The following is a 72089-nucleotide window of genomic DNA, read 5'->3' on the forward strand; positions in this document are numbered from 1 at the left end:
GTGCTACTGGAAATGTCGATCAGCATTTTGGGAAGCAAGTGAACAAAACTACATTGCTTTTATGAGAAAGAAAATCGCTTCTTTTATGGAGAAGCTGCCAAGAAACCTTAACGAATATTAGACGGGCTTAGAGTCCTCAGTGTGGGAAAGAAACTGATAAATTATCCAGAATGCTAAGGAGATTATCAATGGGTTTTACTCTCCGAGCCTGTATACATCTCCCTGTTCATTAGAAGTAATAAAGATGTGCAGGTTGAAACCAGAGTTCGTCTTAATTTACTATTCCTGCTTTGTTTATTATCCTGTAAAACTTCCAAAAGCTTGGCTTTACCTTTAATTCTATAGCAAGAACCAAATTGAAGTAATCAAATCAAGCTACTCTTATTATGTAAAGCTATTTTCTTGGACCCCTGCTTTGAGTAAATGATTCCTATTAACATGCAGATTTGCTGGGGATTACCAGAAAGTCTCTCAAAATAATCATTAGAAGATGTCTTTCTAAAGAATACTTTTCTCGCTCTGACTTGGACCAGGATTCAGCCTGGTAAATCTCTCCCGTCTTCTGCTCAGGGACCATTTGGGACTACTCCGTGACCAGGATGGGAAAATGGGGACTTCTAATTCACAGATTGGAACAAAAAATGAAAATACAGACCTGGCTTCCTCCCCCTGCATTCGGCTGACTTCAAAGTCCTGTCACAGCCCAGCTGTAGGGAAGAAATTCAGGAGTATGAGTATAAACGCTGTATGTGTGTGTGTGTGTGGCGACGGCAGGAGGAAGGTGTGAATTTTCTGCCACACTTCTGTTTGACTGCACTAAGTACAGAATCTCACACAATGGAGAGCGAGAGGCTGTATAGCGCTGAGGTCGAGGAGAGAGGGCTCAGCAGTCAGACTGGGGTTTGAGGCATCATGTCCCTGCTGCTGATTGTCAGCGTGTTACTTAAACCTCTGTGCTCTTAGCTCTGAAGAGGATGTTGGTTATATCTTTATGGTGGTTGTCAAAATTAAATGAGCAGGACTTCCCTGGTGGGCCAGTGGTAAAGAATCCGCCTGCCAGGGCAGGGGATATGAGTTCAGTCGCTGGTCCAGGAAGACTCCACATACTGTGGAGCAAGTAAGCCTGTGAGCTGCAACTACCGAGCCTGCGCCCTGGAGTCCACCAGCCGCAACTCTTGAAGCCTGTGCCCCCCAACAAGAGAAGCTTGTGTATCGCAGCGAGAGAAGGCCTGAGCACAGCAAGGCAGGCCCAGGGAGGCAAAAAGAAAAACAAAATTTAAAAAAAGATTAAACGAGCAAATCCATGTAAGAGCTAATTGTGGAAGGATGACTGTTGAAACCTGGGCTTCCCTAGTGGCTCAACAGTAAAGAATCTGCCTGCGATGCAGGAGACTTGCAGGGATCTCTGGGTCAGGAATAGCCTCCAGAGCAAGAAATGGCACCCACTCCAGTATTCTCGTGATGGGAAATCCCTTGGACAGAGGAGCCTGGCATACTACAGTCATGGGGTCACAAAGAGTTGTTAGTTGAGTAACTAAACAACAACACTGAAAGCTAAGAAACTTCCCATTAGTTGAAAAGTGTGTGTATATATAAATATATGCAAATCATACATGAATACACACAAACATATACGTGTATATAGATTTTGGATTGGCCAAAATTTTCATTCGGGTTTTTCCATAAGATGTTATGGAAAGCTCAAACACTTTGGCCAACCCTATGTAGCTACATATATATGTGCATACATATATAACCTTCAGTGTATTTATTTATAATTGGGGAAAACTATAAGAAATCTCAGTGCTGCATGATAGCAGAATGTGCCACCTCAAAAGATGACTAGGAGTTCAGGACATGTCACCCTAAAATATACTGCTTTGGTGTGCTGATTATTTTGAGCTGTAGGTGTTACTGAACCAAACTTGGTTCTGCTCACCCCACATACAGCAATGCCCATCTACTGATGCTGGGCTGTGGTGAAGGAAAGTACAGTGTTTATTGCCAGGCACTCAGCAAGGGAGAGGGGGGAAAGCTTCAGATCCACTCCCACTTGGTCTCTGAGCTTTTTTCTTTTTTTTTTACCAAAGGAGAAGCACAAAAGCTGGGATTAGTCATTGCCTGTGACATTTTTTAATTGTAATTTGGGAGTCGGGTTGTTTAGAATTCTCAGGTTAGGTGGCCCACGGCTCGGGGGTCTGCGAGCTCTTCTTGTTCTGGAGAAACAACCTGAGTGTGTACTTTCATGATGAGATCTACACTAACAGTTTTAGTACATGAACCATGTTATTGGCAAGAGCAATTTTAGCCACCTGGCTCTGGTTGATTAGTGTTCAGTTAGTACACGATTGCAGGTGGCACTACTGGTAAAGAATCTGCCTGCCAATGCAGGAGACATAAGAGATACAGGTTTGATCCCTGAGTCAGGAAGATCCCCTGGAGGAGGAAATGGCAACCCACTCCAGTATTCTTGCCTGGACAATCCCATGGACAGAGGAGCTTGATGAGCTACAGTCCACAGGTTTGCATTGCATCAGACACAACTGAAGTGACTAGGCACCCGTGCACGGAAGCACACGACCGAGGTCAGAGAGGACAAGAAAGGGAATACAGTTATGGAAAGAGATAAATCATAATCAGAGTGAGGGGATTGGATTTGAGGGGGACTTTGTTTTAGAAGCACTTGATAAACAGCAAATGCAGGAAGAGGCTTTCTCTGAACTCACTCTTTTTATCTGGACAGATCCTCCAAAAGGAACACAACATATCAGTCTCTTCCTTTGGGTTTTCATCAACCAGAGATAACTGACTCACCACAGGAGAGACCGGAAGTCAGGACCACACCCAGACAAACTCTGTCACAAATAACCTACTCTCTACTCTCTCTTTTAAGAACCCCTTCATCTTTCCTAAAAACCACTTACTGTCCCCTAAAAGGCTGCCCTCCCTCCTCCTTTATCCTTATTAAGGTGTCATTTAATCCTGAATCCTAAGCCACCTGGGGAGTGACTCATTTTTCCCTCATATCTCTCAAGAATCATGAGATAGACTCAAGAATGAACTTCTGTTTGCTTTTCTCTTGTCATGCTGTCTTTCCTTACAGAAGCCTCAGCTAACAACTGAGAAAGGTAGAAGGGAATTATTTTTCCTTCTTTAGAATGCCCATCGATAAGGAAGTGGTTCAGTGATGATAAATCCACTCAATAAAGTATTATGCACCAGCAAGATAACTGCTTGGAAGACTCTGGAGCTGCCTGGCAATGTTCAGGGGGAAAGGAGATCACAAGTTATTATGCACCATATAATTATAACTATAAAATTATAAATGCATGTGGGCCAACAAATTAGAGGGAATACAGAAACATTAAAATGGTCGTATTTCGATTGCATTAAAATGGCCTCTATTTTCCAGCTTTTTAAAAATGATTTTATCTACTCATCCACTTAATTTTGGCTGTGCTGGGTCTTTGTTGCTGCGAGGGCATTTCTCTAGTTGCAGTGAGTGAGGGCTACTCTCTAGTTGCATTGCCAGGACTTCTCACTGCAGTGGCTTCTCTTGCTGGGGAGCAGGGCTCTAGGGCATCCAGGCTTCGATAATTGCAGCATATGGGCCCAGTAGTTACAGTTCCCAGGCTCTAGAGCACAGGCTCAATAATTGTGGTGCCCAGGCTTAGTTGTTCCGCAGCATTTGGGGTCTTCCCAATCAGTGTTGGAACCCGTGTCTCCTGCATTGGCAGGTAGATTCTTTACCACGGAGCCACCAAGAAAGCCCCCTTCAGCTTTTTATAATGATTTAAGTTTTCTTTTCAAAAATGAAAACCTTGTAAGTAAAATAACACTAGGAAATCAAGAATTTAGTGGCTGCTTCTACCAGAATATTCTTTTTTTTTTTTGGCTCTCTCCCTTCCTTCTGTGCCCTGGGTTCTGATCCCATCTGAAAGTGACCCATGAGTATTATTCAAAGATCCCTCCCCTCCCAGTACCCTCACAGGAAGGTGTCTGACTGCCAAGGAAACTGTGTACAGCTGGGATCTGGACCAAAGATTTTATTCAAAATTTGGGGAAGGTGTTCCTACTTGCCCCCCACCTCGCCAACCCTGCACCTGAACCCTTTTTTGGTTTGATTCAGTTTCTCTACCATTGACATAAATATTTGGGCCCATTTTATTTACAAAACGGACTTCCCAACAGGCAAATTTTGGCACTGATTTATTTAAAATAGTAAGTTGTAAAATTAAGTATAAAACTCATAAAGAAGACATAATACCATACATTTTATTTGCATAGCTATGCATTGTAATCGATGCTTCGTCTTTCTCCTTGTCTAGTGATTGCTGTGCTACCTTCCCGGATGGACGTATGTGCTGTAGATTTTGAGGTTGGGTGCAGATGCAAATGAAAATGCATTTTAAGATGTAGGGATTACTACAACAACCAAGAAAATGGACTTTTTAATTAAGTTTTAAAGTCAGCAATTCTATCTTTGAAAAATATCCTTTTAAAGAATAATAATGCAATATTTAGACAAGGTCAGAGTGGGAGCAAGTAGGTCTAGAGAAAATGTAGTGTTCTTCTCAATTTTGCCAAAGTTCTAATCAAATGTAGGAGTAAGTGGCAATTGTCTTTTAACCCCCTTTCCCCACCAGGAGCAATAGTTTGTCACTAAGGAAAATCACAGTTGCCCAGATTTGGGATTGAGATGTTGTCTTAGATCCTGAGCAAGTCTCTGCTGTTTAGAGCCCCAGCACAGCCAGAGTCCCTAGGGAAGGGGTTGTAGACTTTTCCTCTGCTGGTCCTTGACTTTGCCCAAGGTGATGGTCAGCCACTTTAATATGAATCCCTGTCCGCTCCCACCCTCTTCCTCCAAAAAACTCCAAGAATCATTTTGACAACCTATGGAGGTAGTTTTCACTTCCTGCTTATTTTTTTTTAAATGTCATGAGATATTAAGGAAGAAAGGAGTCTAGAGGCAGCCTACTTGTCTATAAAGATCAAGGGCAGGAACAGGTTTTATTCATTTCCGTTTCTCCATGATGTAGTGCAGGGGTCCCCAACCTCCTGGCCAGGGACTAGTACCTCCTGATCAAATCAGCAGTGGCATTAGATTGGAAATAAAGTGCACAATAAATGTAATACATTTGAATCATCCCCAAACCATCCCCCTCTTCCATGACAAATTATCTTCCATGAAACTGCTCCCTGGAGCCAAAAAGCTTGGGGACGGCAGGTGGCCAGTGCAATGTCTGATTAAAAGAAACAATCGTAAAACAAAAACAGCTAATAGTTACTGAATTCTCCCTCTGTGTCCAGCCCTCTTTACATGCTCATCAACTCACTTGGTCCTTAAAGTCATTCTTAAGTAGGTACTGTGATAACTCTCCTTATAGTGGTAAAGGAACTGAGGTTCAGAGAGGTATGTCACTTGTCCAAAGACACCCAGCCAGAGCTAGAGTTCAGGTCTTGAGGTCAAATCCTGTTCCCTTAACCACCTGGTCACACTGCTTCGGAGCACAAAGTAGGTGCTCAACAGATGCTGGCAGGCTGAATAAAAGAATGCCTGAAAGATACCTGTGCTGTTGTCTTGGCATTAGAGGCGAGTTCTCAGTCTAGGTTGTGAAAGAAACTCAGGCTTAGGTGATCTCATCCTAAAGCTACCCTTCCTTCTTTGCCAAAACTGGTCTTAGCCTTTCAGGCTCCAGATTTTCCCAGTGAGATGCTCAGGGTAAGGACTGGGGTGGTGCAAACCCCCAGGCTGGGAGGATGCCCACGTTCCCTCAGGTGGAGTCGAGGACAATTCAACTGTTCCTTTCCCTGCCTGGGTTACTGGGAGCAACCTTGAAATCAAAGGGAATAAGAAGGAAATATTCTGCAGATGCAAGCAGATGCTTCATCAGCAAGTTTCAGAAATAGAAGATGGCTCCCTTAAGCACAATCAGTGGGCAGATTATTTTCTTGAAGTTTGGGTGCCGTTCCTTTGGATTGAGAACTTTGCCTGTAATCTCAAGACTTCAGTTCTCAGTAAAGAAAACAAGACCCAGACTGATACATTCACACATTGGTAAAAACTCAAAGCCCCCAAACAAATAACACCTTATGTTCCAAGATGCATATGAAAGCATTAAAACTAAACAAGATTTTTAAGGAGCCTCCATACTGTTCTCCTCCATACTGTTCTCCACAGGGACTATATCAATTTATATTCCCACCAACAGAGTGTTCCCTTTTCACCACATCCTTTGCCGCATTTATTGTAGATTTCTTTTTGATGATGGCTATTCTGACCCGTGTGAGGCAGCACCTTATTGTAATTTTGATTTGCATTTCTCTAATAATTAATGCTGTTGAGCATCTTTTCATGTGCCTCTTGTCCATCTGTGTGTCTTCTTTGGAGATGTGTCTGTGATGACCTAGAGGGATGGGATGGGGAAGGTAGGAGGGAGGTCAGGAGGGATGGGATATATGAATACATATAGCTGATTCACTTCATTGTACAGCAGAGATGAAAGCAATATTGTAAAGCCACAATACCCCAACTTTAAAAAAAATGACCAAGAAGTATACAAGCAAATATGAAAGTTGGAAGAGGAATGGAATGGGAGCAGTGAGAACAGAGTCTTCCTTAAAAAAAAAAAAAAAACACACTGAAAACAAATTTGAAAATACGTTAACTGTTGTGAATTCTGGATGTTTAGATGTTATTCTGTGGACTTTTTGGTGTCTTTAAAATTTTCAAAATAAAAAAGACAAGGTGGGCTGATTTACGTAATTCCCCAAACCAAACAAAAGGACCTAAGCTGGATTTTAGCAGCTGATGCTATCAGTGGCCTCCAAGTGAGGCAGTATGCACTCAATAGCAGTCCTAGAGAAGAGGAGGTGGGTGATATGTGGCAGGGAGGTATACACCCCAAAGAGGAAGATCCTAGATTTGGAGGAACGTCCATTCTAGAGCAGTGTTTTTCAAACTTTTTTAAATTTTAGTTTAGATTAAGCCATGAAATTAAAAGATGCTTACTCCTTGGAAGGAAAATTATGACCAACCTAGACAGCATATTAAAAAGCAGAGACATTACTTTGTCAGCAAAAGTCCATCTAGTCAAGGCTATGGTTTTTCCAGTAATCATGTATGGATGTGAGAGTTGGACTATAAAGAAAGCTGAGTGCAGAAGAATTGATGCTTTTGAATTGTGGTGTTGGAGAAGACTCTTAAGAGTCCCTTGGACTGCAAGGAGATCCAACCAGTCCATCTTAAAGGAAATCAGTCCTGGGTGTTCATTGGAAGGACTGATGTTGAAGCTGAAACTCCAATATTTTGGCCACCTGATGCGAAGAGCTGGCTCATTTGAAAAGACCCTGATGCTGGGAAAGATTGAAGGCAGGAGGAGAAGGGGACAACAGAGGATGAGATGGTCATGTCCACCGACTCAACGGACATGAGTTTGGGTAACTCAGGGAGTTGGTGATGGACAGGGAGGCCTGGCGTGCTGCAGTCCATGGGGTCGAAAAGAGTCAGACACGACTGAGCGACTGAACTGAACTGAAATTTATATTCACACATATATACATTTGTTCCTGAAATAAAATTTCACCAAACTCACCTAGCTATCTATTATGTAGTCTATTTTTTAAAATGCTAGTCAAGACCCATTAAACTGATCTCATGATATGTGAGTGGTTAGTGATGCCCAATTTGAAGAGTATCCAAGGATGACCTTTAAGGCACTGGGAGGGCAACTTCTCTGTGCCTCTTTTCAGACCACTTCCTCTCCTCTCCCCTCCTACCCCTGCCTGACATTGATCTACCCATTCTTCACGTTTCTGGTCCAATTGGAAATGAGAAGCAATGTGTGGGGCTCCTGGGCACAGAAGCCTCTCCAAGCACTCTGTTTCTTATTTGCAGGGAATAGTTTCCAACCTCCATGACCTTCCCTGAATTCCAAAGGGCAGGTCTGAACAGTTGCTGATCAGAGAAGGGGAATGTGGGGCGATGCTGAGACAAGGGAGGAGCAGCCAAGAAACAATAGTGCAGCCTTGGGGCAGGGTTCTGGTTCCTTCTCAAGGCACACGCACAGCAGTGTATCTTCCAGCTCTTTAAAGAATGAAACCCCCCCAACAGATGGAAGATGACAGCATTCTTCATTCCAGATAGGACCACCTGGGAGCAGACTGTCATTCAGTTCTCACGTCCAACTCTTTGCAACCAAATGGACTACAGCGTGCCAGGCTTCCCTGTCCTTCACCATCTCCTGGAGCTCGCTCAAACTCATGTCCATTGAGTTGATAATGTCATCCAACCATTTCATCCTCTGTTGTCCCCTTCTCCTCCCGCCCTTAATCTTTCCCAGCGTCAAGGCCTTTTCCAGTGAGTCAGCTCTTCGCATCAGGTGGTCATAGTATTGGAGCTTCAGCTTCAGCATCAATCCTTCCAATGAATATTCAGGGCTGATCTCCTCCAGGATTGACTGGTTTGATTTACTTGCACCCCAAGGAACTCTCAAGAGTCTTCTCCACTCTTCTTCCAAACCAACTTCTGTTTTCATGGCACTTACTCAAGACCAGGAGGAAATGCAAAACAAAGAAATAATTACATAGCTCTGTGAGGTGGTGACCCTTGCTGGAAAACTTAAACAACTGCTCTTGATATAAAAGCTGGCTTCTGCCTCATCATGTACCCAGAGATCCAAGGGGCTATCTAGGGCATCCCTCTTAAATCTGAGGAAAGCTCCAAAGGGAAAAATGAAGACAAAATGAACAAAGATAAGCCCAGAGAAAAAAGAGACAATTCAGTACTTTTCTTACTAAGTAGACATTGTTGTAATAAAACTGTGACTTTTCCAGAAATACAAAAGAAGTTATTCATTCATGAAACAAGAACAGGAAGATATAAAAATAGATCAGTCAGAGAATGACAGTTTTTGAAAATTAAAATAGAATAACTGAATTAAAAATATAATTTAAGAAAGTGTTGAAAAATATAACCAAGGAAATCTCCTAGAAGCATACCATCTGGAAATATGGAAGTAAATTCCAGAAGAAGAAAACCCCAGATGAAATAGTTGAAATTCCTTGCAGGGCCATTAAAGTGAGATTCCAGAAGTGGGAACAAAACATTGTGTTCATTCTTTATAATTCATTTAAGTGCTATTTGATTTTCAAATGAGAGAATATATATTGGTAAAAATGAGTTATCTTTTTACAGTGCTGACAATATTTTTCAAGATTCTAGAAACATATAATAAAAAATTTAATATATCCTTAAGTTAAACATACACTTACTGTATATGCTTTAGGGACTCACTATGACTAAGTGACACTGAAGATTAAAAATTTTAATTTGATTCTCAAAGTGAATGAGAGCCTAGAATGATACAAAATTTAGTTACTTTTCATAAAAGATAGAATGTAGTCTAATTGGGTTGGCCAGTGGGTGAGGGGCTAGCTGGTGCCCTCTGTGTCGCAGATTGCATGCCCTTGGACAGTCAAGAATCTATTCAGGAATCTAAGCTTTTATTTCCTAATGACCTTTTCAGACTCCTGCATTGTTCTCACTGGGGTTACACAAGACCCTGCCCCAATAGGTTTCTCACCACAGATCTCCTTTAAGAGACACAAAGATTACATGACCAAAAATACCTTATACCAGAAAGAAGGCAATGGTTGGTGAAATATCTGAGTCCTGATTAATATCAGGAGGAAAGGACACTCTTTGGACTTCTTCATCTTATGTCAGCAAATGGAGTGGGGGTGGGAGGAAGAGGCACAGCACACACACAGAGGAGGGTCAGAGCAGCATGATTTAGGGTCGCTGTTTTCTCACACTTACTTCCATTTCTTCTCTCTGGAGAAGTAAGAGGCTGAATGAGTTAGTCTCTGGATTGTCTTGAACCTCTAAGGATTCGCCACTACTTGCAGGGTGCTGGCTGATTTGGGTGCTTCCCCATGCACATCTCAGTCCTATTTGGGCAGATGAAAGTCCCAGAAAGTGGGAGGCTGCCAAGAAAACAGTGCAGAGAATAATGTCTCTTGTGGCTGTAGGAAAAGCATCTTGTGTCCTGGTAATGCTTTAAAGGCCTCTTGAGTTTCCCTGAACTCCCCTACATTTCCTGATGTGTGAACAGTCTTCAGGAAACAGTTCTTTTAAAGCCATGGTCCAGCAACAGAGGAATAGATAAAGAAGATGTAGCACATACACACAATGGAATATTACTCAGCCACAAAAAGGAACAAAATTGTGCCTTTTGCAGAGACATAGATAGACCCAGAAACTGTCATACAGAGTGAAGTAAGTCAGGAAGAGAAAAACAAATATCATATATTAACACATAGTATGTGGCATCTAGAAAAAAGGTACAGTTCAGTTCAGTTCAGTCGCTCGGTCGTGTCCGACTCTTTGCGACCCCATGAACTGCATCATAGCAGGCCTCCCTGTCCATCACCAACTCTCAGAGTTTACTCAAACTTGCGTCCATTGAGAAAAACAGTACAGATGAACCTATTTGCAAAGAAGAAATAGAGACACAGATGTAGAGAACAAATGTATGGATACCAAGGGGGGAGGTGAAGGTGGGATGGATTGGGAGATTGGGATTGACACATATACACGACCATGTATAAAATAGATAACTTCTGAGAACCTGCTGTACAGCACAGGAAACTCTAGTCAGCGCTCTGTGGGGACCTAAATGGGAAGGAAATCCAAAAAGGGGGATATATGCATACATACGGCTGATTCACTTTGCTGTACAGCAGAAACTGACACAACATCGTAAAGCAACTATACACTAACAAAAATTTTTTTGAAAAAATTTATTAAAAAAATAAACAATATTGCTTCATGGGAATCTGCCTCCCCAACTCTGCACACGCCTGATATGCAATGTTAACAAATGCTGGAGAAGACACTCAATGATACAAAATTTAGTTATGATTGATAACAGCAATTATAATAATGACAATAACAAGAGCTAGTTATTTCTAAAACTTTATTTTGTACTGGGGAATAGCCAATTAACAATATTGTGATAGTTTCAGGTGGACAGCAAAGAGACCCAGCCATACATGTACATATATCCATTCCCTCCCAAACTCTCCTCCCATCTAGGCTGCCACATATCACTGAGCAGCGTTCCATCTCCTATACAGTAGGTCCTTGTTGGTTATCCCTTTTAAATATAGCAGTGTGTCCATGTCCATCCCAAACTCCCTAACTATCCCTTCCCCACATCCTCCCCCCAGCAACCATAAGTTTGTTCTCTAAATCTATGGCTCTCTTTCTGTTGTTTTGTAAGCTCATTTGTATCATTTCTTTTTAGGTTCCACATATAAACGATGTCATTCAATATTTCTCTTTCTCTGACTTACTTCACTGAGTATGACAATCTCTAGGTCCATCCATGTTGCTGGAAATGGCTTTATTTCATTTTTTTTAATGGCTGAGTAGTACTCCATCATATACGTGTACCACATCTTCTTTATCCATTCACAAGAGCTAGTTTTTAGTGAGCACTTTCCATGTGCCCAGCTTTCTCCTATGTGATGCTAGCTGAGATTCTCTGTGTCCATATCCTTTTGGGGTAAAGCTAGATTTCACCTTATCAAAGAAATGGAATGGCTTTTTGGTACATAAGTCATCATCTGCTGACAAACTTGACTCGATTACAGTCTTTTTTTGTCCAAACAGATTCTTAAAACAATTGAACACAGTATGGGTTCCTCTGTTCCTCCCATATTCTACCCCAAAATAGTGATTAAGCCCTAATCTGAAATTATTCAAGGATTCAACTTCCTGCCAAAAGACTCAACTTTCCAGCTTTATTTGAGTTGCTTTCCTGCCTTGTAGAAATGTACTGCAATGGAGTCACTTTGCAAGAAACTTACATACCAGAGTATTTTGCCCCAAATGGTCACATGATTCCTTACACTCAATACCACACTAGTGCTGAACGCTCCTTGGAAATGTGGCACCTGAGGAAAGATTTGATCAATGGATGATGACACAAAGTCCTCACTGCTTTCTTTCTCCTCTTATCTGACCAAACTGCTGCTTGTATAAGAGCAAAGTTAGGAATAAGAAGGCATAATCAAGTTCTCCTAGTTAACAACTCTGATAAAAGAACAAGGAAGAAAAAATAATAATGACCATTGGTTTGGGGATTTTCTGGGGCTTGAAGTTACCCAAAACTTCTGCTTTCAGAGGCAGCAGAGAATAGGATTGCATATATGGTTGGGCAGGTTGTTCATTGCACGAGAGTCCTGGACAAAGGAGGTAAGCAGAGACTGAAATCTAGTCTGCAGCTTGCTTGGCTACTCTCTGCACGGGGCTGAATCCCCATAGCTCCCACGTAGCCATTTCATGGGCTAGCAGTGGTCCCCATTAAAGGCATATTCCACGATTCAGTTTTGTGGATTAGCATATGGAGGTGGGGAGGTGGGGGAAGGAAGGCTGATGGGGAAAAAAGAGGAATCATGAAAAATGTGTTGCCATTGGGGAGGGGGTTGTGGCTAAAGACCAAGACCAAGTCAAGACATGGCGTGACACCGTGTTTATTGGCTCCCACCAATCCAATGACTTAGTTCAGTAGGAGGCATCTGACGGAGCTGAGAAATCTTAACACTGAGATGGGCTATTTTCCAAACATTTCCTGAGTGGCAGGGAGTGTTCTGTCCCCCTGGGACACATTTTCCAAGAAAACTTCCAAAGTTTTCTTCTTCCCAAGAGTTTTAGTCCACATGAGTTTTCCTCTGTCCCTTTTTATCCTGCCATCGAGGCCGGGCTCCCCCATCATAGTGGGTATGGCACACCATTCCTTCCTGGGGTTAACGGCCCATGGTGGTGCTCTGGAGATGGCAATTTGTAATGTAAAGAGCCTGAATTGTTTGTTTAACAGTCAAGTGACAAATTATTTAATTAGCACATATGCCATTTGTCTCCACAGCTGTGATCATCGGTACTAATTGCAAAGCAGTCTTAATTTATTGTAGATATATTGCTCCATGATGCTAATGTGGTCATTACCAATGGCCATTATGCCCTGTATCATGTTTGGAAATGAGAGCGATTCCGCCACATGGGGAAAACCACACTTCTCGTTCTGGCCAATACAGGCAGCCATTCCTGCCTCCAGCCCCTAAAGGATTCAAAAGAGCAGCGCTCCTTTGGAAATCTTTCCAGCTGCACTTCTGAGGATCAGAGCTTGGACCAGGGGAGCCTGTACCTGCTTCCACCTGCCCACCGGCAGACAAAGTACAACGTGGACCCAGGCCATGGCCAGCCAAGAGATCTGCCTTCCCTGTCCTGCCCACCCACCACTTGCAGAGGAGAGCTCCTCCTTCCCGCTATCTTTAATCAGATATGTGTCACAGTCCCGCAAAGGGGAGCCTCAGAGCAGAGTGCTCATCTCAGGGCAAATCCTGGAAGCAGCCTATTAACAGACACCAGGGACTTCCCTGGTGATCCAGTGGTTAAGACTCCAAGCATCCAATACAGAGGACACTGGTTCAATCCTAGGTCACACATACTACACACCACAGCCGAATAAATAAATAAGAAACAAACAAACACCAGTAACCAAAATAGCAATCTAATACCTGGGCAAACAGGAGCTGTAGCCACGATTGCTGCTGCAGGTGGCAGACTTGACAGGGGTAGGGGCAGGGCAGGTGAAGAGGATGCATATTCTCAACTGGGGAAGAAGTGGCTTTATCCCCAAATCTCCCATTAAGTGTGGGATCTGCCTCTGGGAAGTTCGGTTTAAAAACGTGGTCCCAATAAAATGATGCCCAAATCCACTTGAGGAGATGCCGTGGAGAGCAGGAAGTAAGGACAACCTCTCTCTGTCCAGCAGCCCTGGTGTTGTCTCCTAGTTTAAGCTGGAAGTTAGAGGAGAGTCTTTTTGCACAGCTGGGGCATGGGAACCACATGTTCACCAGCCAGGCTAATTAGCCATCTTTCTGGAAAGCAGCTACCCATCTATTTTCTCATTATCCTCTTAACACTCTGGGTTGCAGGCCGAGGAGGCTGCCTCCCTGACAGGTGAGGGGGCGGGGGTGGGGAGTAGGAGGGAGTGGCCAGCTCCGGGGCCCCAGAGGGGAAGGGATAGGGTTGCCAGACAAAATACAGGACATCCAGCTAAATGTGGGTTTCTGACAAACCTCACACCACTTTTTAGTATCCATTCTTTACCTGCAGTCCAGATTCAACTGGGCATCCTTCTTTATTTGCTCCGCCTGGCATTCCTGGATGAGAAGGGGACGGAGGAGAGGACAAAGGACATGCCTTTCTTCCTAAATTCTCTGTTTGGGGTAGGGGACCCCGCCTGCCTCCAGCCACAAACCCCACAGGAGAAACCTCGAAGCTGAGGTCCTCCTGAGAGACCGCTGTAGACACCTGGCAGTTGAGCTGGCAACCCGGAAGCATTTCCCAGGGCCCTTTGAGACTCCCGGAAATGCTTCCTTGTGAAGCCTGCGCCTCTCCCCTTCTGCCGCCATGTCAGGGTCGGCGGGCAGGAGCCTGCTTTCCTGGGCGTATTTCCCCAGTCACTATCTCAGATAAAAGGCTTTATTAAATCAGGCAAACGTCAATCCCACTGCTCAGGAATAAGTTAACCAGACGACAGGGGTGGGCAGATAAAAGTCCCCTGGTGGTTAGCATCAGCATAAAGAGGCCCAGGGAGGGTGCAGGCGGTGGGGCCACTAGCCAGGCCCTGGCCCTACTTTGCAGGTGACCACTGGTCAGAGCTCCGTCAGCTGTGCCTGGCCCCTAGACGGCAAATTAAAAACAGCAAATGTAGCTCTATTCTTTTTTTTTTTTCCTCCCTACCCCTCCAACCCACACTTCCCACCCCTCTTTTGCCCCTTTTTTCCTTTCTTTTTTCTTTTTTGTCAATGCGGAATACAAGGCCACTGCCAAAAACATATCCCACACAATCAAACATCAGATGGTGACTCCTTTCCCACAGCTTGTGTGAGTGAAAACAGTGAAATTATACCCATGTTTTAGCGGCGAATCCCCTGGTGTTCTAGTGGAGACCGGCCCCGCTCTGGCTCTTGTTCGCTGCTTTTTGTTCCTGCCTTCGCAGTGTTTTTAGCGCTGGACACCATTCAGCCTGCATTCAGCATTGTATGTCACTTCACATATGGTTCATCCGCTCCAAATGTGTGCATGTACCCAGAAAATGCAGCTTTTCATTATGTATTCTCTATGTAACAGAAAAGATTAAGATATAAGCCTGGTGAATGCGGCAGGAATTAGTTGGACAGATGAATAAGGGAAAAATGAATCTAGAATGATGGTGGATTTGGTCTAATGATTGTGGGAGGGCGGTAAGAACTTGCTGGTAGGTTTCAGCCCTTTTAATCCCAGGCTGTGTGTATTTTGGCAGGAGAAATGCTTCCTCAGAACTCCATCTCGAAGGGTACAGTAAGAGGCACAGGCGTGCGCACACACAGACACAAACCACTTTAACCTGAGCGGATGAACAGGTTCCATGAGGAGACCAGGCCCTCGGTCCTAAAAGTCTTTCTGCGAAGTACAGGATTCGGTATTTCAACATTCAGCTTTAAAAACAAATTAAAGGGGGAGGCCTTCTTGGTAATGATGACACTTTTACTTTTGTTTCCATTTTATTTGTTTAGACTGAAAGAAAGGATTCGGGCCCAGAAAGGCCAACTCTCTAAAATGGATTTGATTTTGAACAGTCAACAAAAGCAAAAAATGTTCTTAGGTGCTATTTACATCCGCACCCAAATTAGAAAAAGGGGTGAGGGAGAAAAAGACTTTAGTCATTTAAAGTGCATAAACTTGGTGTCTTTGGAGACTAACACTAGTCAGTTAGAAGCCTTGGTTGACACAGTAGAGTTTTCCATCAGCATTTGCTAAAAAGATGCTTGTGTTTTGTATCATTGTTTTCTGGCTTAATAGGAAGCCAGGAGGGAGAAAATTGAGATTTAGGCTTACTTATCTCCTACCATGGTTTCCAGAGAAAGATTTTTTTTTTTGCTCCAGCCAATTTTGATTGAAAATCAAGATTTGCATCACAATAGAGATATTTCAAAAGTGTAAATACAAAAGGCTACAACTTCAGAGACCTCTTGGTCACATGTGTTGGCCTCTGGCGCGTCTCATAAAGTCACTGGGAAGGGGCTGTTTTCTGAGTCCACCCAGAGAAGACTCTGCTTGCTGAAAAATGCACACACAGGCTCTTCTGGAAACTCATATGTAACTATTTCATGTGGGGGAGAGGAGCATAGCAACACTTCAGCTTTTGAGGACCCCCTATTTATGGAATTTAATTCACAGATATTTTTGGTGGGTGGAAAGAGAGCACTGTAGGCCCTTTGATTAATTCACACAAGAAATAAGCCTTCTAGAGTTTAACAAAATCAGACAAAAGCTATTTTTTTGTGTTGTCATACAATGTCTATGTTTTGGTATTCCTTGCGTCATTGTGGGCCAGATATTTGAGAAATTCCTTTATTTGGGTGAAAAAATATACACACGGCCAAACCACATTTAACGAAGGAGAAGTAGCATCTTTTAATTTAAATGACTTTTCATTAAAATTGACTTCATTTTTCCCCATGATGTGATCAGCATTTAGTGATTTAGCTATCTGGTTTATATTACTCTCATAGAAATGTTAACAGTTTCAGAGTTTCTTTGCCTAACTAAAAATGCCAGATTTTCCCAGTTTTTTTTCCCCTTTCCTATCATATTTTCACACGCATGTGACAACTATCATCAAAGCAAAAAAAGAAAAAAATTACTTGAGGCTGCAAGTTCTGTTTTTCCTTGCCTAGCCCAGGATTTGGACACAGTGAAAAACAAAACACATGGCATCAATTAAAAATATCATTCAACTTTTGTACCATTTTTAGATAAGTTGGTGTCTTTTAGTAATGCCTTAGGGGAAAAAAATGCTGATGTGTGTCCTGTTTTCTTATTTTATGTAAAACTTGACCTACTGGAGCTATTTTCCTCCTGGGCATTTGTTTGGAAAGTAACGACCTTGCATGGATCCAGCAGGACAAACAGGACTAAAACCTCGTTCCTGCATCTTGGTTTAGTTGTTTATTTTCATACAATTCCTGTTATATCCTTTCTTTCTGGTCCCTAAAAAGACACCCAGGGAAGCTTCAAACCTTTCCTTCAGCTTAGATAACCTGGTATCCTTTTCCACAACACTTTTTCTTTTTTTTTCCACAATGGGAAGTGTTTCCATATGAAACAGTTTACTTTTTCTGTTAATAATAAGCACGCAGTCTCTTTTTTAATCTCAGAAAATTTTATTGCGTTTTAGAATCTCCACACACATGCTGGGGTTGCCGTAAACAATCCGGGAAAACTGCTGTTGGCAGAAAACTTAGATCATAATTTGCCTGACAGAACAAAACGCCTTCTGGCTTTGTCCTCGTGTATGTTGGGGGGTTATTATCAGTGTCGTGGCTTTCTGTGCTAAATACAGGGCTGGACCGTGGAAAATCAAAAAACAAACTGGCATTCGCAAGGGCAATAACTTCTCTCGAACATGGGAGGAATCTACCAGTCGCCTATTATTCCGGATTTACTTCTGCTTCTCTACGTCTTCCAGGGTAACAGATGAAGATGGGTCACCCACCTTCAGCCTTGCAGTGTAAGAAAGCAACAGAAGACTTCTCTCCAGGAATTAGAAAAGGAAACCTGTTTGCTTTTCAAGTCTCCAGTCCCTCCCATAGAGACAAAAGGGAAATTAGAGTGAGTTACCTCTTTGGAATTGCCAAAGTGAAAAACGGGGTTGCTTTATCCAGGCTCTTCAGAGCTCTTTAAGGCTTGAAGGTCTGGATTGAAGTCCGTATAATACTTTCATTCACTAAGTCAAGATTAATAGCGCTGGTGTTGTGTCCTTGGGGGAGAACCTATTTCCAGAAGGCATTTGGAAATAGAGATTGTCTTGCTTTGAATCATTTCCTCCGGAGCACACATCAGAAAAATGGATTTTATTTCCCCAGAACAAATTTTTTTGGCACCTGATTTAAATTCACTAAATTGTTTCCCCCATAGAACCACGTTTCCCCACCTCTCATCTTTGTCTCAGATACCGCTGTTTTTTACTGTCTCTCCTGTCCTCAGTATAACACTTTCAAAAACAGTTACTGAGTAATATTTTGCCCTCCCTTCTAAGTCACTTTATTTTGTATGTGTGTGTTTCCTGAACTGAAGAATTTCATCTCTTTTTTTTTTAATTGGAGTATAGGTGATCTACAATGTTGTGTTAGTTTCTGCTGTACAGCAAAGCGAATCAGTTGTATGTATACATATATCCACTCTTTTTAGACTCTTTTCCCATCTAGGCCATTACAGAGTACTGAGCAGAGTTCCCTGTGCTATATAGTAGGTCCTTATTAGCTATCTATTTTATACTTAGCAGCAGCAGCATGTATATGTCAATCCCAATCTACCAGTTTCTCTCTCCCTCCCTTCCCCCTTGGTAACCATAAGTTTGTTTTCTACACCTGTGACTTGATTTCTGCTTTGTAACTAAGTTTGTTCATTTATTTTATAAGGATAAATAAGTTTCTTTCTGTGTTTTTTTTTTTGTTGTTGTTGTTTTTTTAGATTTCAAATATAAGCAATACTGTATGATCTTTGTCTTTCCCTGTCTGTTAAAGTCACCATATTTTTAAGCTTCAAGCTCATCCTTCTATGATACCCCCAAGGTTTCCATTACAATATCTGAGATAGCCATATTTTGGACCAGAAATAAAATCTAAGTTTCTTTTCAAACATGTTTTAAAATAAAATTGGAGGGGAATCACTTGGAAATAAAACCAATTTGATGTAAGTTCTCAGCACAAATGAGATTTCATTTGCTTTCTGCTTTGCCCTAGAGAACAGAATGAAAGAAGAAAAGTGAAAACAGAACCCAAACAGTTGCTGAGTGAAGAAGGCAGGAAGGCGAAGAAGAAATTGGCTTTGAAATTTAAGTTCTGACCCTTACACTGCTGCAGATATCCCAAGCCTGACAGCTTCTCCGAGACTCTTACAGGAACCTCCCAAGTAAAATGTCAGAAATTTGTTTTCCTTTTGCTGACTTTCACTTTTTCTCTGCATCTGCATGTGGTTCAGTGTTAGTGGTTCCTGTTTGCACACTGGGAAGATTTTACTTTGAAAAAACCAAAACCCAAAGAGACCTCCATTCACCTCATCTGGAGCCACAGGGTGGGCCGTGCAGGTTTCAGCACCGGCTGTGCACTGGGACGTAAATCTTGAGGAAACAGCCTAATCCCTCACAAGCCCCCACTGCAAATTCTGTCCCTGGCATTGTTTCCTAACCAGCTCTTGTGAGTACCATATTGATCCTAAAAACTGGCAGCTTCTCAGCTTACAAGTGTTCCCTTTATGGAGTACGGAGAGCCAAGCCACGGAGCAGGTATTACATCTTAAGGCAAAGACAAGGATCAAGTGGACCTCTTGGACGGACGTTTCCTGGTGTGTGTGCTCATTATTGTCTGTTGGTTTAGTGTGTCTGTCGGCTGTTTTACTGGCGTCTGATTAATCCTCCTGGTCACCAGGGGTAAAGCCAGAGTTTCATCTGATCTAGGAACAAAACTTCTCCTCTCTTGGAAAGAAGGTGGTCTGTCCAGGTCAGGGTATGGGTCATTGGAAGGGCAGCCTTAGGGAGCCTGCTGTTTTCACAGCAACCACTTGTTATGATTAGTTTCATATATTAAAAAAAAAGAAAAAGCTAACATGCAGTGAATTGACACTTTTGTGGGTCCCTTGGTCTGGACGGTGCAATTGTTCTGGAAAACAATGTCAGCATTTTCGTTTGAAAGTGGAGAGTACAACCCCATTTCAAGCAGCAAAAATCACTGCTTGAAAAAGGAAGGTTTCCTTTCCTTCAGTGTCTAGAACTCTAGTCTCCCGCTCCGTACTAAATCCAAATATATGAAATGAAAATGCAGGAATGAAGGAGGGTTAAATCGAGCAAGACGGCAGCAGCACACACTGCCCCAGCCAGCTCCCCAGCAGGGCTGACATATCATTTGTAGAATTGCAATTGGGAGCAGATTCCTTGAGTCTTGGGAAAGATTTCCCTTGGGTTCTGATAGAGAAGTCTAGACACCCTGCAACGTCCCTTCTATTCTGGTCCCTTTTCGAGTGAAAAAAAGTGAAGTCGTTCAGTTGTGTCCGACTCTGCGACCCCATGAACTATAGTCTACCAGGCTCCTCCATGCATGGAATTTTCCAGGCAAGAGTACTAGAGTCGGTTGCCATTTCCTTCTCCAGGGGATCGTCCCAACCCAGGGATCAAACCTGGGTCTCCCACATAGCAGGCAGACACTTTACTGTCTGAGCCACCAGGGAAACCCTCCCTTTGCAATGGAGACAGCAATTCATAGCTGGGTACATATCAGCCTGGAAAAACACCACCATATTTAACAGAATTGCTCACAGCCAAGTGTGATCTTGTGACTAAGTTCCAGCTAAGGCTGAAGGTAGAAATGGTGTACAACTTCCAGAAAGAGTCCTTAAAGGAAGGGAAATTCCCTTCTTTGCTCTCCTTTATTTCCTGCTGACTGGAATGCAGATGAAATGGCTGAATGCCTCACACTCTATGAATTTGTGATAAGGAGGCAAAGCAGCCCCCCATGACCAAGAAAACAGAGACATCCCACCACCTCTGGACACATGAGAGAGAGGTAATCTCAGGTCTTTTTCAAGCCACTTTAATTTGGAGGCCTTGGTTTCACACAGATGAACTTATAATTTCTAACAAATGCAGGCACGCAGGGAATTCTCTGTTCTGCCAAGTCCAGATCAAAGTTTGATAACGTGCGTTTCAATCTGAATCTCTGGACTCAACTGGAAAGGCAAAATGAAAAGATAAATGGGTTCCAAGGGAATCCAGCCCCAGGTGACAAGTTGTCTGGGTCAGAAAGCTCTTGTGAGCAAAAGCTGCTCCTTGTTCTGTTGTTGTTCAGTCGCTAAGTCGTGTCGGACTCTTTGTGACCCCATGGACTGTAGCCCACCAGGTCCCTCTGCCTATGGGATTTACCAGGCAAGAATATAGCAGTGGGTTGCTGTTTCTTTTCTTCCCAGCCCAGAGATTGATACTTGGCAGGCGAATTCTTTACCACTGAGCCACCTGGGAAGCTCAGAGTTGTCCCTACAGGAAGCCAAATCACCCAGGAACACTGGTCTCTCAGGTGGATAGTTGTATAGATAAAGAAAATTGATTCTCAATTGTTTTTTTATTTTCTGCTATTTTTGTAGCTTTGTGCTACTTCTTTATCTGGTTACACCAACCCTAGAGATACTAATAAGGGAGATGCTTCAAACACCTTTGGACAAAAATAAGTAATAAATAACAAAGGGGAGAGGTCTCCAAAGGTAAATGCCAAATGGTGAATATTTTCAACTTCACTAATTTTCTTTTGTGAAATGGAAAGGACATGCATTCAAGAGTTTTGCTTCCAATGTCATGTTTTCTACCACAATAAAAACAAGGCTTTCACTGGTGAAAAGAACATGTATAAACCACTGAATCAATGAGCACACCTACATGCAACAACAATGGACTTCTACGTACAAAAGAATGAAGCTGGACCCCACCTCACACCATACATAACACTCAATTCAAAATGGATTTATCAACCTAAATATGAGATAAAATAGAGAACTCTTAGAAGAAAATACAGGGGTAAATCCTTGTGGCCTCGGATTAGACAATGACTTCTTAAACATGACACCAAAAGCACAAACAACAGAAGGAAAAAATAGACATGTTGGACTACATCAAAATTTAAAACTTTTGTGTGACATATGTTGCCTTCAAGAAAGTGAAGAGACAGCCTCCAGATTGGGAGAGAATATTTGCAAATCATTTGTCTGAGAAGGGAAGTATCCAGAAGGCATAAAGAACTCTTCAGTTCAGTTCAGTCGCTTAGTCGTATCTGACTCTTTGCGACCCCATGGACTGCAGCACACCAGGCCTCCCTGTCCATCACCAATTCCCAGAGTTTATCCAAACTCACGTCCATCGAGTCGATGATGTCATCCAACCATCTCATCCTCTGTTGTCCCCTTCTCCTCCCACCCTCAATCTTTCCCAGCATCAGGGTCTTTTCAAATGAGTCAGTTCTTCACATCAGGCAGCCAAAGCATTGGAGTTTCAGCTTCAGCATCAGTCCTTCCAATGAATATCAAGACTGATTTCCTTTAGGATGGATTGGTTGGATCTCCTTGCAGTCCAAGGGACTCTCAAGAGTCTTCCCCAACACCACAGCTCAAAAGTCATCCATTCTTTGGCGCTCAGCTTTCTTTATAGTTCAACTCTCATATCCATACATGACTACTGGAAAATCCATAGCCTTGACTAGACGGACCTTTGTTGGCAAAATAATGTCTCTGCTTTTGAATATGCTGTCTAGGTTGGCCTTAGGAGTAAGCATCTTTTAATTTCATGGCTGCAATCACCATCTGCAGTGATTTTGGAGCCCAGAAGAATAAAGTCAGCCACTGTTTCCCCATTTATTTGCCATGAAGTGATGGGACCGGATGCCATGATCTTAGTTTTCTGAATGCTGAGCTTTAAGCCACCTTTTTCACTCTCCTCTTTCATCAAGAGGCTCTTTAGTTCTTCACTTTCTGCCATAAGGGTGGTGCCATCTGCATATCTGAAGTTATTGATATTTCTCTCAGCAATCTTGATTTCAGCTTGTGCTTCATCCAGCCCAGCGTTTCTCACGATGTACTATGCATATAGTTAAATAAGCAGGGTGACAATATACAGCCTTGACATACTCCTTTTCCTATTTGGAACCAGTCTGTTGTTCCATGTCCAGTTCTAACTGTTGCTTCCTGACCTGCATATAGGTTTCTCAAGAGGCAGGTCAGGTGGTCTGGTATTCCCATATGTTGAAGAATTTTCCACAGTTTGTTGTGATCCACACAGTCAAAGACTTTGGCGTAGTCAATTAAGCAGAAGTAGATGTTTTTCTGGAACTCTCTTGCTTTTTTGATGATCCAGCGGATGTTGGCAATTTGATCTCTGGTTCCTCTGCCTTTTCTAAAACCAGCTTGAACATCTGGGAGTTCACGCTTCATGTATTGCTGAAGCCTGGCTTGGAGAATTTTGAGCTTTACTTTACTAGCGTGTGAGATGAGTAGTGCAGTAGTTCGAGGATTTATAACTCAATAATAAGAAGACAATCCAATTAAAAGTGGACAAAGGATTTGAATAGATATTGCTTCAGAGAACATGTACAAATGGCCAATAAGCACACAAAAGGATGCTTATTATTATTATCCATGAAGGAAACGCAAATCAAAACCACAGTGAGGTACTGCCTTGCACCTACTAGAACCGTTTAGAATAAAAAAGATATCTAAATACAAGTGTTCGTGAGTATTTGGAGGAACTGGAACCTTTCTACACTGCAGGTGAGAATGTGAAATGATGAAGTTGCTTTGGAAAGAAGTTTGACAGTTCCTCAAAAGCTTCAAAACAATGGTCTCTATGATCCAATAACTCCACTCCTTGGTATATACCTAAAAGAAATGAAAATTTACATCCAAACAAAACATATCTATGAATGTTCCTGGCAACATTGTTCATATTAGCTAAAAAGTGCAAACAACCCAAATATCCATCAACTAAAGAATGGATAAATAAAAGTAACATATACAATACATACAGAAGAATATTATTCAGCAATAAAAAAGAATACGGTACGGATACATACTGCAACATGGGAGAACCTTGAAAGCGGGAGCCGAGTTAGGCATTACTGACACATTATGCTAAGTATAAGAATGGGACAGGAAGTGGTGACTCACTCCAGTGTTCTTGCTTGGAAAATTCCATGGACAGAGTAGACTGGTGGGCCACAGAGTCAGACATGACTGAGCACACGCACATCAAGTGTAAGAAGCTAGTCACAACAGACAACACATTGTATGATTCCATTTATATGAGATGTCCAGAACAGGCAAAGCTATAAAAAAGAAAATAGATTAGTGCTTGCCAGGTGTTAGTGGGAAAGAGGAATGGGAAGTGACTGCCATGGGATTTCTTTAGGGGGAATGATGCAAATATTCTAAACTTAGTTTGAAGCGGCAAGCAGAGACATTACTTAGCCAACAAAGGTCTGTCTAGTCAAAGCTATGGTTTCTCCAGTAGTCATGTATGGATGTGAGAGTTGGAGCATAAAGAAGGCTGAGCACCAAAGAACTGATGCTTTCGAACTGTGGTGTTGGAGAAGACACTTGAAAGTCCCTTGAACTGCAAGGAGATCAAGCCAATCAATCTTAAAGGAAATCAACCCTGAATATTCATTGGAAGGGTTGATGCTGAAGCTGAAGCTGAAGCTCCAATACTTTGGCCACCGAATGTGAAGAGCTGACTCTCTGATGAGTAATCCTTTACCCTGATGCTGGTAAAGGATTGAAGGCAGGAGGAGAAGTGGGCAATAGAGGATGAGATGGTTGGATAGCATCACCAACTCAATGGATGTGATTTGAGCAAAGTCCTGGAGATAGTGAAGGACAGGGAAGCCTAACGTGCTGCAGGTCATAGGGTCACAAAGAGTTGGACATGACTGAGCAGCTGAGCAAGTTTGAAGTGATGGTTATCCAACTCTGCCAATATACTAAAACCATTGACTTGTCTACTTTAAATGCAGGAATTTTATGGTGTGCAAATTAAACATCTCAATAAAGATGTTTTTCATTTGACATTTAGCTGACATGTGATATTTATTTGTGAGTTTTCATTACCAAAATATTTTCAGTGTTATGTTACTTCCTTTTAATTCAATGATCAAAACATTTACAAAATAAATTAATAGAATACTTTTGGGAAAAAGCATGAAGATGTTTTTTTAAAAGGGAAGTGGGGTCGACCCAGCAACCAAAATGAAATGGGCCCAAGAGCAAAGAGCCTGGACCCAACCATCTGGGTTTTTTCTCCCAGGACTCTTGATGCTAACTGCCTCATCTCCCACCTGTGGGCCCAAAAGCCTTTCCCCCTTCTGTGTTTGGTGCCTATGCCTCCCTGCCTGGACTTGACTTCCCTGAGCTAGTGTCCTGTTCATTCTGTCAGCCCCTGTCTGTCCTCTGGCCAGCCCCTCTCTCACTGTGCCTAACCTGGCACACTGTGTCTACATCGCATCCGCATAGTGAGAGTTGTCACGTGCTCTATTATGATCTCAATTTGACAGACATGGAAAATGAGGTCATAGAGATGACCAGGTTCACATGGGGAGTAAATGGAGAAGGAGGAGTCGAATCTAACTCAAGAGACAACCAGGTACCACTTGGCATCAGCTGGCACTTCTTGACAGAGTGTTGGTGGAGGCCAACATCATGATGCCTAGTTCTTATCTTCTGGGGCAAAGTCCCACCGCCTCAGAAGGACTGGGCTATTTGAGCCCTTCCCCTCTGGGATCTCCTTGGACCCTTTTTTCTCATTTTCCCACTCTTCCCCCTAAAGATTGTGTTGCTTCCCACAGCCAGTGCCTGTGGCCTCCTGTGGCTACTGGAGGCCCACTTTGCTCAAAACTGTAGTGCTGAAGTGTCTGGGAATTGCCATTCCCCCAAGGTGGCTCTTGGGCTTCCCTGCTGGCTCAGATAGTAAAGAAACTGCCTGCAGTGCAGGAGACCTGGGTTCGATCCCTGGGTCAGGAAGCTCCTTAGAGAATCCACTCCAGTATTCTTGCCTGGAAAATTCCATGGACAGAGGAGCCTGGTGGGCTGCAGTCCATAGGGTTGCAAAAGAGTTGGACATGACTGAACGATTGACACTTTGGCTTTTATCCTCTCACTGATGATGTGTAATTAAGCAAGGCCCAGCTTCCCTGCCTCCACTGGGGACAACTCTGAGGTGTAACTGACACCCTGCAGCCCCCTATAAGATCAGGTGGAAGCAGCCACTGAACAGTCTTGCGTGAGATCATATCCTTGCTTGGTTTCCTCTCCTGCCTTGTCCTGCTTTCTCGCCTCCTTACCCATTTCCCTTGGGAGCTTATCCTTGATAGACTACTGGCCCGTGAGCCTTTGTTTCTGGTCTCCTGGGAAGGCTAGCTTGGGGCAGACACAGTTGAAGCCCTGAGCACAGCCCCGAGCCCATCGCATGCACGCATTAGGCAGCCCTGACACTGGCTCTGCTGTCCTAGTGACCAGAGCTTCTGAAGGCAGCCTCCTCGTCTCCCACTTGACCCTCAGTTTTAGCACTAATTCTTTTCTGACTTATTGGAAAAGATCCTGATGCTGGGAAAGATTGAGGGCAGGAGAAGAAGGGGGCAAAAGAGGGTGAGATGGCTGGATGGCATCATCGACTCAATGGACATGATTTTGAGCAAACTCCTAGAGACAGTGAAGGACAGGGAAGCCTGGTGTGCTGCAGTCCATGGGGTTGCAAAGAATTGGACACGACTGAGTGACTGAAGAACAACTTTGTTTTTTAAACTTTATTTTCAGTTTTTTTTTTAAGTGTAATTAGAAACTTTCAATACAGAAATAATCCCAGCAAACCATTCAAAAGCTTTGTTATTGGACAAAAATTTCACATCAGGCCCACAAGGACGCTGGTCCAGCCCTGAGTCCCCCACCCCCACCACCCATTCATGCATGTAACACTCCATGGGACAGGCAGGCTGCCATCCCCAAATCACCCCACCACCCAGGTCTCAGCCAGAAGCCACAGTGGTTTCTAGCTTGGGCTGGAAACTTCCAGAACTCTCTCCTCTGATTGCTTGAATTTACAAGCATTGCCACCCCTGTGTCATCTGAATGCTCAGGACCAAGCTGCGGCCCACCCAGGAGCTCCGCACTCTCCACATCCTCCACGGAGCCCATGATGGCCAGGTCAGTCCTGAGGATGGGGACTGAGTGGGGACTCCCAGCACCCAGCCAGGCAAGGCTGCCTGCTGCCGCCCCCTCCAGCACTGCCTTCCCGGAGGTCCCCACCTCAAGCACCAATTCTTGAATTGGTGAAAGAGGTGGAGAGAGCAGAAAACTAGAGATCAGGGATCAGTCTTGGGCCCTAACCCTGTCTGCTTCTCTTCAGAGCTACCATCTAGCAGTGCTACCATCTAGCAGTGCTCACATCTGGCCTTGAAGGTGCCACCTGCCATTACAAAAGATTTTTAAGTTTTGCGAAAAGTTACATTCAGACCTCTAAGAAGCCAGCTTCCAATGCTTTCCCTGCCCCACCCCCTAAAAATAAAAATAACGTATTTATTGAGAGTTTAATGTGTAAGTATAAAAAACCTTTTGTAATAAAATAAAAATATCAAATATTTATAATAGTCCTTGTCACACACTAAGGTCTTTTCAAAGTACTTGAAACATATTAGTTCATCGAATCTTCTCAATAAACCCATGAAGCCAGTGCTGTCAACATGGTCAGTCTTATTTTCACAGGTGAACAGATGAGGTCAGAGATGCTGAGGAACTTGTCCAAATTCACCCAGGCAGAAAGAGTGGAGCCGGGGTTTGAACTTGATTAGTGCAGCCTGGAGTCTCTACTCTCAACTGTGAAGCTCTCCCACCTCCTTATAATGTAGCAGAGGGGGTGGTCTCATGAGCAGGCCAAGAGAGCAGTCCTAGCCTTACTCCTGTGGGTCTGCTAAGTGCAGAAGTCGGTGGTCTGAAAGGTCGCCCCTCCCCTGTGTGTGCACACGTACACACTCACTCATGTAGGTTTCTTCCAGGGCCCAGAGTTACTCCTCTCTGGTTAAGCGTCTCCATCTCTGAGAGAGTTGCTGTTCCTCAAACCCACACAGAACAACTACTTCCTGCTGTTGCCCACCCCCAGACATACTCATTTCGTTGCATTGTTCAGCAATTCTCCAACAAAGCTCTGATCCAGCCTTTTCTAGATAGACAGCCTCTGCTCTACTGAGGACGGAAAGGATGATGTGGGCATTTTCATGTCTCATAGCACCTTGAATACCCCTCCAAGTGAGGAGCTTGGAAAGTCTTTGGAAGATGCATGGATGAAGGAGAAGGAAAAGAGCCACTAAGTGGTTTCCAAACTGTGTTCTGAGGAATTCGGGTGGTCCCTAAGGGTACTGCAAGGCTCAGCCCTGGCGGATCGAGAGAAGGGCAATGCCAAGTTGCTGGGAGAGGTGGGGTGCCTTTCTTGTAACCTTCTCCTGCCTCTAGGGTCCTCACTCACCCTCTTCCCACTTCAACCAGAGAAGCTCTGTCTCCATGTTTTGCATGTCTTTAAGTAATCTGCTGCTCAAACAGTATGTGAAACCCCATTTCCAAGGAGAAGTTAGAAGACTCCTCTCCCTGTAGCAGGTGACCTGACTTGGCCACAGACATCCTACCTTATATCCTACCCTCTGATGACCTCTGATAGTCATGGCTCCCTCGGAGGGTCTGTCTCTATTACACTCTCCTAACCAGATGCTGAAAACTAAGATCATGGCATATGGGCATCACTTCATGGCAAATAGGTGGGGAAACAGTGGAAACAGTGACAGACATTATTTTTTTGGGCTCCAAAATCACTGCAGATGGTGACTTCAGCCATGAAATTAAAAGACACTTGCTCCTTGGAAGAAAAGCTATCATCAACCTAGATGGCATATTAAAAGCAGAGATGTTCCTTTGCCAACAAAGGTCTGTCTAGTCAAAGCTATGGTTTTTCCAGTGGTCATGTATGGGTGTGAGAGTTGGACTATAAAGAAAGTTGAGCACCAAAGAATTGATGCTTTTGAACTGTGGTGTTGGAGAAGAGTCTTGAGAGTCCGTTGGCCTGAAAGGAGATCCAGCCAGTCCATCCTAAAGGAAATCAGTCCTAAATATTCATTGGAAGAACTGATGATGAAGCTGAAACTCCAACAGTTTGGCCACCTGATGTGAAGAACTGACTCATTGGTAAAGACCCTGATGCTGGGAGAGATTTAAGGCAGGAGAAGAAGGGGACGACTGAGGATGAGATTGTTGGATGGCATATTGACTCAATGGACATGAGTTTGAGTAAACTCTGGGACATAGTGAAAGACAGGGAAGCTTGGTGTGCTGTAGTCCGTGGGTTCCAGAGTTGGACACGACTGAGAGACTGAACTGAGCTGACTGAATCAGATGTTGAGCCAGATGGCAATTAACCATCGGTGAGTGTGGCTGCTTTTAAGTCATCCAGGTAAGGTAGCCTGTCACTGTGTCATTTTCCGGCATCCCTCACACTAGCCTGGCTCCCAGGCAAGAATGTGAAACCTGAGCCGGCAGTCTTAGAGTGGGCTTGGTGACACCTTTGGTGGGAGATCCTTAGGAGGCATTAGACCAGCACCCTTCCCTGGGCTCTTTGTTACTGGGAACCAAGTGTGGTCCCCAGGCAGCAGAGCAGCAGCATCTGGGGACTTGTTCTAGAAGCAAAATCTCGGACCCGCCCAAGTCCTGTGGAAATGGACAGGAAATTTCCAGTCCTGCTTCATAGCCCTGCCAGTCATTCCCCTGCTCGCTGGCTTTGGAGGACCTCTGCTCTGGGTAACTGAGTCACCAGCACCCTTTCAGCTCTTATCCACTGTGAGTCAGTAACCCAGTGGGTCCTGTGTCTTGGAGCTGACAGGGATTCAGGCGAGGCCCCCTGTGAACACATTCAGGCACAAACTGTGGTTTCAGGAACTTGTGTAGATCGAAGGAAGGTGTTCAAAAACCGGAACCCATGTGTTTCCCATCCCAGAAAAACCCACAGAGCCTTCTTGTATGTAGGTGCTTCAAGAGAGGAAACATCACACAGGTTTCCTTTTAGTTCTATGAAAAAGTTAGTAATCCTGGGAACATTGAAAAGCCGTGTGATGTCTTGGGATCTAAAACCAGCCAAACAGGATGGGATTAAGAGTCACTGGGCTTTGGAAAATGTCCCACTTTCCAGGTATCAGTAGGAAGTCCTAATTGTGTGATTCTTGGACAAGTTTACTTCTTCCTTTCTAAAGTAAATCATTTGTTTTCACTGGATGATCAGTTCAGTTCAGTTCAGTCGCTCAGTCATATCCAACTCTTTGTGACTCCATGGACTGCAGGACACCAGGCCTCCCAGTCCATCACCAACTCCCAGAGCTTGCTCAAACTCATGTCTGAGTCGATGATGCCTTCCAACCATCTCATCCTCTGTTGTCCCCTTCTCCTCCTACCTTCAATCTTTCCAAGCATCAAGGTCTTTTCTAAGGAGTCAGCTCTTCGCATCAGATGGTCAAACTATTGGAGTTTCAGCTTCAGCATCAATCCTTCCAATGAATATTCAGGACTGATTTCCTTTAGGATGGACTGATTGGATCTCCTTGCAGTCCAAGGGACTCTCAAGAGTCTTCTCCAGCACCACAGTTCAAAAGCATCAAGTCTTCAGCGCTCAGTTTACTTTATGGTCCCACTGGCTGATGGAGACACTGAAATATTGTGTGAAGCTGGTCATGTACTTCAGGCTTTGGAAAATGGTGAGTGTGGAATAACTAATTACAATAAAAGCTTGCTCTGGGCTTCCCTGGAGGCTCAGTGGTAAAGAGCCCACCTGCCAAGGCAGGAGACATGGGTTTAATCCCTGCCCAGGGAAGACCCCACATGCCATGGAGCAACTAAACCCATGCACCATAACTACTGAGCCTGTGCTCTAGAGCCAGGAGCTGCAACTGCTGAGCCCACGTGCTGTAACTACTGAAGCTCGTGCACCCTAGAGCCTGTGCTTCACAACTGGAGAGTAGCCCTCAGTCCCTGCAACTAGAGAAAAGCCCGTGTGGCAACGAAGACACAGAAGGGCCCCCAAAATAAATAACTCACTAAATAAATAAATTAATCAATTTTTTTTTTAAAAGGTTGCTCCATACTGAATGTCTCAGAACCTGAAAATTCGTCAAGCCTATGGCTTTCTAGCCTCTGTGATGCTCTCAGCATCAAGAGTATGCCACACCTTTGATTCTCTGTGGCTAGTTTTCAAAACACAAAGCAAGGCTTCCAAGATGCTCTATTTGGCTATTGTTTTCCTTTTGTGGTGTCTGCTTACAAATGCTGTAATTTTTATTTTTTATTTTTTTGATGGATGTGCACTCCTTCCTAAAGACTGCAGTAAGATCCCCACCTTTCCACCTGCATGTCATTCCTGCAAAAACATATTAGTATGTGTGCATGATAGAAGGCAATCACTTTCAGAAAGACATCCAACCCTAAGCTTTGAATCACGTTATTTTTCACACACCAACAAAGAACAAATGCATTTCTCAATGATGAAACCCATCTGTGAGGTGCCTTTCAAAGCAGGCAGTTTTGCAGCTAGTCCTTGGATCAAATTCTTCAATCATCTTGAAACAGTAGTTGCCCCTGGCCCGCTGCACGCTTGCTTGTGCAATACGATAGCATTGTGTGCTTTGCTTTTTAAGTTTAACACGTTTTCCATTCATTCCAACTGGTACCAAAGTGATTCTGAAACACTGAAGGTGGCAATAAACAGTGGTAACAACCCCTTAGGAAGTATTGTCACCAATCAACTTGAAGATTCCAGTGGCCGCTGAGCTGGAATTGGGTTTCCCTGCCTGAAACCACTAGACCTTCCTCCTGGGAAGCATTCTCTGGACACACAGATAGCACTGCATGGAATCTGTCCTAGGCTCGGGACTCCATAGCCATAATGGCAGGAGACCAGGCGAGTCTTTGAAGCCATCTGTTATGGATTGAATTACATACCTCCAAAAAATGCCGAAGTCTAACCCCCAGCACCCGGGAACGTGATCTTACTTGGAAATAGGGTCTCTGTAGATGATCAAGTTAAGATGAGATTCAGCGTGACTGGTGTCCTTATAAAAAGGGGAAATTTGGGTGCTGGACAAACAGGCACACAGAGAGATATCATCTGAAGATGAAGGCAGAGACCAAGGTGATGCTCCTACAAGCCATGGGACACCAAAGGCAGCTAGCAAACTACCTGAAGCTAGAGGAGAGGCTGGGGACAATGAGTACCTCACAGGCTCGGAAGGAACCAGCCCTGCCGACACCTTGATCTTGGACTTCCAGCCTCCAGAACTGTGAGAGAATACGTTTCTGCTGTTTAGGCTACCCAGTGTGTGGTGCTTTGTTACAGCAACTCTGGGGAATTAATACACACATCCATTCAAGTCTACAGATGAACCTCTGAGTCCTGAGGGTCCCATAGAAATAAGCAGTTAGGGAAAAACTGAGCCTTCTTAGAACATGAATTGCAGTCAACTATCTTTCCATTATTGTACCATCATCTCACTGCCAAAGGAAATAACCTAAGCCTTGCCTTGAGAGATCGATCATTGTAGCATCACTCCCCAAGGCTTCTTTTTAAATTAAAGTCTCTTTCTCTAGCACCAAAGTGCTGAGAACATGAAGGTGACCAAGATTCAGCCCCTCAGCCAGGAGATTTCTCTGCGGCAGAGCCTTGTTTAGCTTTGATGTCCTGGTGGTTCAATCGGTAAAGAATCTGCCTGTAATGCAGGAGACCCAGTTTCAATCCCTGAGTTGAGAAGATCCCCTGGAGAAGGGAATGGCAATCCACTCCAGTATTCTTGCCTGGAGAATTCCATGGACAGAGGGGCCTGGCAGGCTACAATCCATGGGGTTGCAAAGAGTCAGACACAACTGAGCAACTAAATTCATTCATTCCGGAAGGTTTGATGAACCAAATTGGGCAGAAGTATGGAAGGACCCCATGTTGGTAAGGGAAGCAGCTGAGATGAAAGGGCAGGGCGGAATCTCTAGCTTCTCCCCCAGCCCTGGGATGCATCACCTAAAGACAAACACCAGAGCACCTTGGTGGTCCGCCCGGCCACCTCGTCCTCTCTGAGTGCCCTCTGGTGTTCTGAAGTCATGACAACAGAATTCATTCAACAGTCCAAAGGTCTGTCTGTCTGACTTCATCCAAAGGTCTGAAGTCACTCACAGTTTCTTCCTTTAGAAAGCTAGAGGAGTTCTTTGGGGGAACTCATCTGCTGAGAATCTTCCAACTCTCCAAGGACACAGAGGTGGCAGTTCTGAACTCAGATCTTAGTTTACTTTCCCAACTGCTCCCAGCAGTTTCTAACCTCGAATCTTGCTACTGTATACGAAGCCTGTCCATATTCCACTAACTTTTCCCACACACTTACATCAAGCCCTGCCACACACACACAAATGAGTGCAACTCTGACTCCAGTTTCTAGGCCCATTGTGAGAGCTGGGTTAGTCTCTACAGCCAGTGTCTCAATCCTGGTCCTGGACTGACACTGACATTTGGTCCTGGTCATTCTTGGTGTGGGCTTCCCAGGTGGCACAGTGGTAAAGAATACGTCTGCCAGGGCAGGAGATGCACGAGGTGTGGGACGATCCCCTGGAGTAGGAAATGGCACCGCACTCCAGTATTCTTGCCGGGAAAATTCCATAGACAGAGGAACCTGGTGGGCTACAGTCCATGTGGCTGCAAAGAGTCAGACGCGATGAGAATGCACAACGCAGCTCATCCTTGGCTTAGGGGTGTCCTTGTGTGGCAACATTTTGCAGCATCCCTGGCCTCTGCCCATAGAGGCCAGTAGCATTTCCTCCCCAAGGTGTGACAACCAAAGATGTTCTCAGGTATTGTCAAATGTATATTAGGGGTAAAAATCTCCTGGTTGATAACACAGTGCTCCTTACATTAAAAAAAAAGTATCTTTCACTCCATGAAAATGAAGTCATCGATCATAAAGTTCTCTTTTATTTTGGCTGCCATACTTAATCTATTTTTGCATTTTTAATTAATCAGATTGTAACTTATTATGATACCATTGATCCAATTAACATAACACAACTTTACAATTTATTGTTACAATATAAGCCTCTATATGTGTCAAACACATGTGTATACACATATATTAATATTCAATATACACATATTAAATAATAGTATATATTATATTTGTGTAAATATATACAGTTTATATAAATACATGTATAAATATAAATATATATTATAAATATACATATGTGTGTGTATATACATACATAATATATATTTTAATTACATATTACACATATAGTTAATGCCACAAGTTTATTGTTTATACTCAAAAATTATTTCCAGGGCCTTTATTTTATTCCAGAGTAGGAAATAGCAACCCACTCCAGTATTCTTGCAGAATAATCCCATGGATCCTGGCAGGCTACAGTCCATGAGGTCACAAAAAGTAGGACATGACAGAGCAATAAGTAATAATAATTTCTTGTTAAATTTTCAAAATAATCCTACAGGCTAGACATTACACTCCTTGATTGTTTTCTCTATATTTCGACTTTAAAAGGACTGAATGTCCTGATCAAAGTCAGTGAGGGGAGGAGCTAGTTAGTGATGGTGTCCATTTCCACACCTCAATGCTGAGTATGCGACCCTTCACCCTTCACGCCTGAGCTTGGCTGGCAGCCGTGCGTCCTGTCTTGCACTGAGATCCTGGACGACCACTGAAGTTTGCTGGGACTAATATCTAGTGGCTTTAGTGAGTGGCAGTAGCAGCCAACATAATTTGAGAGCTTACTCTGCATGTGGCAAGGAGCTCAGGCCCTGTCTCACGTCAGCCTTACAACAGCCTCACAAGGGATAAATCATTATCACTATTTTGTGGCTTAGGAGATGCAGACTCGAAAGGCTGAGCAACTTAGCCAGGCCTAGGGCCACTGCTGGGCCGGAAACCAGGCCTCCCTCCCGTGAAGGTGCCTCCAGTTTCTCCTCCCAGGCTCTTTCTGTAATTCTTGACTGCCAGATGCAACCACCAGCTCCCTAGCCTATAGCCACATGTCCTTGGAAGAGGCTGTTTCCACAGTTGTTTTAGTTCCTCAAAATGTCACATAATTGTTTTTTTTTTTCCAGTTCAGTTCAGTTGCTCAGACTCTTTGCCACCCCATGGACTGCAGCACGCCAGGCCTCCCTGTCCATCACCAACTCCCAGAGTTTACCCCAAACTCATGTCCATTACATCGGTGATGCCATCTAACCATCTCATCCTCTGTCGTCCCCTTCTCCTCCTGCCCTCAGTCTTTCCCAGCATCAGAGTCTCTTCCAATGAGTCAACTCTTCGCATCAGGTAGCCAAAGGATTGGAGTTTCAGCTTCAGCATCAGTCCTTCCAATGAACAGTTGGGACTGGTCTCCTTTAGGATGGACTGGTTGGATCTCCTTGCAGTCCAAGGGACTCTCAAGAGTCTTCTCCAGCACCACAGTTCAAAAGCATCCATTCTTCGGTGCTCAGCTTTCTTTATGTTTATTATTTATTTGCCTGTGCCAGGTCTTCACTGTGGCATTCGGGATCTTCTATCTCGGTTTCTGCAGGCGAACTCTTAATTGCTGCATGTGGTATCTAATCCTATGACCAAGGATCAAACCTGAGCCTGCTGCCTAGGGAACACAAAGTCTTAGCCACTGGACCACCAGGGAAGTTCCCATAACTCTTTTCTATCTGTATAGGTCTTGCATGCTTTCTCCTAAGCAGTTATATTACATTACTAGTGTCAAAATCCACTCTGGGGGCTGCAATATTTGTTTCATTTCCCTGATTGATAAGTAACTTATTGTCTACACTCATATCACTCTGAACATGCCCAATCTCGTCTGATCAGTGTTTTATCATAGCGGTAATGATAGTAATCATAGGAGCAGCAATAGCAGAAAAGCTAACCATCATAATCAGGAAACTCAAGTTCATTTTATTAATAATGGAAAGGAGCAATTTTACTGTAATGGTGGAGTATTGGTCTCCTAGAGATCTTGTAACAGAGTGCCACAAACTGGGCAAGTTAAAACAACAAAAAATCTATTATCTGAGAGTTCTGGAGGCTAGAAATCTGGAATTAAGGTATTGGTAGGGTCACAGTAGAGGCTTCCCTGGTGGCTCAGATGGTAAAGAGTCTGCCTGCAATGCAGGAGACTTGGGTTCAATCCCTGAGTGGGGAAGATCCTCTGGAGAGGGGAATGGGAATCCAGTATTCTTGCCTGGAGAATCCCCACGGGCAGAGAAACCTGGCAGGCTACAGTCTATGGGGGTCACAAAGAGCTGGCTATGAATGAGCATGCACGCAGGGTCATAGTCCCTCAAAAGTCTCTACTGGAGGATTCTTCCTTGCCTTTTCCAGTAGACTCAGACACTCCCTGGCCCATGGCTGCATCACTCCAAGCTCTGTCTCCGTCTTCACATGGTCTCCCTTCCCCCGTGTCTGTCTTTGTGCCATCACCTGGTTGTCTTCTTTTTTTCACTGTTGCTTTATTCTTTTTTTTTTCTTTTTGATTGTCTTCTTATAAGGACACCAGTTAGATTAAGATTCCACCCTACTCTAGTATGACCTCAGCTCAACTAATTCCATCTGCAATGACTCTAGTTCCAAATCAGGTCACTTTCTGAGATACTGAGAGTTAGGAATTCAACAAGTTTTTTTGAGTGTGACATAAAATTCAGTGCGAGCAGGAAGTACTAGGGCTCATCTCTAAATCTAACAGATTATGCCTGCAACCTTGCAGTATTTGGCATGTTTGGGGATAATTAAAGACCGGGAGCTGACTGTGGCTCAAATCATGAACTCCTTATTGCCAAATTCAGACTTAAATTGAAGAAAGTGGGAAAAACCACTAGACCATTCAGGTATGACCTAAATCAAATCCCTTATAATACAGTGGAAGTGAGAAATAGATTTAAGGAACTAGATCTGAAAGACAGGGTGCCTGATGAACTATAGATGGAGGTTCATGACATTGTACAGGAGACAGGGATCAAGACCATCCCCAAGAAAAAAAATGCAAAAAAGGAAAATGGCTGTCGAGGAGGCCTTACAAATAGCTGTGAAAAGAAGAGAAGCCAAAAGCAAAGGAGAAAAGGAGAGATATTCCCATTTGAATGCAGAGTTCCAAAGAATAGCAAGGAGAGATAAGAAAGCCTTCCTCAGCAATCAATGCAAAGAAATAGAGGAAAACAATAGAATGGGAAAGACTAGAGATCTCTTCAAGAAAATTAGAGATACCAAAGGACCATTTCATGCAAAGATGGGCTCGATAAAGGACAGAAATGGTATGAACCTAACAGAAGCAGAAGATATTAAAAAGAGGTGGCAAGAATACACAGAAGAACTGTACAAAAAAGATCTTCATGATCCAGATAATTATGATGGTATGATCACTCACCTAGAGCCAGACATCCTGGAATGTGAAGTCAAGTGGGCCTTAGAAAGCATCACTGTGGACAAAGCTAGTGGAGGTGATGGAATTCCAGCTGAGCTATTTCAAATCTTAAAAGATGATGCTGTGAAAGTGCTGCACTCAATATGTCAGCAAATTTGGAAAACTCAGCAGTGGCCACAGGACTGGAAAAGGTCAGTTTTCATTCCAATCCCAAAGAAAGGCAATGCCAAAGAATGTTCAAACTATCACACAATTGCACTCATCTCACACGCTAGTAAAGTAATGCTCAGAATTCTCCAAGCCAGGCTTCAGCAATACGTGAACCGTGAACTCCCAGATGTTCAAGCTGGTTTTAGAAAAGGCAGAGGAACCAGAGATCAAATTGCCAACATCCGCTGGATCATCAAAAAAGCAAGACAGTTCCAGAAAAACATCTATTTCTGCTTTATTGACTATGCCAAAGCCTTTGACTGTGTGGATCACAACAAACTGTGGAAAATTCTTCAACATATGGGAATACCAGACCACCTGACCGGCCTCTTGAGAAACCTATATGCAGGTCAGGAAGCAACAGTTAGAACTGGACATGGAACAACAGACTGGTTCCAAATAGGAAAAGGAGTATGTCAAGGCTGTATATTGTCACCCTGCTTATTTAACTTATATGCATAGTACATCATGAGAAATGTTGGGCTGGAGGAAGCACAAGCTGGAATCAAGATTGCCAGGAGAAATATCAATAACCTCAGATATGCAGATGATACCACCCTTAAGGCAGAAAGTGAAAGAGGAGAGTGAAAAAGTTGGCTTAAAGCTCAACATTCAGAAAACAAAGATCATGGCATCCGGTCCCATCACTTCATGGCAAATAGATGGGGAAACAGTGGAAACAGACTTTATTTTTTTGGACTCCAAAATCACTGCAGATGGTGATTGCAGCCATGAAATTAAAAGACGATTACTCCTTGGAAGTAAAGTTATGACCAACCAGCTGCTGCTGCTGCTGCTGCTAAGTCATTTCAGTTGTGTCTGACTCTGTGCGACCCCATAGACGGCAGCCCACCAGGCTCCCCTGTCCCTGGGATTCTCCAGGCAAGAACACTGGAGTGGGTTGCCATTTCCTTCTCCAATGAATGAAAGTGAAAGGTGAAAGTGAAGTCACTCAGTCGTGTCCGACTCTTAGCGACCCCATGGACTGCAGCCTACCAGGCTCCTCTGTCTATGGGATTCTCCAGGCAAGAGTACTGGAGTAGGGTGCCATTGCCTTCTCCGATGACCAACCTAGACAGCATATTAAAAAGCAGAGACATTACTTTGCCAACAAAGGTCCGTCTAGTCAAGGCTATGGTTTTTCCAGTAGTCACATATGGTTTTGAGAATTGGACTATAAAGAAAGCTGAGTGCCGAAGAATTGATGCTTTTGAACTGTGGTGTTGGAGAAGACTCTTGAGAGTCCCTTAGACTGCAAGGATATCCAAACACTCCATCCTAAAGGGTATCACTCCTGGGTGTTCATTAGCAGGACTGATGGTGAAGCTGAAACTCCAATACTTTGGCCATCCAATGCAAAGAGCTGACTCATTTGAAAAGATCCTGATGCTGGGAAAGATTGAGGGCAGGAGGAGAAGGGGACAACAGAGGATGAGATGATTGTATGGCATCACCGACTCAATGGACATGAGTTTGGGTAAACTCCAGGAGTTGGTGATGGACAGGGAGGCCTGGCATGCTGCAGTCCATGGGGTCACAAAGAGTCAGACATGACTGAGTGACTGAACTGAACTGAACTGGGGATGAGGATACATGTGAGACATTGGCCTGTTTCCATAAACATTCAAGAAGGAAAGAAGTAGAAATTAACAGAAAATGTCCCTTGCTTCCCATCCCTCTGCGAAACATAGAGGCAGGTTTTTTGGTGAGCAAATGGGCGTAAATTTTGCAGGAATGGCACACACCAGGGCATTTGACCCAGTTAGGGCCAGGGCCAGGTACGTGGTTACGGATTTCTTTTCTGGTAGCTGGATATAGGATGGACAAACTGTGCCTTCTCTGCACTGTCTGGCTGTTCCTGTCAGAGACCCACTGCTCTCCTGGATTCTCCCCAGATGCAAACAGTCACAAATGCTGATTGCCAACTGGAGGAAGTAAGGCTCTTCACCGCTGGGCCAGAAGCATTCACCACCCAGCACAGCCTTTGGCAGCCACACCATCATCACTTGACTGTCTGTACTGGCTGATGGCAAATTCTCCCATCTCCCATCTCAGTGGTGTGGTCGCTGCCAGGGCCTCTCACCGCTTAGTGTTCACACTCTTGTGTTGGCCTCCCAGATGAATCAGGTTGACGTGTGTGCGTGTATGCTCAGTCGCTCAGTCTGTCCAACTCTTTGCGACCCCATGGATTGTAGCCCACCAGGCTTCCCTGTCCATAGGATTTTCCAGGCAGGAGTACTGGACCAGGTGCCATTTCCTTCTCCAGGGGATCTTCCTGATCCAGGGATCGAACCTGTGTCTCCTGCATTGGTAAGTGGGTTCTTTACCACTGAGCCATTGGGGAAGCCCCAGTGTATATCCAGAATAGTTCAGTGTGATATCTGAGGCCAGGTCATAAAAGTTCTTGAGGTTTCTCCCTTCACCATCTCTGGCCGGAGCCAGCGGCCACACTCCGAGGACACTCAGGTAGCTTGTGGGCAGCCCAAAAGGGAGGAACTGAGACGTTCCACCAAACCCCAGCATCATTTGCCAGGCATGTGAGGGGCCCCCTTGGAAGCAGGTCCTCGAGCCCCAGTCTAGTCTTCAGACGACTCTGCAGCCCCAGCTGACATCTTGCTGCAATCAGGTGAGAAACTCTGAGCCCGACCCATCCTGCTAAGCTGCTCCGGAATTCCTGGCCCACTGGCACTGCGAGGTGAGAAGCGTTTGTCGTTGTGTGAAGCAGTTAAGTTTTAGGGTGTTTTGTTACAAAGGCGTGGGCCACTAATACAGTTACTTACAATGCCATAAGACAGGTAGGACAGCGTTTACTGTTGAGAAAATACCCCTCAGGGTTAAAATTAGAACCCAAAGGGTCTTTTCCAATCTAAAGGACTTCAGTGGAGCAGAACCCCTTTACCATGAGGCTGTGAGGTTTAGTCAGTCAGGGCCTGAGCAACAGATAATTTTCTAAATCCTAAGTAACTAGCCAACTGCAAGCTCTGAGTGGAAGAAGATGTGCCCAGGCCCATCTGCGGAGCTTGGCCTACCACCTGGTAATTTTGTTAATGATTCAGAGGCACGTTGGGAGGGTCATGACCAGGGTATGCAGCACTTCCACTGAGGTTCTCCAAGGGAGGACAGCAGTTTTCGAAGAAGATGTATATGCTGCCTGGAAGGTGGGCAGCACAGATCCTGCTAAAAGCTAGGGTTGACTCCAGCAGGGATGTGAACCCGTGCAGGTAGAGGTGGGCGGCCAGAGGCAGGGGGAGAAGGGGCTGGCAGGCAATGGAATGTCATCTGCAATGTCACCCTCAAGCACACAAGCCAGCTGGGGGTTCCCGCTCACCGGGAAACCATTCTCAGGCCTGTGGTGGCTCTGCCCCTGTGATGAGATGAACCTGACTCTGGCAGGAGGCTCTGAAGGCCAGCAGAGGCCCTCTTGAGTTCCTGATGTCCCTTCACAGACTCCAGACCATACCAGTCATGGAGGAGGGACAGGGCTGTCAAGTGACTTCACATAAATGATGTTTCACATATGAAAATCGTTCTCCATCAGGAGATGTGCCCTGTGAGCACTTTCTCTACTGAACTGATTCTCAAACTACACTATGCATTAGAATCATCTGTCCGACTGAATGACTTAAACCACAGAAATTCATTGCCCCACAGTCCTGAAAGCTAGAAGTCCAAGATGAAGGTGTCTGCAGGGCTGGCTTCTTCCGAGGCCTCTCGCCTTGGCTTATAGCCGCCTGCCTGTTCCTCGTGTCCTGTCGTCTTACTTCTGCGTACGTCCTTGTCCTAATTCCCTTCCCTACAAGGACACCAGCCACAGTGGATTAGGGACCCACCCTAATGACCTCATCTTAGCTTAATTACATCTTTAAAGGCCCTATGTCCAAATACAGTCACATTCTGAGGTCCTGGAGGGTTAGGATTTCAACCCAGGAATTTGGGGGACACAATTCAGCTGTTAACAGAGGTAATGTGGTCTTCATGAGGGTTAATCAGATAGGACACTTGGTGCTTGGGGTATTGGATGCAATCAGGAGTTGCAAACTATTGCTTTCCATTCCCTCCAATTCTGGTGGCACTAGATGGAAAAATTGCCCCTGAACAGTGGGTGACACACAGGAAGACTGGACTTTTCTTTCAGCCACTAATCCCCTTAAAACATCTGGTCTGCCCCCACCCCCACCCCAAGGGCCAGTGCAAATCCACCCGCGGGAGCTGTGAGCAGCTGCGGAGGCCATGGGCCTGGTTTCCCAGAATCCGAGCTTAACACTTAAGACTGAGTTTCTTTTCAAAAGAGCTGAGGGCTCAAGCACTTTGTCGCACCTAATCCTTTTTCAGAAGGAGGCAGGTGCTTTCATGCAGCCAGAGTCCTCTCTGTGGGCCTGCAAAGGGGTCCAGAGTTTTCCCCGCCGGGTCTCACCCGCTTCCCCGGCGTCCCAGGTGGCTTGGCAGTAAAGAATCCACCTGCCAATGCAGGAGACACAGGTTCAACCCCTGGGTCTGGAAGATTCCCCTGAAGAGAGAAATGGGAACCCACTCCAGTGTTTTTGTCAGAAATCCCATGGACAGAGGAGCCTGGCAGGCTACAGTCCATGCTGTCGCAAGAGTCGGTCACGACTTAGTGATTAAACCACCGCCACCAATATTCCATTGTATATGTGCACCACATCTTTTTACCCATTCATCTGTCAGTGGGCATTTAGAGGGGACATTCTTTTTTAAAAATTGAAGCATAGTTGATTTACAGTGTTTCAAGTGCACAGCAAAGTGATTCTGTCATGCATATATATGTGTGTCTATTATTTTTCAGGCTGTTGACCTATTTTCCATACAGTTGTATGTATCTGTTAATCCCAAGTTCCTAATTGAACCCCAAACATCCCACTTTGTGGGCTTCCCTGGTGACTCAAACAGTAAAGAATCCACCTGCAGTGCAGGAGACATGGGTTCCATCCCTGGGTTGGGAAGATCCCTGGAGGAGGGCATGGCAACCCGCTCCAATATTCTTGCCTGGAGAATCCCATGGACAGAGGAGCCTGGAGGGCTACATTCATGGCATCGCAGAGTCGGACACGACTGAGTGACTTTCAGTTTCCACTTTGATAACCAGAAGGTTGTTTTCCACATCCGTCAGTCTACTTCTGTTTTGTAAATAAGTTCATTTGTATCATTTTTTTAGATTCCATATATGAGTGATATCAGACAGAGAAGGATACACAGCATATGACATTCACTTTTGAAAGGAGAAACAGAGACAAGATGCAAGAGCTTGTCTCAGGAAACCAAGCCTGAAGTCCCAAGTTTCTGCCCGGAGTATAGCTATCCATGAGCTGTCTCAGATTGCTCCAGGGGACCAGCCCAGGAGAGGTGCTGGGACTCATCTGGTGTTAGATTCAATACGTTTCACGTGAAGTTCAAGTAACTTGAAGGCTCTCTCTAGGGACTTCCTCAGCAGTCGGTGGTTAAGGCTCCACCTTCCAGCGCAGGAGGTGGGAGTTCAGTTCCTGGTTGGAGAGCTAGGATCCCACAGACCTCACAGCCAGAAAACCAAGACATAAAACAGAAGCAGTGCTGTAACAAATTCAATAAGGACTTTAAAAAATCGGTCACATTAAAAAATCTTTTACTGAGGCTTGAGACGAGCAAGAGGGGGAGGCCCAATGCCCCTTCATCAGGATGTAGCCAGAGAGACCTTGACATCCCTATTCCCAAAGAACTGGGCCTCCCATCTCCTGAGGGGGGAATGTTAGGTAGTTAGAATAGGAAACAGGAGTCCAGAATGGTGGTGGCTAAAAGGCAAAGAAAGGGAAAAGTCTGAAAAAATGGAACAAAAGAAAATCCACGGACCAGAGTGAGGACCTCAGGTGAAACAAACAAATTGGCTAGCCCAATTTGCATAGAGCAGACTTCAAATGGGGCGGGGTCAGGGAGAGGGCGGTGGAGGAGACGAAACATATAAAAAGAGGAAGCCAAGACAGATTGAGGCGTCTCCTTTGGGGTCTGCCTGACCTCACGCCTCGAGGGTATACTATCCTTTGTTTGCCAAATAAAACTCTGAGCTGTAACCAAGCTGTAAAAAGAAAAAAAAAAAAAATTTAAAAAATAATAAACTGGTGAGCTTTTTAGAAAAATCAAAATGTGAAGACTACTCTTTCAGATCACTGGCTTCTGTCTTATCTTATCCCTTTTGTCTTGCCTTATCCCAGACTTCCAGCATCTTAATCTGCATAAAATCATTACCATCATTATAAAGTGATCCAAACTATCCTTTGCCTAGATTCTTCCATTAACAGGAGGCTCACAAAGGTATACCAAGATTAAAATGATGGCCCGGGGAACCACAGAAGTATTCTTCTCATAAATGTTCTGTGGCTTAGTGGGTAAAGAATCCACCTGCAATGCAGGAGACCCAGGTTCAATCCCTGGGTCAAGAAGATCCCTGGAGAAGGGAGTGGCAACCCACTCCAGTATTCCTGCCTGGAAAATTCCGTGGACAGAGGGGCCTGGTGGGTTACAGTCCATGGGGTCACAAACAGACACGACTGAGCACGCACACATGCAGAGCTCAAATATCCCCCTGAAAACTAGGTATGGTTATCATTCTACCTATTTCATAAATGAGGAAACCAAGGCACAGAGAGACTAAGGGACTTGCCTCAGGTCACACAGCTGGAACCCTGCAGCACAGGGAGTTAAATGCAGGAGCGCCTCACCAGGGCTGCTCCTCGCAGCAGGGAGGTGGGTGTGATGCCCTCCCAGGACCAGAGTGCTCATTCACACTCAGGCTCTCCAGAAAACCTGCTGTGTCCACAAGGCTCACTGTCACCACAGCTCCCCAAAGGAAGGACTAGCTTTGTCACTGGTCATTGTATTCCAGCACCCAGAATAGAGGCAGGCTTATAGAATCATTCAGTATCGGTCAAATTACTGAGTAAATAAATAATAAAAGGAATATGGGTTCTTTGCAGAGAATTTGGAATACATGGGAAAAAAAAGCATTTTAAAAAATCACAACTATAATCCCAGCACCTACAGAAAACTGCTAATGTGTTCTGGCCCCAAATATTTTGAGTAGATACGTTTAACGATTCATTTCTTCTCTGCCAATTCCTACTCCTAGGCAATCATTTTCAATTTACAGTTTCTTTTGATGTTTACATCTTATGTAACATGTGTTGAAGTGTTAAGTCGTTCACTCATGTCCAACTCTTTACAACCCCGTGAACTGTAGCCCACCAGGCTCCTCTGTTCATGAAATTCTCCAGGCAAGAATACTGGAGTGGGTAGCCATTCCCTTCTCCAAGGATCTTCCCAACCCAGGAATCGAACCCAGGTATCCTGCATTGCAGGCAGATTCTTCACCATCTAAGCCACCAGGGTATTGCTATTTCTTGGTTTTTCAGTTTTAGGGGGCTGATGTCCTTTACTCTTTTACATAAAGCACATGTATACACATACACTCACATACACACACACAGGTGCCTTTTCTCCATTCTCCCTCTATAGTTTCATTGAAATTTTGGAGACTAATATTAAGCTTTTACATTATTATAATTCTGTAAATGCTGTCAATAGTGGAACTGTATTATGTTTTTGTGTTCCTCAACAACTTATGCTTATGCCTGAAGTTAACCATTGCCTTATATTTTTGGTCTGTTTTAGTAATTTATCCCTCAACTTTTCCCTCCTTTCAATGTGCTCACACACTAAGTCCATCTTTTTGAAGAAATTTCTTCAAGAACCTTCTGGATTGGTTACCCTTTCTGTCTACTAAGCAACTCTGTCTACTATGTATTAGAGGTAACTTTACCTCTCTTTTGTGAAGGAGTCCCTGTTTCCCAGACCCCACATCTTCTTTTTAAAATTTAAAAAATTTTACTTCTTTTTAAATAAAAATATCTCCAGTAGCTCCTTCAATTTGTTGTTGTTCAGTCACTAAGTTGTGTCCAACTCTTCGTGACCCCATGGACTGTAGCCCACCAGGCTTCCCTGTCCATGAGATTTCCCAGGCAAGAATGCTGGAGTAGATTGCCATTTCCTTCTCTGGGGAATCTTCCTGACCAGGAATTTAACCTCCTTCTCCAGCATTGGCAGGCAGACTCTTTACCACTGAGCCACCAGGGAAGCCCAGCTTCTTCAGTAAGGTTTTGCATATCTGAAAAGATATTTATTACACCCTCACATTTAATTAATAGTTTTGCTGGGTATAGAATTTTGCCTTTGGAAATATTTTTTCTTCAGGATTCTGAAGCATTTATCCACTGTCTTCTATCATCTTATTGTTGCAAAGTCCAATGCCATTCTGATTCTTGGCCCTTTGCAGAAAGTGTGTTTTCTTTTTCCTCCCTGGAAACACTCAGCATTTTCTATTTCAGTGTGATGAAACTGCACAATGATGTGTCTTGGTGAATCAGTGTTCATCTGTGGTGCTGAATATAATTGGGAAATTCAGGGTCTTGATATCTGAGTTTTCATGAATTATTTCTTTGGGAAATTTTCTCTCTTTGTCTCTGCATCTGCTTTCCAAATTTGGGTTAGACATTCTGGTGTGCTCCTACAATTTCATCTCTTCTCTGCTATATTTTCTTTTTATTTTCACTACACATTCTGAGTACTGTCCTTGACATTTTCATTTCAGCTCTTTCCAAGCACTTTCATTTGTTCTGTGAATGATTTTTCTTAGAATCATATTTTCTTTTTCTCTAGTTTTATTGAGATAGAATTGGTATTGTTGTTGTTGTGATTTGGTACTAAGTCATGTCTGACTCTTTGAGACCCCGTGGGCTGTAGCCCTCCAGGCTCCTCTGTCCATGGTATTCTCCAGGCTAAAATATGGAGCGGGGACTTGGGGAATGTCATGTACACACTGCTGTATTTAGAGTGGATCATCAACAGAAACCTACTGTATAGGACATGGACCTCTACCCAGTGTTATGTGCCAGGCAGGATGGGAGTGGGGCTTGGCAGAGAATGGATACGTGTATAGGTATGACTGAGTCCCTTCACTGTTCACATGAAACTGTTACAACATTGTTAATTGACTATACTCTGATACAAAATGTTTGGATGTTTTTTAAAAAATCTAAAAAAAAGAAAGAATACTGGATTGGTAGCCATTCCATTCTCCAGGGGAATCTTCCTGACCCAGAGATCAAACCCGGGTCTCCCACAAAGAGTAGGTCATGGCTCACTTTCAACACAGTAGAGAAGAGAGGAAAAAAGACCTGAAGTTGGACTTAGGTAGTTCTCTCCATTTTCTGGAAAACAAGCAGTTTAAAGGTCCAAGAGACCTTGATCTGTGTGCTCTTGAGGAGCACGCACTGCCCCCTGGTGGACAAGCTGGTACTGCTTTTAGAGCTCTCCACGCTTTCCAAGATGACGATGTGAAGTCCTGATAGTACTGCCAGAGGAGGTAAGACTTGAACCCAGATCAGGAGAGAAGAGGGGGGAAAGATGTTTGAATTTAGACTTCTGCATTTCTTCCCAATCAATATGTCCATGCCAGCATCAGTAAGCACAGCCCCTGTGTATGGCCCTGTAACTATCACTGGGGATTTAGCATTACTGTGGGAAAACTATTTTCCCAACTTCTCAGCTGTCACTACCCTGCACAAAGGGGAAATACCAGTTTTAAGAAGGAAGATGTACATCCACATGAAACTCACCTGCATAATTTCACCCCATGACCTTCTGCCACTGTGCTGTCCACATCAGCCGTGTGTGGGGCTCTCCTGGTGGCTCGGTGGTAAAGAATCTGCCTGCCACGCAGGAGGTGCAGGTCTGCCCCCGGGTTAAGAAGATCCCCTGGAGGAAGAAATGGCAACCCACTCCAGTATTCTTGTCCGGAGAATTCCATGGACAGAGGAGCCTGGCAGGCTACAGTCACAAGAGAGTTGGACACGACTTAATGACTACACAACAAGAAGCCATGTATGACTGTTTAAATGTCAATTTATTAAAATTAAAAATTCAGTTTCTCAATTAACTCTAGCCACATGTGGCTACCACATCAGACAGCTCAGACAGAGAGCATTCCCACTGCAGCAGAAAGTTCTGTGTGATGGCACTTGCCTGAGCTCCTATTGGTACCCAGATGATTCTCCCAGACAGAAGTTGCCACAATCTCACCCATGTTGCTATAAGTCATGGTCCCACCACAGCAACATCCATCACAGTCTGACTTAAATGGAGTCAGTTAGGTGATAGCCCTGTCTCTCCCACCTGACCATAAGCACATAGGGGCTGGGACCAAGCTTGGGTCATCTGCTATTACTCCTGGTACTTAGAGAAGAGATAGGCAAAGAGCAGTTCTGGAATAAATATTAGTTGAATGAATGTCTTGATTGTAAACTCTCTGAGGGCAGGCATGAAAAATTCTCATTTATGTATCCCCCACAGTTCCCTGAGCGAAGAGGGAACCTCAGCAAATGTCTGATGGATTGCTCTCAGACCTCCCAGCCTAAGGACCAACCTCAGCACTGAGACAAAAAGCTGGACGGTTGTGTTCCCCAGCATCACTCACCAAGCCCCACATCTCTGTCTTCATACACATTGTCTCCTGAGGCTTTGACACATCCCCCTCCCTACTTGTTTGCTGCTTCCCCATGAGGTCTGATCACCATCACTCCCACACAATTCACACACACACACACACACACACATGCACGCGCGCACATGCAGCCTCCAAATTCTTTCTTTGACATCCTTTCCCCTCCCTTCTCATACCTGGAAGAGTGGTCTCCATTACCGGGGTGTATGCATCCCCAGGAGTTGCCCAATATGATCTTCTGAAATGTAGAGAAAAAATGTTTAGACTACTGGGGTTTGTTTAAATCTCATCATTCAAAATTATCTTGTTCTGCTATATGTTTTAATATGTTAATAATATACTAATACAGTAATAGATGCTTATTTGTAAATTAAATACACATATTTGGGGTGTTGGGCTTCCTGGGTGGCTCAGTGGGTAAAGAATCCACTCAAAATGCTTGAGACACAGGAGACTCAGGTTCTATCGCTGGGTTGGAAAGATCCCCTGGAGGAGGGCATGGCAACCCACTGCAGTGTTCTTGCCTGGGAAATCCCATGGATAGAGGAGCCTGGCGGGCTACAGACCATAGGGTCACAAAGAGTCGGACACGACGGAAGCAACTGAGCATGCACACCCACATTTGGGGTGTACTCTAGCTTATTTTTATTGATAGCAGTGTATGTGTGTGAAAAAAAGGCATCACCCTGGAATAACTCCCACCCTTCCACTTCCTGGTCCTGCTCTTGTCTGAGAAGCCAGCAGAACCCTGCATCATCTCAGTATAATCAGGCCCAACTGATGTGGGGGGAATTGACAGAGAGCCTTACAAACCACTGGTGTCTTCCATTTTTTAATTCTTAGTGTACCTCTAGGGAATACCCGGTACTTTGTTCTTGAATTCAGATTATCTTCAGGTACTATACTAGCTTTGTCTTTCCAACCAAATGGCCGATTCCATGAGCATCTTGCAGTTATCTTATACTAAGGACCTGCCAGTCTAATTTCATTTATGAATAAGAGAGCTAAATAGAGTCAGGGAGGTAAAGCGACCTACTGAGAGACACACAAGTCCAAGCCTGGCTGGCCCACTGTAGAATGGGACTGTAGATGCGGGCAGAGGAAGCTCACAAACGGGGAAAAGACTTTGCTTCCGAGATCTCTGCTCCCGTTCACAAAAGCAAACCTGGCAGCTTTGGTTAGGAGTTTCCTGCCTGCCGTCAGCTCACCATCCCTGCCCTGGAGAGGAGCAGTACCTCCGTGAGGCCTGAAGAAGGTCTTCACACAGAGGAGGTGTCGGCTGCTAACTTGACAAAGATAAGAGCCAAGGTCATGACCTTCTAATGGTAAACCAGCCTATTAGTTTAGCAATATGTGTTTCCACTGTCAGAGCCATGCCTGGTGGCGATTTGATTTTTCATTATTCAGGAAGCCCCTTACTTGAAAATGAGAGAAACCTCTAGCAACCTCTGGAAATCTCTTCTTTTCAAATGATAACAAGTAGAATCTTCACCTAAGAAACTTGGCTCCATGCTCTTTTACATTCCGCTCTACCCTTATGCTGGCCGAGTAGAACAGACAAATGATTCGAATGTGTGGGTTTAGGGGAAAAAAAAATGTCAATCAAATGTAAATGATGATCCCATTAAAAAATGATTTTGATTCAAACTCAACAACACAAATTTCTCAGACTTTGCTATTAGCTCTGTGTCAAACTTTGGCTGTCTTTTTGATTTTTTTTTTTTAGTGGTTCATTTGGGATATTCTGCAATAATTTTCAGTTTGGGGCAGGGGGGTTGATTTTTTTTTTTTTTTAAGTACTGACCAAAAAAATCTTGCTCCATTCAGTCTCCTGAGAATGTTGGGTTGAGTTTTTTGATCCCTGTGCTCATTGATTTGCGGGCTGATGTAGTGTGAGGGGTCCTTATTAGTGGCGTCTGTCCCTGCTGTAATGTTTTTGTTATTTTTCCTCATTTGTTCACTCTGACATCATGTCATTACAGAATGGTGCTGCTCAGGCCCTGGCTGGCTGTTCGTTAGCGTGTGTTTAATGAGCAGCTTAATTGAGCTGTCTAGTAGGCCACCTGTCGCCCTCCGGACTTATTAACATACTAATGGCCTGACATTGTATTCTCTGACAGGCAACAGGGCTTACTGATTTGATGTCTGGACATGAGGATTTTATGCAGGAATGAGAGCGGGCATTGGGAAGGAAGGTTTAAAAAACCGAGAATTAACTCTTTGGTATCTCTGTGTTTACGGTTCTCTCGTGGAAAAAAAAAAAGTTCAACCCATCACAGTCCAGGAAAGCAAATTCTGAGAAGGACGGCTTGCTCTATACTGGCAATCCCAGTTGTGGTTCTACAGGAGGAAATATATCCCGCCTGAGAAGAGCGGGCTTTGTTCTGATTACAGTGCTATCGTTAGGAATGACTTCAAAGGCGAAATCTGCAGCCTGGGCGGAGGGGTGGTGGAGGGGGGGAGGTTTTGCAACTAGACTTTTCTCAACTGTGGCTAAACAGATGAGAAGCAGCCATGCTGCACTTGAGGGCTGTGAGTGTGGTCTGCTGTCCCTGAGGTCTGCAGTCCTCAACTGCAATCAGCTGGAATCCAGCTGAGGACAGCCTGGGGACACTGGGCTCCCTGGGAGGGCTCAAATGCATGTTGGAGGGGCACCCTGGTTTGGTTTGTGTTTTTTGTCCGAGGGTGTGTAGCTGGGTCTCTCCCCCTGGCCTCCCTTGCAGACAGGCATCAGGAAGAACTTCCAGGAAGTTTCAGGAGCCTGAGTCCGGAGCGTGGGCATGGCAGTCCTGCAGGAAGCCTGGACGGCGCTCTTTGGTGCCTTCTCCCTAGCTGGCTCCCCCTTTGATGCCTGAACACACAACAAGCACATACAGGATCATAAGGAAACAGCCACTTTAAGGCTCCAGGAAAGGGCTGAGGCTGAGGGCTGTGCCCAGGAGCCAACCCCCACCCCACCACCAAAGTCATCTCAGAGGTGGGTGGGAGTCCTTGGAGAAGAGGGCCATCTGGGGGCTGGGGTGAGTTGCAGCATCTTGACTGGCCTGAGGGTCTCCCTAGGTCAGCTGAGTTGCTGCAGAGAGAGCCAAGAATCATTCCAGATACGGCTGCCTGGAAGCTGCATTCCAGAACTTGGTACATAGAACCTGCAGCCCCAGGCTCTCTTTATAGGAGGTGCTGAGCAGGGGATGTGCTGCCTGCCAGCAGTCACACTTCCTCTCCTAGCGAATAGGAGAAGGCTGGAGAAGGAGAGGAATCAGGGCAGAAACCCACCACTGTCTACCTGCCCACTTCATGTGATGATGAGAATGCTAATGATGACTACCTTTATTTTTACTTCTTAGGTCACTTTTATAAAGATAATCTCATTTAAGTTTTTTCTTTAAGTGTTTTTCAATTTCAGCACAGTTGACAACTGGGGCCAGAGCATTCTTTGTTGTGTGTGAGGGGGGCTGTAGAATGTTGAGTAGCACCCCTAGGCTCCACCCATCAGGTACCAGTAGCAACCCCAACTCAACTGCAATACTCAAAAAGCATCTCCAGACATTGCCAAATGTCTCCTGAGGGGAAAGTGGTATCCAGTTCAGAAACCTCTGCTCTGGAGATAGCCATGTCACCCTCTGGTTATAGATGAGAAGCAAACACTGAGCATGTAAAGGGGGAACTCAAACTCTTGAAGCTAGGACACAGGAGGCAGAGCAGGATTTAGTTGTAAGTCCATCAGATCCCATGCCCTGGCTCATCTGTTGTGCAATCTTCACTGGTTGTGATGAAGAGGGATCTGGTCATGACCAGAGGCGGGGCCGCCGTCTACATCCCCAGTGCTGACCGTGGCAGAGCTCTTGTAGACTGAGTATTTTGCTAAGGATTTTACATCTTCTTTCAAAATCTTCTCAATATCCCTTTGAGATAGACACTACTATTGCTCTCTTTTCAGAGATAAGGCAACTGAGGCTCAGAGGAATTGAGTAACATGTCCAAGGTTGCACAGCTAGTGGGAGGAGAGAGTCTCACCCAGGTGTCTCTGATTTCAAGGTCCATGTTTTCCACAACAGCACCAAGACATCCAGACATCTGCAGAGATCCTTGTCATTCACCTCTCTTTCCAAAAAAAAAAGGACAATTGCTCCCTGTATTTCCCTGGCTGACCAGGATTCTGTGCTTGGTCAGTTTACCCAAGAGCATGTATGATGGTTCATTTTATAGGTTGGTGTGACCAGGCAACAGAATTCCTAGATATTTAGTCACACATTATTCCAGGTCTGTCTATGCGAGTGTTTCTGGATGAGGTTAACATTTGAGTTGGTGGACTTAAAGCAGATTGCCCTCCCTAGTGTGGGTGGGCCTCGTTAAACCAGTTGAAGTTATGAATAGACCAAAAAGCTGAGTCTCTCCAAGTAGGAAAGAATTCTTCCTGCCTAATGGTCTTGGAACTGAGATATTGGCTTTTTCCTGTCTTTGGACTCAAACGGAAACATTAGCTCTTCCTGGACCTCAAGCCCGCCAGCGTTCAGATTGTAAATATACTGCTGGGTCTCCTGTGTCTCCAACTTGCCAACCCACTTTGCAGCTCTTCAGACTTACCAGCCTCCATAATCATGTGGGCTAGCTCCTTATAATACATCCTTTTGCCCATTTACACCCTACTGGTTCTGTCTCTGGAGAATCTTAATATGGCAATTTGTTTAGCTTTTACCCATGGTAACTTCTTATTTCTCATATTTTCAACATTTCTGCCTCATTTTGTTTTAGGGCTGTAACCAATATCTAGCTATTTTTTAAAAATGCAGTCTAAGAATACTGAAGTCAAATACTTGCTCATGTTGTTGATCATTGGATAACTTACCACTCATCATTCTACAAGAGCTTCTCCATAACGGTCTTCTAGTCTATCAACTCTCCCTTTAGCCTTCCAATTTAAACTTTAATCAATTCTATCAGGCTTTGTACATTTTAGTGATAAGCTGCCTTGTTTTCAGGATTTCTAAATGTTTCTTTTCATACCCATCTGTTCTTTTCTCATCTCTGCCTGGTTTATCTCCTTAGTTGTTTTTTTTTGTTTGTTTGTTTAATCTCGGTTACTTCTGCCTTTAACTCTTAGAAGAATTCAACATTGTGATTTAAAAAATCATTTTCAGATTACACTGTTATTTTCATTTTCTCTAAAGTGATCTCGTCTCCTGATTGCTGTTTTTGTTGATTTGGTGTAACTTCAAGAGTTAGTTAATTTTTTTTTATTCTGTTGCAGCTGCCACGGCTTTGTACCCACCACTCCCTTTCTGGGGTTGGGGAGGGGGGTTGTTTTCTCTATATGCATTCTTAGAGTCTCCAGTTCAAAACTGCATGTTATAGTGGGTTTTGAGAAAATTTATCCTAAGGAGATAACTGGGAATAGTGCAGGTCCAGTCACTGAGTCATTTGGTAAGTTGGCCAGATCTTTCTTGGCTGTAAGCCTGTTGTTTGCTTTTCCTCATCTTAATAGATATGTATCTGGAGTCTAGGCAGTGGTTGATAGAAGCATTTTTTATCCTCTATAAGGAGGGAGCTGCTTCCCGTCCTTGGCTCTGTTCCCTGCCTTGCATCAGCCATGTCTAGTTTCAACCACTGTGTGGGAAACAAGCTCCCTGCCTCCTGTTTCCAGGCCCACAGTCCAGCAGGCTGGTAGCTTCGGTCCCACTTTCACGTCGGGGGTTCTGGCTGATGGAAACGTTGTCTTTTTGTGAGCGTGGCAGCTTTTTAAATCTATCATTACTCTGTGTTGGTGCCAGTGGAAGACTCAAAGCCTGAATCTTGATGGAGTTTGATGCCCCCTGTGGTACACACATCTCACCACCATTCTGCAGTAGTTTATCAAAAATCTCCCTACAGGGAATAGTTTCTGGTTGTTAGCTTGGGTTTAAAAAGCACTGTATTCGTAGTCAACACTATGGGCTGAGTCAAACTGCCTGGGTTCAAACCCCAGGTCTTCTACTTACTAGTTTTGGAAACTTGGGCCAGGTTGTTTAAAGGCTTTAAGCCTCTTCTGTGAAACACAGCAGTAGTCTAATTTCCTAAGGATATCATGAGGATTATATAAGAAAATTTGTATAAAAATACTTCCCATAGATTCTGGAACCTAGTCAGTCCTCAGTAAATGTCTGCTGTTATTATGGTGGTTATTACTCCTTGGTCTGCATCAAATATCACTTAAAAATCGCCTAGCCAATCTCCTCACTCAGGTAAGCTGCATGCATGTGATAGCTTATGGTGAACAATGTCGGGTTGCTTTATCACTCAAGAGCTTTGGTGTAGCAGAGTTTTAGTAAAGTATAAAGAGGGACAGAGAGAGCTTCTGACACAGACATAGACAGGGGACAGAGAGTGACCCCTCACTAGTCTTATCAAGGCCTTATATACTTTTACCAGACCCACTCCCACAACATACATCTTAAATTAACAAGATTACAACAATAGAAAGGTCTAATCAGACCCACTCCCACAAGATACTTCTTAAAATAACAAGATTAATCAGAAGGTTCTTGTTAAGAAGGGGAAACATGTCCTTTGGCAAGATACATTGTTTCTATATAATCCTTGCTGCTGCTACTGCTAAGTCGCGTTAGTCATGTCCCACTCTGTGCAACCCCATAGATGGCAGCCCACCAGGCCCCGCCGTCCCTGGGATTCTCCAGGCAAGAACACTGGAGTGGGTTGCCATTGCCTCCTCCAATGCATGAAAGTGAAAAGTGAAAGTGAAGTCGTTCAGTCGTGTCCGACTCTTAGCGACCCCATGGACTGCAGCCTACCAGGCTCCTCCGTCCATGGGATTTTCCAGGCAAGAGTACTGGAGTGGGTTGCCATCCTTAGTACAGAGTTTAAGATGAGTTGTTTTGTTATGTAATCATTAGCTCTGGGCTTAAAGAAAATAAAGTGACTAAGACAAAGCAATGTAGAAAAAAAGTTTCTCCTTTTCTTCTCCTTGAGAGCTCTGGACCCCTATCTCCTTCTTTAGGGCCCTGGACTCCTTATCAACCTGCCTAAGAATTAATTCTCACATGCATGTTCAGTCTCATGTATGTTGCAACCCCATAGACTGTAGCCCTTTAGGCTTCTCTGTCCATGGGATTTCTCAGGCAAGAATACTGGAGTGGGTTGCCATTTCCACCTCCAGGGGTTCTTCCCCACCCAGGAATTGAACTTGCATCTCCTGTGGTTCCTGCATTGGCAGGTGGATTCTTTACCACTGAGCCACCTGGCAAGCCTCCAAGTACGCTGATTCTTTGCCAAAAAATTTTTTAAAAGGAGTTCTTTTTCTCTGGCAGAACCCTGACTGATACAGTTTCAGGGGTGGAGGAAATGACTCGGTCAAGGAGATGAGTCATGACTCATGAGTTATGAGTTTTGAGGGGAACTGCATGCTGCCTAACCAACAGGCAGAGGAAGGATCACTGAATTGACCAAGGTGATTGATCCCAAAGCCAAGGGACAAGTAACCTACTAGGGGAATGGAGTTCTATGTGGGGACCCAGGGGATTCACTGGGATACTTCTGAGCACTTCCCCGTCCAATAGGCTGGAACAATGGAAAAACGATCATCAAGGTATCCATCCTTCCAGTGGGAAGGCTCAGGTGACCCTCTAGTAAAGAGCTCAGCCTCACTGAGGGTGGCATAAAATAAGCAAGGACACAGGAGGATACACAGAAGGAAGCAGTTAATTTTTTCAGTTTCAGGTAGGAGTTTGACTGAATCCATGTCACCCCACCATGAGACGGTCACTGCTGGGACTTTGTGTGCACTTCCCCTCCTCTACCCCTGTGTTGGAGGTGCGCATTTCTCTTTTTTTCCTTCAGGCAAGATTTTATCGGGGCCCCTGCTGCAGTAGAGGGGAACGAGAACAAACAACAGGGCTCCGTTGCTGCCTCACTCACTGAGGGCGGGGCGGGCTTGTGCGTATAGAGAGCCGGTGGGAGGAAAGCACCTTCTTCAACCGGATGAAAGACAAGAGGGAAAACCGGGGATTGGGAGGGCCCGTCCCGGATATCTTCCGCTGGCACCCCCAGGTCTGCTCCCCATCCCTCTCCGTGGCTCTGGGCCGAGGAGGCTGAGCTGGGAGGGTGGTGCGGAAACACGAATGGATTTCCGGTGGTCCCGAGACGAGACAGAGGGCGCTCAGGCCGTGAGGCCAGGTCCTGCGCCCTCCGGATCCCCTTCTAGGGCGCGCTGCAAGCTGACCGAGCGCCACAGAGGAGGCCTGGCCAGGGCCCTCAGCACCCAGCCCTCTCTGCCTCAAGCTCCCAGCTCTCAGGCACGCAAGTGATACCAGCATCCACAGTGGCTTATTAGCCCAGAAATGCCGCACCATTTCTTGTGGTTGCCCTTCTCCCAGCCCACATCTTTATAAGAGAAAGAGAAGAGGCTGGTGGTGGTGGTGGCGGTGGTGGCGGTTTAGTTGCTAAGCCTCTTCCGACTCTTGCGACCCCACAGACTGTAGCCCGCCAGGCTCCTCTGTCCATGGGATGCTCTAGGCAAGAATACTGCAGTGGGTTGCCATTTCCTTCTCCAGGGAATCTTCCCAACCCAGGAATCGAACCCAGATCTTCTGCAATGCAGGCAGATTCTTTACCAGCTGAGCTACAAGGGAAGCCCTTTGTAGGGCTCCTATCTGAAACTGAAAGCCCTTACATCTTTGTAAGTTGCCCCTTTATTAAATTTTCCTCAGATACCATAATGTGTGTGTGACACAGTTTCTTGCTTGCACCCTGAATAATGTAGGGTGATTTGGGCTTCTTTAAACGCTTTGAGGATTTCTTCGGAGATTATCAAAGACTCGTTGAACCAGGAAGTACTATAGATGCTGTTGGGACAACATTCCTTTCACAGATGAGACAATCGTGGTTTCTCTGAGACCAATCATGGTGAAGTAGTGATAAATCCAAGGTCCCCTGGCCAAGCAGAGGTCGGCCAGTGGCCTCTCCAAGAGCTACTAGTCCGTCTCCATCTGCCTCTATCTCTTGAATGACCCCTGGGGTTGTACTGGGTGTTAGGCTGTAATCACAAAAAGTGAAATCCAATAACAAGATGAGAGATTGGGGGAAGATGTTTGCATTCCCAAGCTTCCCAGGATAAAGAATCTGCCTGCAGTGTAGGAGACACAGGAGATGTGTGTTCAATCCCTAAGCAGAGAAGATCTCCTGGAAGAGGGCATGGCAGCCCACTCCAGTATTCTCACCTGGAGAATCCCATGGACAGAGGAGCCTGGTGGGCTACAGTCCATGGGGTCGCAAAGAGTGAACGACTGAAGTGACTGAGCAGGCACGCACATTTGCATTGCCAGGATCTTCTCACCCAGGGAATCATACTATATGAGCTTTAATCAGCAGTCCTCTGGCTGAAGTGACTTTGGGGTCCAGCCACAGTGTGGTATCTGGAGTGTAGGTCAGGTCTAGTGCAGAGTATAAGAGGCAGAACTTGTCCATCGTCTGTCCTGTCCTCGGTCCTTCTCTTGGCCCCCTCTTTCCTCTGCCCCCACCAGCTGAAGCTCGAGCACCGTATTCTCAGGAACCCCTGTCAGATGCCCCCTGGTAACTGAAGAGTTAAAGGGTTTTTCCAGCACAGTTTCATGGCAGTTTACAACAAGTAGAGAATGCTCTTACATGTGGGTTTCTAGAAGGCGTTTTGTGGTGAGCGTTAGGAGACAGTTTGTGTGCGTGCCGGTTGCTTCAGTCGTGTCCGACTGTTTGTGAGCCCGTGGACTGTAGCCCACCAGGCTCCTCTGTCCATGGGATTCTCCAGGCAAGACTTCTGGAGTGGATTGCCATGCCCTCCTCCAAGGGATCTTCCTGACCCAGGGATCAGACCCACATCTCTTATGTCTCCTGCATTGGCAGGCAGGCTCTTCACCAGGAGGGCCACCTGGGAAGCCCTAGGAGAGACAGTGACCTCCCCCTAAAATAACTTCCTTCTCCTGGGCCAGCAGTGGGAAAGTGCTCACAAGACAAGTTGACACTTTATTTCTGGCTTCTCTGCATTCCCTCAACTGAATATTCAGGGGTAATAATCTTTCTCTGTCCTTGAATAAACGTTCCTGCCAGCCCCAGGAGTTGGACAGTTACCTTAAGGGGCAAACGCCATCTCATCTCAGATGTTAGAATGTCCGCATCACGTACTGATCACAGCTCCAGCTGTGATGTTCACCTTTGTCTCACCCCCAGCTCAGCCCCGCTTCAGGCTGGGGGCCGCGGCTGCCGGATGGACTTGGCTGGTTTCTTTTTTGTTTCTCCACCTCGTGCTTTTGTTCTTCTCCACGTCCACCTCCTCTTTGGTATTCGGTTTCCATCTTGTCCTGGATAGGAGCAGCGTGGGAGAGAGGAGGCCATACATATAGGCTGCTTGCATGCTTCATCCTGTTCTTTTTTTTTTTTTGTATTGTTTGCTTTTAAATAATTCCAAAATTACAGAAAAGTTGAAAGAATAGTACACAAATTCCTAGACTGACATATTCTTAACGTTTTCTCAGATTTCCTTTATCATTCTTTCTTCCCACCCTTCATTCACCCATCACCTGTTTCCCTTCTCCACCTTTTTTCCTAAATGGAGATAATTGCAGGTGTCAACCCCTTCAATGTGTGTTCCTAAGATCATGGAGATTATCTGACGTAAATACATAAATATCAAATTCAGAAAATTGAACATTGACATAATATTGGGTTGGCCAAAAAGTTCTTTTGTTTGCTAATCACCCTAAAAATGTTCTTGTGTGCTAAGTTGCTTCAGTTGTGTCCGACTCTTTGCAACCCTATGGACTGTAGTCCGCCAGGCTCCTCTGTCCATAGGGATTCTCCCGCAAGAACACTAGAGTGGGTTGCCATGCCCTCCTGCAGGGGATCTTCCTGACCCAAGGATCGAACGCACATCTCTTACATCTCCTGCATTGGCAGATGGGTTCTTTACCACTAGCGCCACCTGGGAATCCCAAAAATGTTCCTAGTGGCAAATTTCCCCCAATCCAGACTCCAATCCTGATTGTGTATTGTGTCTGTTAATCTGAAAAAGTTTCTCGGTCTTCCTGTAGTTTTCATGACATTGATATTCCTGAAGAGTGCAGATCAGCTGCTTTGTAGAATATTCCATGATTTGGGTTTGAGCTGAGTAGGGTCGAGTTCTGCATCTCTGGCAGGAGCACTGCATAAGTGCTGTGTGTCTTTTACAATGTATCATGTCGGGGGACACATGATACCAGTTTCTCCCATGTGATGTCAACGTAGATCACCTGGGTAGAGTGGCATCTGCCATGTTTCTCCACTGTAATTACTCTGATTCCCATTGTCATTAATAAACAGTCTGTAGGGAGATACTTTCAGACTATGTAATACTCTGTTTCTTTTCAAACTTCCATCCCCAGATTTTGCCACCCATCGTTAATTCCTGTCTTAAGCCCCAAGTCTGTCATCAAGTCAGTCTGGGGGAACTCATGTTCCCAAATGAAGAGTTGTTATGAATTAGAGTTGCCACTCACCCCTGTGGAAGGGGATCTCTGCTCCCTCTTAACACTTGATTCAGGTGTGGATACAAGACTCACCCCCTAATCCTCCCTTGCAAGACTATGTTGGTATGTTTAAACCAATCTTTACTTGTGGGCATCACAGAAGAAATGTGAGATGAGTGTCTGATGAATTCATCAGAAGACACTCTCTCACATCACCTGGATGGACTGCCTCACGTGGACCACCCTATCTCGACCCCTCAATATTACATTCTCAAGAAGGAGAGAAAAGAACAAATGTTGTATGATTGTCTGATTTTGCTTATATATGTATAAGAGGCAAGTTCCTAGGGACAGAAAGAAGATTAAAATTTACCAGGCTGGAAGGAGGGGGAATATAAAGTTATTGTTTATGATTACAAGAGCCTCTGTTTAGAATGACCACAAAAATTTGGGAATAGATAGTGGTGATGGTTGCACATCATGAAGGCAATTAATGTCACTGAATTGTACTTAAATAATGTCACTTAAAAATGGTTAAAATGGCAAATTTTGTGATATATGTAAATTTTAAAAATTAATCATGTAATGTGCCAAAAACATTGATTGTATCATACACTTTAAGTGTGTGAATTGTGCAGTATGCAAATTATATATCCATAAAGCTGCTTTTTTTAAAAAAAAAAATCCTCAGTCACAGCCCCTCAGTTACATTCTCAAACACACAGCCATTGTTACTGGTTATCAACGGCCATGTGGTTCCCTGCGGTGGTTGTTGTTCAGTCACTAAGTTGATTCTGACTCTTTGCAACCCCATGGACTGCAGCACACCAGGCTTCCCTGTCCTTCACCAACTCCTGGAGCTTACTCAAATTCATGTCCATTGAGTTGGTGATGCCATCCAACCATTTCATCCTCTGTCATCCTCTTCTCCTCCTGCCTTCAATCTTTCCCAGCATCAGGGTCCTTTCCAATAAGTTGACTCTTCACTTCAGGTGGCCAAAGTAATGGAGCTTCACCTTCAGCATCAGTCCTTCTAATGCATGTTCAGGGTTGATTTCCTGTAGGATTGACTGGTTTGATCTCCTTGCAGTCCAAGGGACTCTTGAGAGTCTTCTCCAACACCACAGCCCAAAAATATCAGTTCTTCAGTGCTCAACTTTCTTTATGGTCCAACTCTCACATCCATACAAGACTACTAGAAAAACCACAGCTTTGACTAGATGGACCTTTGTTGGCAAAGTGATATTTAATCTGCTTTTTAATACTCTATCTAGGTTTGTCCTGGAGAAGGCAATGGCACCCCACTCCAGTACTCTTGCCTGGCAAATCCCATGGACGGAGGAGCCTGGTAGGCTGCAGTCCATGGGGTCACTGAGGGTCGGACACAACTGAGTGACTTCACTTTCACTTTTCACTTTCATGCATTGGAGAAGGAAATGGCAACCCACTCCAGTACTCTTGCCTGGCAAATCCCATGGATGGAGGAGCCTGGTAGGCTGCAGTCCATGGTCACTAAGAGTCGGACGTGACTGAGTGACTTAGCAGCAGCACCAGCAGTTTTGTCCTAGCTTTTCTTCCAAGGATCAACTGTGTTTTAATTTCATGGTTATAGTCACCATCTGGAGTGATTTTGGAGCCCAGGAAGATAAAAATCACTGCTTCCACTTTTTCCCTGTCTATTTGCCATGAAGTGATGGTCCCGGATGCCATGATCTTAGTATGGTAAATTCATAAAAAGAGGATTAAGAAGCGTACTTCAACAAGTCCATGGGTGAAGAAAGTATAGTATTCACCTACCTTTTGAAAGAAATGTGTTTTTGTATATATTGACTTAAACACTATATACTTATGTTTTTTATTTTCTAAAATATATGTGCAGTAATACATAAGATCTAAAAATTCTGAGTGCAAGTTGATTGCTTCAATGTAAGGTATGTCATAACACACGATCTACAAAGTGTGGTCACAGTAATTTAAAATATCTTGAGTCATTCAATATTTATGTTTGAAAAGTAGTTATTTTTACTGTGACCCCCAATAACCAACTGGAAAACTTTCTACATCCAAAGTAAAGTTTCTGTGTCCGAATCTACCCTTTTGATCAGCAACCATTCTCTCATTAACACTTGTGGCCCTGCTGATTTTTGCTCTCATTTGCACCACGTAAAAAGCCTCTGCCAGCTTCCCTTCCTCTCTGTTCAAACAAACAATAGCTTTTGGAACAAAGAAGGAAATTTGCAGCAGGTGAAAGTTTAGTTTTAATGATGCAGAGACCAAATTGTTTTTAAACTAGAAATACGTAGAGAATGCCAAACTCCCTTTAATTTCTCATTTCTCACAATTATCTATTATAGCTTACCAAATCTCTTCCTTTGAATCAAAGAATCTTTGAAGTAAATTCAGAAACTAACCTTTTGTGCCTACATAGCTTATTAGCAGCAAGAAAAATTACTTTTTTCACTGACCGTGAGCTTTTTCTCCCTCTGGAACATAAAATAGAGACATAAACTTGTAGGCTGTAGAGGCAGCCACCGGTGACATTTACATATTTCCTCAGGGAGGGAAAATCTAGGGGCGAGGGGCTTGAAAAAGCCTGAGATTGGTCATTTGTATCCACATGTCGCAAAGGAGTTATTAGGCGCTGATGAGCAGCTCAGATCAGAACACGCAAGGCTGTTTCCAGCTCCTTCCATGCCTTGCAGTCCTTGGATCAGGGCATTAATTGGTGTGTAAAAAGTCACCTTAACAGGGTTTACTGTCACCTTTCCTGAACATCCTTCTGATGAAGGATTTGTAAAAACTTTTCTAAGCAGGCATCTCATGTCGTTTAGCTACTCCAGAGGAAGCAGTGTCAACTTTCGTATCGAGTCATTCCTCAGTGTCCACAGGGCATTGGTTCCAAGATCTCTAGCAATATGCAAATACCAGGGATGTTCAAGTCCCTTTATAAAAGGCATAGGAAGGTGGGTGACCCCCCCACCCGCAGAGTCCCCTTCCATGGATATGAGGGTTGAGTACCCACGGTCATTCCTACTCTTTGAAGTCTCTTTCCCACTAAAATCCAGAGGTAGCAGAAAGGATGGCGAGACCAGAAAGGAGCAGGCAGGGATGGTATTAGTCAGGCTAAATGACACAAACTGCTGGGCCAAAGGGTATGTTTATATACACTTAAATATTTTAACAGTACCGCCCACTAGCTCTCTTCGGGGATTGTATGTGAGTTTAGTTGCTCAGTCATGTCTGACTCTTTACCACTCCATGGACTGTAGACCGCCAGGCTCCTCTGTCCCTGGGATTTTTCAGGCAAGAATATTGGACTGGGTTGCTGTTTCCTCCTCCAGAGAATCTTCCCCACCCAGGGATCGAACTGGCATCTCTTGAATTGGCAGGCAGATTCTTTACCCGCTGAGCCATCAGGGAAACATTCTCACCACGCTTATTTAGGAGTGCCTTCTCTCCCCCTTGGAGAAGGAAACGGCAACCCACTCCAGTATTCATGCCTGGAAAATCCCATGGACCGAGGAGCCTGGTGGGCTACAATCCATGGGGTCGCAAAGAGTCAGACACAACTGAGCGACTTCTGTGTGTGTGTTTGTGTCTCTCCCGCTAGGCCTGCCTAGCAGAGTATTTCAAAATTCCTGGATTCTTTTTCTTTTCTTTTTTCCAGCAAAAGGAGGTTTATTTAGGATCAGCAAAGAATCACAATTCAGGGTCTTCAACCACGGTGAGACCCATGCAGGTCCCCAGCAGACATCACGGATTTTTTTTTTTTTCAACCTGTTAAATGAGAAAGGGCTGATACCAAAGTTTCTGCAAAGCAAGTGCCTCACTGGGATATTTCTCTTCCCTTTCTCTCTCACCCCTCTCTCTCCTTCTCCTTCCTCGTCTCCCTTCATCTCCTCTTCTTCCTCTCCCCCTTCTCCTTACATTTACTGTGCTAAAATACACATAACAAAATTTACCGTTGTGATCATTTTTAAGGTTACGTTTCAGTAGCACAAACCACATCCTTGAGCTGCTGTCACCACCCTCCACCTCCAGAACTTTGTCATCATCTCAAAGGGAAACTGCGCTTGTTTAACAGCCACTCCCATTCCTGAATCCCCGCCAGCCTCCGGCAACCACCATTCTACTTTCTGTGTCTATGAATTTGTCTCTTCTACAGTATTTGTCCTTTTGTGTTTTTATAATTGGGCTTCCCTGATAGCTCAGTTGGTAAAGAATCCGCCTGCAATGCAGGAGACCCTGGTTCGATTCCAGGGTCAGGAAGATCCCCTGGAGAAAGGATAGGCTACCCACTCCAGTATTCCTGGGCTTCCCTTGTGGCTCAGCCGGTAAAGAATCTGCCTGCAATGCGGGAAACCTGGGTTGGGAAGACACTTTTTATTGCTATCATTATTAATTATTTATTTGGCTGTGGGGATCTTTGTCACTGTGCGTGGGCCTTCTCTACTCGCGTTGAGTGGGGGCTACTCTCTAGTTGCGGTACGAGGGCTTCTCATTGTGATGGCTTTTCCTGTTGTGAAGCATGGGCTCTAGGCACGCAGGCTCAGCAGATGCAGCTCACTGGCTCTAGAGCGCCGACTCAATCGTTGTGGTGCTTGGGCTTAATTACCCCACAGCATGTGGCATCTTCCTGGATCAGGGATCAAATCTGTGTCCCCTGCATTGGCAGATGGATTCCTAACCACTGGGCCACCAAGGAAGTCCCATTCTTTTGTTTTGCCTTCTTTAACTGTTTTCAAGTTTCATCCATATTGTAGCATGGCGCACAATTCCTTAATAAGGCTGGATAATATTCCATTATATGGCTAGATGACATTTTGTTCGTCCATTCATTCACTGGTGAATGCTTGAGTTGCTTCCATCTTTTGGCTATTGGGAATGATGCCGCTCTGAACACTGGTGCGCAAATATCTGTTTTATAAGCATTGGTGTACAAACATCTCTTTAAGTTTCTGCTTTAAATTCTTTTGAAGTGGAATTGCTGGATCTGTGTTTTATTTTTGGAGGACTCCCCAAACTGCTTTCCACAGTGGCTGCATCATAATGCTTCTTTTTAGATCCAAATAACTGATGTTGGGAGAAGGCAATGGCACCCACTCCAGTACTCTTGCCTGGGAAATCCCATGGAGCCTGGTAGGCTGCAGTCCATGGGGTTGCTGAGGGTCAGACACGACTGAGCTACTTCACTTTCACTTTTCACTGTCATGCATTGCAGAAGGAAATGGCAACCCACTCCAGTGTTCTTGCCTGGAGAATCCCAGGGACGGGGGAGCCTCGTGGGCTGCCATCTATGGGGTCGCACAGAGTCGGACACAACTGAAGCAACTTAGCAGCAGCAGCAGCAGCAACTAGTAACCTAGTATGTGGGCTTCCCCAGAGGCTCAGTGGTAAAGATCCTGTCTGCAATGCAGGAGATGCAGTCTCGATCCCTGGGTTGGAAAGATCCCCTGGAGGAGGGCATGGCAACCCATTCCAGTATTCTTGCCTGAACAATGCCACGGACAGAGGAGCCTGGCAGGCTACGGTCTACAGTCTGACAAAGAGTCGGGCACGACTGAAGCGACCTAGCATGCACGCAGCCTAGTATGTACCCGGGACCTTGACTCCAGTGCAAGCATCCAGACTTCCCTCATGCCTCCTCAGGTACACATCAGGCACTGTCAAGTCTCATCTCACTGGATTATTTGCCAGTTCTCTACCCCTTGCTACATTCTCTGCCTAAAATAGTCTTTCTTCTTCTGCATCTGGCAAAGCACATTCATCCCTCAGCACCTCCATCAAATGTCACTTCCTCTCTGAAGCCCATCCGGATTGGCTTCCCTTGTTTTAGCATTTATCCCACTGTATCCTAGTTAGTGGCTCACGTGTGTGATTATCTCCTGAGAGTGTGAGATCACTGAAATTATTTTATTTGTTCTGCCCACTCCAGCCCCCCTCCAGCAGTTTTTGGCATATACGAGGTCCTCAGTTAACGTTTGGTGAGTGAGTGAGGATGCTATGTGTGTTGCGTGTGGCATTTACCTTGGTATTCAGTTCAGTTCAGTTCAGTTCAGTCCAGTCGCTCAGTCGCTCTTTGCGACCCCATGAATCGCAGCACACCCGGCCTCCCTGTCCATCACCAACTCCCGGAGTTCACTCAGACTCACGTTCACCGAGTCAGTGATGCCATCCAGCCATCTCATCCTCTGTCGTCCCCTTCTCCTCCCGCCCCCAACCCCTCCCAGCATCAGTCTTTTCCAATGAGTCAACTCTTCGCATGAGGTGGCCAAAGTACTGGATTTTCAGCTTCAGCATCAGTCCTTCCAAAGAAATCCCAGGGCTGATCTCCTTCAGAATAGACTGGTTGGATCTCCTTGCAGTCCAAGGGACTCTCAAGAGTCTTCTCCAACACCACAGCTCAAAAGCATCAATTCTTCGGTGCTCAGCCTTCTTCACAGTACAACTCTCACATCCATACATGACCACCATAGCCTCCTTCTTCATATGGGCCTCACCTTTTTCCTCCAGCACCTAATAGCTTTGGAATGGATTGATCTGGTTAATATTTTAGTTTTCCCCTTTGTTTCCCAGGCAATGGTAAAGAATCTGCCTTCCAGTGCAGGAGATGCAAGAGACACAGGTTCGATCTCTTGATCAGGAAGATCCCCTGGAGAAGGAAATGGCAACCCACTCCAGTATTCTTGCCTGGTGAGCTACAAGTCTGTAGGGTCTCAAAGAGCTGGACATGACTGAGCACTACTACGAATACCTTTACCACAATCCCTACTCCCAAGTGGCTACAGATAGTTGTTTTAGAGACAGATCATACTGTGATGGGAGAAGGCAATGGCACCCCACTCCAGTACTCTTGTCTGGAAAATCCCATGTATGGAGGAGCCTGGTGGGCTGCAGTCCATGGGGTCGCTAAGAGTCAGACACGACCGAGTGACTTCACTTTCACTTTTCACTTTTATGCATTGGAGAAGGAAATGGCAACCCACTCCAGTACTCTTGCCTGGAGAATCCCAGGGATGGGGGAGCCTGGTGGGCTGCCATCTATAGGGTTGTACAGAGTTGGACACGACTGAAGCGACTTAGCAGCATACTGTGATGGACCCATAAGTGCTTGATGTTCTTGTTTCCTGCATGCTGTTCAGGCAAAAAATTGAGGCAGCATCCCACATTTACTGCCAAGGATGAAGAGGAAATGTCCAGATTTAGAAAGTCTGATTAGCACAAATTGCCTCACAAGCCACCCTTGGCCTTTCTGTTGTGGAGTGTTTGGCACATGAGGGTTTGTTTCTCTGATCAGACTGTGAAACCCCATGCCTTTCCGGGGACTAACAAGCAAACAGCCTGGGAACAGGCACACGGCTGGCTGGCCGCCTACCACGACTCTTCCTTCCCCGTGTTGTCAGCCCTTTGCCTGATATCTGAGAGTGAGACCTCTGGATGGTCGCGGTGACCTGTTTGCTCCGATCTTGCTGAGAAGTCATTAGTTAAACCTCTGCAAAAAGAGCAACCACTTCCCTGGGAGAAGAGCTGGAGTCGTTAAAATTTCCTCTCTGAAATGAGAGCCAATGTTGGATACAGAGATGAAAAAGCTTTGCTACGGAAATTGTTCTTGTGGTTGTTATTTAGTCATTCAGTTGTGTCTAACTCTTGTGACCCCATGGACTGTAGCCCACCAAGCTCCTCTGTCCATGGGATTGCCCAGGCAAGGAATACTGGAGTGGGTTGCCATTTCCTGCCCCAGGGATCTTCCTGACAAAGGGATCGAATCCACGTCTGCTGCCTTGGCAGGAGAGGTCTTTACCACTGAGCCACCATCTTTGCTATGGAAGATGCTTATTAAATCCTGAGTCCAAATAAGGAGAAATATTAAAACTTGCAAATGAAAAATACTTGGTGTCAACATATCTTTCCAGCATGTCTCAAGCAGTGTTTTCCCGGGAGTGTTGTTAATCAGCCCTCTGTCACTGAACCAAACTTGGATCCAGTTGCCCGCTGTATTGATAGTAAAGCCAATCTACTGACACCAAGCTGTGGCAAAGGAAAGTGCAGGCTTGCTGCAGCCCAAGTAAGGAGTGTGGGCACCTCATGCTGAAAAGACCTGAACTCCCCAATAGCTTTCGGGGAAAAGTTTTTAAAGACAGGGTAAAGGAGAGGGGGGTGGGGTACATGATAAGCTCGTGGACATTCTTCTAACTGGTTGGTGGTGATGTGATCAGTGGTCAGTATCATCAAACTTCTGGTTCCAAGCAGTCTGGGGTCTATGTGCTTGTATGTAGCATGCTGTTAGCTAACTTCTTCCACCTGGTAGGGTTTCAGCATCTGCAAAGCAGTTCAAAGATATGGCTCAAGACATTATCTTTGGCTCTTGAGGAGGAACTAATGGGACCTGACTTTAATAGCCAAAGTATTGTTATTTTGTCTGGTCTGACTCTTTGCCTTTGTTTCTGCATTTCCCCACTTCTCTGATTAAATTTGCTCTTTGAAACTTGGGGAAGGCCTGGAAGGCTAAGGTTTTTCTACAAACAAGAGGTAGTTGGAGAACAGGGGTTGAGGGGGAATGTTCCATGGGGTTCTACTAGGTTTCAAGTGCTTAAGAGCTGATATATGCAATTACTGGCTTCCCTTGTGGCTCAGCTGGTAAAGAATTCGCCTGCAATGTGGGAGACCTGGGTTGGGAAGATCCCCTGGAGAAGGGAAAGGCTACCCATTCCAATATTCTGGCCTGGAGAATTCCATGGACTGTTTAGGCCATGGGGTCGCAAAGAGTCGGACACGACTGAACGTCTCTCACTTTTACTTTATGCAGTTATTGAGCCAGTGCGTGTTCTAGAGACCTTGTTAGAACACACTCTGGGAATTCTTAATAATGTTTAAATACTTTGTCTCACCTACCACACACATGTGCGTGCGCACACACTCACACACACACGCACACACACGCACACACTGTTTGATGAGCCACTGGGCAAGATAATTAACGCTTAGTCCACCCCAAACTGCCACTTGTCCGGGAACTGCCCTTCATATCTTTCGAAGTCCCATGGGAGCCACGTGTTTCTACCACCCCCTACCCAACAGCCTCAGATGTCTGTTCTCGAGTGGCTCTTGACTCAAACGGACCAGTGTCTCCCTGCCCCAAGATGTGTGGGTCTGAGACCCAGGCTCAGCTCAGCGAGGCTTCATGGCCACAGCTAAGAAATGTGAAGCCATCAGGGATCACGTCTCCTCCATGAGAGAAGAGAGAAGCAGAGACAAGAGCAGAGGGAGACTCCTGGGACTCGTGGGGCCCCTGGAGGCAGTTGTTCCTGATAAGCTCTGTCCCTCCTTTCTGCATCTTGATGGGCCAATGATTCTATAGATCCGTGAGCCCCTCCAGGGCCCGCTGCTTTGTTTTGTACAACCTGCAAACTAAGAATTTCCATCTTTTAAATTGTTGAAAAAAATCAAAAGAATAAAATGTCTTGTGACAGGTGGGAATTATAAGCCTTCAGCACTGCTGCGTCTACAGCCCCTCCCCAGCTGGGTCCGAGCCACACATTTCCACCCGTCTTCACCCCCGTGTTCAGCCTTCTTACTCCAACTCAAGAAGGATGAGTCAGCCAGTGAAAGCCTGGCCTTCAAGTTGTCCTCTTTGAAGCCAACTCTTTCCTATTTATAAAATGCACTATTTATAATCCTGCATCCTAATTCATATTTTCTATACCATATTCATTTCCTATTTGTAAAATTCCAACTGCCTTATCACCACCATCCTTTTCATCCTTAAAGAAATTCCCTGTATATATGGTTGACTCCAAGGCTTCCCAAGTGGCTTAGTGGTAAAGAATCTGCCTGCCAGTGCAGGAGACATGGGTTCTATCCCTGGGTTGGGAAGATCCCCAGGAGAAAGAAATGGCAACCCACTCCAATATCCCTGCCTGGGAAATCCTATGGACAGAGGAACCTGGCAGGCTACAGTCCATGGGGTTGCAAAGAGTCAAACACTATTTCACAACTAAACAACAACAACAAATCCTCAGCTCCACGCACAGGGGAGCATCAGCTTACTCCTTGGACTTTCACGGTACTCATGACAATACCGACAACCCTCAGTAGCTTAGGGGAGCAAGAAAGGTAGGAGTTTCATCTAGATCCTAAATACTTAACTGTGGCCAATGCATCATGAATATGCAGAATAAAGCTCTTAAAACATTCTTATTTCTCTTAATTCCAAAAGCATGCCTGTACCCTGCTTTTGGCTCAGACAGTAAAGCGTCTGCTTACTTATGCGGGAGACCAGGGTTCGATCCCTGGGTTGGGAAGATCCTCTGGAGAAGGAAATGGCAACTCACTCCAGTACTCTTGCTTGGAAAATCCCATGGATGGAGGAGTCTGGTGGGCCACGGTTCAAGGGGTCACAAAGAGTCGGACGTGACTAAGCAATTTCACTTCACTTTACATTTACTTTACCCTGCCTTTTACTAATCATACGCTTTATTTTTAAATTTTTATTGGTGTATAGTAGATTTGCAATGTTGTCAGTTTCAGATGTACAGCAAAGTGATTCAGTTATACAGATACACATTGCTGTTGTTGTTTTAGTTGCTAAGTTGTGTCTGTCTCTTTCAAGATCCTGTGGCCTATTGTCCATCAGGCTCCTCTGTCCTTGGGATTTCCCAGGCATGAATACTAGAGTGAATACCATTGCCTTCTCCAAAGGATCTTCCTGATCCAGGGATGGAGCCCGTGTCTCTTGCATTGGCAGATGGATTCTTTACCACGAGTCACCAGGGGAGCTTCATACATATACAAATGTTCACTCTTTTTTAGGTTTTTTTCCCATATAGGCTACTACAGAGTGTTGAGTAGAGTTCCTGTGCCATACACTAGCTCCTTATTAATTATCTATTTTATATATGTATGTGTATTTAAAATGGTGTATTTTAAAAATTTTTTGTGTGTGTGCTACTTCTCTGTTCAAGTGCCTGAAGTCCTCTCCAAAATACATCACATATTATTTACATTCTTTGAAACATTCTCAAATATACTTTTTTTTTATGGGAAAGAAGAATTTTTTTCTTTTTTTTCTCATTCAAGTATATACAATATTTCATTAGGGATGATGAATAATATTGATGTTAAGCCCTCCTTCCCGTGAAAGTATATATTTACCAAGATTTCTGCTCTTCTCATGGCATAAAAACATGTCCCTGGCAGATATTTGAAATTTTAGTCCCCTAACCCTGCACATTGGAGAAGGAAATGGCAACCCACTCCAGTATTCTTGCCTGGAGAATCCTATGGACAGAGGAGCCTAGTGGGCTACAGTCCACGGGGTCACAAAGAGTCGCACACGACTGAGTGACTAATGACAACTTTGCACATGTTCTTAAAGCAGATGAAAAACAAATATTTACCCTTGGTTGCAAATATGTCATTAGGCTTCAGTCAATGGGGCATTAGGTTAAGGATGGATCTCTTCTTTCCGAAACTCATTGTGTGCCCTACAGAAAACCACACAACCTCTCTGGTGTCTTATTCTGACCTGTGTTGGTGTTTCATTGGGGAGGAGGAGTATAATTGCTTTACAATGTTGTGTTAGTCTCTGCCGTACAACGAAGTGAATCAGCTCTATGTATGCATATATCCCCTTCCTCTTGGCCCACCCCCCACCCCACCCTTCTAGGTCATCACAGAGCTGAGCTCCCTGTGCTATAGAGCAGCTTCCCACTAGCTAGCTATGTTACACATGGTGGTGTATATACAGCAGTCTCAATCTCCCAAATCATTCCCCTCTCGCTTTCCCCACCGTGTCCACGTGTACAGTCTCTATGTCTGCATCTCTCTCCCTGTCCTGCAAATAGGTTCAAGACAGGGAAGCCTGGCGTGCTGCAGGCCATGGGGTCGCAAAGAGTCAGACACGACTGAGCGACTGAACAACAACAAGATGCCATTTCTCTAGATTCCACATATATGTGTTAATATACAATATTTGTTTTTCTCTTTATGATTTATTTCATTCTGTATAACAGACTCTAGGTCCATCCACATCTCTACAAGCTTTATTTTGTTTAAGGTGCATACGTGCATGCTCAGTCATGTCTGACTCTGCAACCCCATGGACTGTAGCCCGCCAGGCTCCTCTGTCCACAGGATTTTCCAGGCAGGAATACTGGAGTAGGTTGCCAGGTAGGCTGGATTAAATCATCTCTGAGGTCAATTTTGGCTCAGACTCTACTTCTCTAATCACTGTTCTTTCCCTGATATTCTGTGATATTGTGGATATTTGTCATTGGAACAGGTGTCCAGACAAGGTCCATGGATGGAACATAAATGCATTCATAAGGAGATGTTGGCGTGGTGACACTGGATTCTGTTCTGACCCTTTTCAACAAATGGGTATTTGGCCCCCTCCACTTCAGTATTTGTCTTCATGGTAAAAATCTAGCTCTGAGAAATGATGCTAAATCCACAAGATCTTGTCTATGGGACTTGTCAGGGGGACAAAGATGGAGTTACCTAGTGCTCAGTAATCCACGTGGAAATAAAAAAGATTAAGCAGCACAGACACTGTGACCACTGAGAAAATTACAGAAACAAAGATCATTACATGCATCTGGTTTTCCAGGGGGAAGATGTGGAGATAAAGCCCTAAGTCTTTAATAAGGCTAGAAATTAAAATTGGGATTAACGACAACAAGAAGCATTTATAAGAAGTGGCACACAGTACTCCCGCTTAAGTTTTCCTGGCCTGATTTCTGGAAAATTTTCTATGGTGTAA

At 44.7% G+C, this 72089-nt stretch overlaps 1 long non-coding RNA gene across 1 annotated transcript; it reads left to right on the forward strand.

The window, feature by feature from the left end:
- The first annotated feature begins 14463 nt into the window (after positions 1–14463).
- LOC109563700 (uncharacterized) lies at positions 14464–19713 on the forward strand. Its single transcript, XR_011562015.1, has 4 exons — positions 14464–15115; positions 15378–15536; positions 17586–17728; positions 18862–19713. It is a non-coding gene; the product is annotated as an uncharacterized lncRNA (long non-coding RNA).
- The last annotated feature ends 52376 nt before the right edge of the window (positions 19714–72089 follow it).

Source organism: Bos indicus, chromosome 1 (genome assembly GCF_029378745.1).
Source record: "Bos indicus isolate NIAB-ARS_2022 breed Sahiwal x Tharparkar chromosome 1, NIAB-ARS_B.indTharparkar_mat_pri_1.0, whole genome shotgun sequence".
Taxonomy (NCBI): domain Eukaryota; kingdom Metazoa; phylum Chordata; class Mammalia; order Artiodactyla; family Bovidae; genus Bos; species Bos indicus.